The following is a 58,299-nucleotide window of genomic DNA, read 5'->3' on the forward strand; positions in this document are numbered from 1 at the left end:
ATGGAGCCCTGATTCAGAAGTTGGGGGATATTTTATTTTGCAAACTCAGTATATGAAAAAATGTTGACCAAAGAAAAAAATACATAAAATATTGATGTCTGAAGTAATATTTAAGTCCATATTTTTAGGGAAGATTGCAACATTTTCTTTGATTGGTATAAAGCAGAAATAATGGAAGGTTGATTATTCTTCAAAGTGGTTTGTGAAACAGATTTGCAGTGAATATCTTAAGTATTTGTCTTCACAAGCAGCAAGGAAGAGACATTGTAGAACAGAGAAGAAAAGGAAGAACACTGTCAGAAGTGGGATTTGAACCCACTCCTCCAGAGGAGACTGCGACCTGAACGCAGCGCCTTAGACCGCTCGGCCATCCTGACACAAAAAAAACTAAGTTTCATAAAAATTGGATAAAACTAATTAACCAAAATTACTTTTTCAAAGGTGCAATGTCCATGCTGCTGTTGAAACTATTGATTCAAATATTAGTAATAAATTGCTTTTTCAATTATTTTTCAAAGATGCTTAAAGTTGGATAAATCAAAAAGATATTGTAAAAATAACATTAACACGGAATTACCTATAGTTTAGGATATTCCAAATATTTGAGAAAATGCTTGACACAAATAACATCTTCACATGATCTACAATTAATGCCTGAATTTTGTATTGATTGATTGATAGCTGCATTGAAAGAAAATCATTACTCCAAATGTGGCAGTTTCCAAAATACATTAAAAAGGGGATGTGCAGTATCTATTTTTCTAATTTATAGAATGCCAAGGAAAAATGCGGTAATTATTTTTTTTGCTCTATTCAGGATTGGATTCCAAGTGTCTAGAATTTGTTGTCTTGTGTATTTTCACTCACCATAGAAAAGACATTTATGAACTTTCCAAGAACTGGCTAATGATTTTGGCTTATGGGCTTGATTGGATGCTATGAAGGAGTGTACAAGTAGGGTTTGTGTTCAAGACCACTGGCTTAAAAGAACAGTGTTCTTACTCCTGAGATATGGAGCCCTGATTCAGAAGTTGGGGGATTATTTTATTTTGCAAACTCAGTATATGAAAAAATGTTGACCAAAGAAACAAATACATATAATATTGATGTCTGAAGTAGTATTTAAGTCCTTATTTTTAGGGAAGAATGCAACATGTTCTTTGATTGGTATAAAGCAGAAATAATGGAAGGTTGATTATTCTTCAAAGTGGTTTGTGAAACAGATTTGCAGTGAATATCTTAAGTATTTCTCTTCACAAGCAACAAGGAAGAGACATTGTAGAACAAAGAAGAAAAAGAAGAACACTGTCAGAAGTGGGATTTGAACCCACACCTCCAGAGGAGACTGCGACCTGAACGCAGCGCTTTAGACCGCTCGGATATCCTGACACATAAAAAACTATGTTTCATAAAAATTGGATAAAACTAATTAACCAAAATTACTTTTTCAAAGGTGCAATGTCCATGCTGCTGTTGAAACTATTGATTCAAATATTAGTAATAAATTGCTTTTTCAATTATTTTTCAAAGATGCTTAAAGTTGGATAAATCAAAAAGATATTGTAAAAATAACATTAACACGGAATTACCTATAGTTTAGGATTTTCCAAATATTTAAGAAAATGCTAGACACAAATAACATCTTCACATGATCTACGATTAATGCCTGAATTTTGTATTGATTGATTGAGAGCTGCACTGAAAGAAAATCATGACTCCAAATGTGGCAGTTTCCAAAATACATTGAAAAGGGGATGTGCAGTATCTCTTTTTCTAATTCATAGAATGCCAAGGAAAAATGCGGTAATTATTTTTTTTGCTCTATTCAGGATTGGATTCCAAGTGTCTAGAATTTGTTGTCTTGTGGATTTTCACTCACCATAGAAAAGACATTTATGAACCTTCCAAAAACTGGCTAATGATTTTGGCTTATGGGCTTGATTGGATGCTATGAAGGAGTGTACAAGTAGGGTTTGAGTTCATGACCACTGGCTTAAAAGAGCAGTGTTCTTACTCCTGAGATATGGAGCCCTGATTCAGAAGTTGGGGGATATTTTATTTTGCAAACTCAGTATATGAAAAAATGTTGACCAAAGAAAAAAATACATATAATATTGATGTCTGAAGTAGTATTTAAGTCCATATTTTTAGGGAAGAATGCAACATTTTCTTTGATTGGTATAAAGCAGAAATAATGGAAGGTTGATTATTCTTCAAAGTGGTTTGTGAAACAGATTTGCAGTGAATATCTTAAGTATTTCTCTTCACAAGCAACAAGGAAGAGACATTGTAGAACAAAGAAGAAAAGTAAGAACACTGTCAGAAGTAGGATTTGACCCAACGCCTCCAGAGGAGACTGCAACCGTAACGCAGCGCCTTTGAACGCTCGGCCATCCTGACACATAAAAAACTAAGTTTCATAAAAATTGGATAAAACTAATTAACCAAAATTACTTTTTCAAAGGTGCAATGTCCATGCTGCTGTTGAAACTATTGATTCAAATATTAGTAATAAATTGCTTTTTCAATTATTTTTCAAAGATGCTTAAAGTTGGATAAATCAAAAAGATATTGTAAAAATAACATTAACACGGAATTACCTATAGTTTAGGATTTTCCAAATATTTGAGAAATTGCTTGACACAAATAACATCTTCACATGCTCTACAATTAATGCCTGAATTTTGTATTGATTGATTGAGAGCTGCATTAAAAGAAAATCATTACTCCAAATGTGGCAGTTTCCAAAATACATTGAAAAGGGGATGTGCAGTATCTATTTTTCTAATTCATAGAATGCCAAGGAAAAATGCGGTAATTCTTTTTTTTGCTCTATTCAGGATTGGATTCCAAGTGTCTAGAATTTGTTGTCTTGTGGATTTTCACTCACCATAGAAAAGACATTTATGAACTTTCCAAGAACTGGCTAATGATTTTGGCTTATGGGCTTGATTGGATGCTATGAAGGAGTGTACAAGTAGGGTTTGAGTTCATGACCACTGGCTTAAAAGAGCAGTGTTCTTACTCCTGAGATATGGAGCCCTGATTTAGAAGTTGGGGGATATTTTATTTTGCAAACTCAGTATATGAAAAAATGTTGACCAAAGAAAAAAATACATATAATATTGATGTCTGAAGTAGTATTTAAGTCCATATTTTTAGGGAAGAATGCAACATTTTCTTTGATTGGTATAAAGCAGAAATAATGGAAGGTTGATTATTCTTCAAAGTGGTTTGTGAAACAGATTTGCAGTGAATATCTTAAGTATTTCTCTTCACAAGCAACAAGGAAGAGACATTGTAGAACAAAGAAGAAAAGGAAGAACACTGTCAGAAGTGGGATTTGAACCCACGCCTCCAGAGGAGACTGCAACCTGAACGCAGCACCTTAGACCGCTCGGCCATCCTGACACAAAAAAAACTAAGTTTCATAAAAATTGGATAAAACTAATTAACCAAAACTACTTTTTCAAAGGTGCAATGTCCATGCTGCTGTTGAAACTATTGATTCAAATATTAGTAATAAATTGCTTTTTCAATTATTTTTCAAAGATGCTTAAAGTTGGATAAATCAAAAAGATATTGTAAAAATAACATTAACACGGAATTACCTATAGTTAAGGATTTTCCAAATATTTGAGAAAATGCTAGACACAAATAACATCTTCACATGATCTACGATTAATGCCTGAATTTTGTATTGATTGATTGAGAGCTGCACTGAAAGAAAATCATGACTCCAAATGTGGCAGTTTCCAAAATACATTGAAAAGGGGATGTGCAGTATCTATTTTTCTAATTCATAGAATGCCAAGGAAAAATGCGGTAATTATTTTTTTTGCTCTATTCAGGATTGGATTCCAAGTGTCTAGAATTTGTTGTCTTGTGGATTTTCACTCACCATAGAAAAGACATTTATGAACCTTCCAAAAACTGGCTAATGATTTTGGCTTATGGGCTTGATTGGATGCTATGAAGGAGTGTACAAGTAGGGTTTGAGTTCATGACCACTGGCTTAAAAGAGCAGTGTTCTTACTCCTGAGATATGGAGCCCTGATTCAGAAGTTGGGGGATATTTTATTTTGCAAACTCAGTATATGAAAAAATGTTGACCAAAGAAAAAAATACATATAATATTGATGTCTGAAGTAGTATTTAAGTCCATATTTTTAGGGAAGAATGCAACATTTTCTTTGATTGGTATAAAGCAGAAATAATGGAAGGTTGATTATTCTTCAAAGTGGTTTGTGAAACAGATTTGCAGTGAATATCTTAAGTATTTCTCTTCACAAGCAACAAGGAAGAGACATTGTAGAACAAAGAAGAAAAGTAAGAACACTGTCAGAAGTAGGATTTGACCCAACGCCTCCAGAGGAGACTGCGACCTGAACGCAGCGCTTTAGACCGCTCGGATATCCTGACACATAAAAAACTAAGTTTCATAAATATTGGATAAAACTAATTAACCAAAATTACTTTTTCAAAGGTGCAATGTCCATGCTGCTGTTGAAACTATTGATTCAAATATTAGTAATAAATTGCTTTTTCAATTATTTTTCAAAGATGCTTAAAGTTGGATAAATCAAAAAGATATTGTAAAAATAACATTAACACGGAATTACCTATAGTTTAGGATTTTCCAAATATTTGAGAAAATGCTAGACACAAATAACATCTTCACATGATCTACGATTAATGCCTGAATTTTGTATTGATTGATTGAGAGCTGCACTGAAAGAAAATCATGACTCCAAATGTGGCAGTTTCCAAAATACATTGAAAAGGGGATGTGCAGTATCTATTTTTCTAATTCATAGAATGCCAAGGAAAAATGCGGTAATTATTTTTTTTGCTCTATTCAGGATTGGATTCCAAGTGTCTAGAATTTGTTGTCTTGTGGATTTTCACTCACCATAGAAAAGACATTTATGAACCTTCCAAAAACTGGCTAATGATTTTGGCTTATGGGCTTGATTGGATGCTATGAAGGAGTGTACAAGTAGGGTTTGAGTTCATGACCACTGGCTTAAAAGAGCAGTGTTCTTACTCCTGAGATATGGAGCCCTGATTCAGAAGTTGGGGGATATTTTATTTTGCAAACTCAGTATATGAAAAAATGTTGACCAAAGAAAAAAATACATAAAATATTGATGTCTGAAGTAATATTTAAGTCCATATTTTTAGGGAAGAATGCAACATTTTCTTTGATTGGTATAAAGCAGAAATAATGGAAGGTTGATTATTCTTCAAAGTGGTTTGTGAAACAGATTTGCAGTGAATATCTTAAGTATTTCTCTTCACAAGCAACAAGGAAGAGACATTGTAGAACAAAGAAGAAAAGGAAGAACACTGTCAGAAGTGGGATTTGAACCCACGCCTCCAGAGGAGACTGCAACCTGAACGCAGCGCCTTAGACCGATCGGCCATCCTGACACAAAAAAAACTAAGTTTCATAAAAATTGGATAAAACTAATTAACCAAAATTACGTTTTCAAAGGTGCAATGTCCATGCTGCTGTTGAAACTATTGATTCAAATATTAGTAATAAATTGCTTTTTCAATTATTTTTCAAAGATGCTTAAAGTTGGATAAATCAAAAAGATATTGTAAAAATAACATTAACACGGAATTACGTATAGTTTAGGATTTTCCAAATATTTGAGAAAATATTTGACACAAATAACATCTTCACATGATCTACAATTAATGCCTGAATTTTGTATTGATTGATTGAGAGCTGCATTGAAAGAAAATCATTACTCCAAACGTTGCAGTTTCCAAAATACATTGAAAAGGGGATGTGCAGTATCTATTTTTCTAATTCATAGAATGCCAAGGAAAAATGCGGTAATTATTTTTTTTGCTCTATTCAGGATTGGATTCCAAGTGTCTAGAATTTGTTGTCTTGTGGATTTTCACTCACCATAGAAAAGACATTTATGAACCTTCCAAAAACTGGCTAATGATTTTGGCTTATGGGCTTGATTGGATGCTATGAAGGAGTGTACAAGTAGGGTTTGAGTTCATGACCACTGGCTTAAAAGAGCAGTGTTCTTACTCCTGAGATATGGAGCCCTGATTCAGAAGTTGGGGGATATTTTATTTTGCAAACTCAGTATATGAAAAAATGTTGACCAAAGAAAAAAATACATATAATATTGATGTCTGAAGTAGTATTTAAGTCCATATTTTTAGGGAAGAATGCAACATTTTCTTTGATTGGTATAAAGCAGAAATAATGGAAGGTTGATTATTCTTCAAAGTGGTTTGTGAAACAGATTTGCAGTGAATATCTTAAGTATTTCTCTTCACAAGCAACAAGGAAGAGACATTGTAGAACAAAGAAGAAAAGTAAGAACACTGTCAGAAGTAGGATTTGACCCAACGCCTCCAGAGGAGACTGCAACCGTAACGCAGCGCCTTTGAACGCTCGGCCATCCTGACACATAAAAAACTAAGTTTCATAAAAATTGGATAAAACTAATTAACCAAAATTACTTTTTCAAAGGTGCAATGTCCATGCTGCTGTTGAAACTATTGATTCAAATATTAGTAATAAATTGCTTTTTCAATTATTTTTCAAAGATGCTTAAAGTTGGATAAATCAAAAAGATATTGTAAAAATAACATTAACACGGAATTACCTATAGTTTAGGATTTTCCAAATATTTGAGAAATTGCTTGACACAAATAACATCTTCACATGCTCTACAATTAATGCCTGAATTTTGTATTGATTGATTGAGAGCTGCATTAAAAGAAAATCATTACTCCAAATGTGGCAGTTTCCAAAATACATTGAAAAGGGGATGTGCAGTATCTATTTTTCTAATTCATAGAATGCCAAGGAAAAATGCGGTAATTATTTTTTTTGCTCTATTCAGGATTGGATTCCAAGTGTCTAGAATTTGTTGTCTTGTGGATTTTCACTCACCATAGAAAAGACATTTATGAACTTTCCAAGAACTGGCTAATGATTTTGGCTTATGGGCTTGATTGGATGCTATGAAGGAGTGTACAAGTAGGGTTTGAGTTCATGACCACTGGCTTAAAAGAGCAGTGTTCTTTCTCCTGAGATATGGAGCCCTGATTTAGAAGTTGGGGGATATTTTATTTTGCAAACTCAGTATATGAAAAAATGTTGACCAAAGAAAAAAATACATATAATATTGATGTCTGAAGTAGTATTTAAGTCCATATTTTTAGGGAAGAATGCAACATTTTCTTTGATTGGTATAAAGCAGAAATAATGGAAGGTTGATTATTCTTCAAAGTGGTTTGTGAAACAGATTTGCAGTGAATATCTTAAGTATTTCTCTTCACAAGCAACAAGGAAGAGACATTGTAGAACAAAGAAGAAAAGGAAGAACACTGTCAGAAGTGGGATTTGAACCCACGCCTCCAGAGGAGACTGCAACCTGAACGCAGCGCCTTAGACCGCTCGGCCATCCTGACACAAAAAAAACTAAGTTTCATAAAAATTGGATAAAACTAATTAACCAAAATTACTTTTTCAAAGGTGCAATGTCCATGCTGCTGTTGAAACTATTGATTCAAATATTAGTAATAAATTGCTTTTTCAATTATTTTTCAAAGATGCTTAAAGTTGGATAAATCAAAAAGATATTGTAAAAATAACATTAACACGGAGTTACCTATAGTTTAGGATTTTCCAAATATTTGAGAAAATGCTAGACACAAATAACATCTTCACATGATCTAAAATTAATGCCTGAATTTTGTATTGATTGATTAAGAGCTGCACTGAACGAAAATCATTACTCCAAATGTGGCAGTTTCCAAAATACATTGAAAAGGGGATGTGCAGTATCTATTTTTCTAATTTATAGAATGCCAAGGAAAAATGCGGTAATTATTTTTTTTGCTCTATTCAGGATTGGATTCCAAGTGTCTAGAATTTGTTGTCTTGTGTATTTTCACTCACCATAGAAAAGACATTTATGAACTTTCCAAGAACTGGCTAATGATTTTGGCTTATGGGCTTGATTGGATGCTATGAAGGAGTGTACAAGTAGGGTTTGTGTTCAAGAACACTGGCTTAAAAGAACAGTGTTCTTACTCCTGAGATATGGAGCCCTGATTCAGAAGTTGGGGGATATTTTATTTTGCAAACTCAGTATATGAAAAAATGTTGACCAAAGAAACAAATACATATAATATTGATGTCTGAAGTAATATTTAAGTCCATATTTTTAGGGAAGAATGCAACATTTTCTTTGATTGGTATAAAGCAGAAATAATGGAAGGTTGATTATTCTTCAAAGTGGTTTGTGAAACAGAATTGCAGTGAATATCTTAAGTATTTCTCTTCACAAGCAACAAGGAAGAGACATTGTAGAACAAAGAAGAAAAAGAAGAACACTGTCAGAAGTGGGATTTCAACCCACACCTCCAGAGGAGACTGCGACCTGAACGCAGCGCTTTAGACCGCTCGGATATCCTGACACATAAAAAACTAAGTTTCATAAAAATTGGATAAAACTAATTAACCAAAATTACTTTTTCAAAGGTGCAATGTCCATGCTGCTGTTGAAACTATTGATTCAAATATTAGTAATAAATTGCTTTTTCAATTATTTATCAAAAATGCTTAAAGTTGCATAAATCAAAAAGATATTGTAAAAATAACATTAACATGGAATTACCTATAGTTAAGGATTTTCCAAATATTTGAGAAAATGCTAGACACAAATAACATCTTCACATGATCTACGATTAATGCCTGAATTTTGTATTGATTGATTGAGAGCTGCACTGAAAGAAAATCATGACTCCAAATGTGGCAGTTTCCAAAATACATTGAAAAGGGGATGTGCAGTATCTATTTTTCTAATTCATAGAATGCCAAGGAAAAATGCGGTAATTATTTTTTTTGCTCTATTCAGGATTGGATTCCAAGTGTCTAGAATTTGTTGTCTTGTGGATTTTCACTCACCATAGAAAAGACATTTATGAACCTTCCAAAAACTGGCTAATGATTTTGGCTTATGGGCTTGATTGGATGCTATGAAGGAGTGTACAAGTAGGGTTTGAGTTCATGACCACTGGCTTAAAAGAGCAGTGTTTTTACTCCTGAGATATGGAGCCCTGATTCAGAAGTTGGGGGATATTTTATTTTGCAAACTCAGTATATGAAAAAATGTTGACAAAAGAAAAAAATACATATAATATTGATGTCTGAAGTAGTATTTAAGTCCATATTTTTAGGGAAGAATGCAACATTTTCTTTGATTGGTATAAAGCAGAAATAATGGAAGGTTGATTATTCTTCAAAGTGGTTTGTGAAACAGATTTGCAGTGAATATCTTAAGTATTTCTCTTCACAAGCAACAAGGAAGAGACATTGTAGAACAAAGAAGAAAAGTAAGAACACTGTCAGAAGTAGGATTTGACCCAACGCCTCCAGAGGAGACTGCAACCGTAACGCAGCGCCTTTGAACGCTCGGCCATCCTGACACATAAAAAACTAAGTTTCATAAAAATTGGATAAAACTAATTAACCAAATTTACTTTTTCAAAGGTGCAATGTCCATGCTGCTGTTGAAACTATTGATTCAAATATTAGTAATAAATTGCTTTTTCAATTATTTTTCAAAGATGCTTAAAGTTGGATAAATCAAAAAGATATTGTAAAAATAACATTAACACGGAATTACCTATAGTTTAGGATTTTCCAAATATATGAGAAAATGCTTGACACAAATAACATCTTCACATGCTCTACAATTAATGCCTGAATTTTGTATTGATTGATTGAGAGCTGCATTAAAAGAAAATCATTACTCCAAATGTGGCAGTTTCCAAAATACATTGAAAAGGGGATGTGCAGTATCTATTTTTCTAATTCATAGAATGCCAAGGAAAAATGCGGTAATTATTTTTTTTGCTCTATTCAGGTTTGGATTCCAAGTGTCTAGAATTTGTTGTCTTGTGGATTTTCACTCACCATAGAAAAGACATTTATGAACTTTCCAAGAACTCGCTAATGATTTTGGCTTATGGGCTTGATTGGATGCTATGAAGGAGTGTACAAGTAGGGTTTGTGTTCATGACCACTGGCTTAAAAGAGCAGTGTTCTTACTCCTGAGATATGGAGCCCTGATTCAGAAGTTGGGGGATATTTTATTTTGCAAACTCAGTATATGAAAAAATGTTGACCAAAGAAAAAAATACATAAAATATTGATGTCTGAAGTAATATTTAAGTCCATATTTTTAGGGAAGAATGCAACATTTTCTTTGATTGGTATAAAGCAGAAATAATGGAAGGTTGATTATTCTTCAAAGTGGTTTGTGAAACAGATTTGCAGTGAATATCTTAAGTATTTCTCTTCACAAGCAACAAGGAAGAGACATTGTAGAACAAAGAAGAAAAGGAAGAACACTGTCAGAAGTGGGATTTGAACCCACGCCTCCAGAGGAGACTGCAACCTGAACGCAGCGCCTTAGACCGCTCGGCCATCCTGACACAAAAAAAACTAAGTTTCATAAAAATTGGATAAAACTAATTAACCAAAATTACTTTTTCAAAGGTGCAATGTCCATGCTGCTGTTGAAACTATTGATTCAAATATTAGTAATAAATTGCTTTTTCAATTATTTTTCAAAGATGCTTAAAGTTGGATAAATCAAAAAGATATTGTAAAAATAACATTAACACGGAGTTACCTATAGTTAAGGATTTTCCAAATATTTGAGAAAATGCTAGACACAAATAACATCTTCACATGATCTACGATTAATGCCTGAATTTTGTATTGATTGATTGAGAGCTGCACTGAAAGAAAATCATGACTCCAAATGTGGCAGTTTCCAAAATACATTGAAAAGGGGATGTGCAGTATCTATTTTTCTAATTCATAGAATGCCAAGGAAAAATGCGGTAATTATTTTTTTTGCTCTATTCAGGATTGGATTCCAAGTGTCTAGAATTTGTTGTCTTGTGGATTTTCACTCACCATAGAAAAGACATTTATGAACCTTCCAAAAACTGGCTAATGATTTTGGCTTATGGGCTTGATTGGATGCTATGAAGGAGTGTACAAGTAGGGTTTGAGTTCATGACCACTGGCTTAAAAGAGCAGTGTTTTTACTCCTGAGATATGGAGCCCTGATTCAGAAGTTGGGGGATATTTTATTTTGCAAACTCAGTATATGAAAAAATGTTGACCAAAGAAAAAAATACATATAATATTGATGTCTGAAGTAGTATTTAAGTCCATATTTTTAGGGAAGAATGCAACATTTTCTTTGATTGGTATAAAGCAGAAATAATGGAAGGTTGATTATTCTTCAAAGTGGTTTGTGAAACAGATTTGCAGTGAATATCTTAAGTATTTCTCTTCACAAGCAACAAGGAAGAGACATTGTAGAACAAAGAAGAAAAGTAAGAACACTGTCAGAAGTAGGATTTGACCCAACGCCTCCAGAGGAGACTGCGACCTGAACGCAGTGCTTTAGACCGCTCGGATATCCTGACACATAAAAAACTAAGTTTCATAAATATTGGATAAAACTAATTAACCAAAATTACTTTTTCAAAGGTGCAATGTCCATGCTGCTGTTGAAACTATTGATTCAAATATTAGTAATAAATTGCTTTTTCAATTATTTTTCAAAGATGCTTAAAGTTGGATAAATCAAAAAGATATTGTAAAAATAACATTAACACGGAATTACCTATAGTTTAGGATTTTTCAAATATTTGAGAAAATGCTAGACACAAATAACATCTTCACATGATCTACGATTAATGCCTGAATTTTGTATTGATTGATTGAGAGCTGCACTGAAAGAAAATCATGACTCCAAATGTGGCAGTTTCCAAAATACATTGAAAAGGGGATGTGCAGTATCTATTTTTCTAATTCATAGAATGCCAAGGAAAAATGCGGTAATTATTTTTTTTGCTCTATTCATTATTGGATTCCAAGTGTCTAGAATTTGTTGTCTTGTGGATTTTCACTCACCATAGAAAAGACATTTATGAACCTTCCAAAAACTGGCTAATGATTTTGGCTTATGGGCTTGATTGGATGCTATGAAGGAGTGTACAAGTAGGGTTTGAGTTCATGACCACTGGCTTAAAAGAGCAGTGTTCTTACTCCTGAGATATGGAGCCCTGATTCAGAAGTTGGGGGATATTTTATTTTGCAAACTCAGTATATGAAAAAATGTTGACCAAAGAAAAAAATACATATAATATTGATGTCTGAAGTAGTATTTAAGTCCATATTTTTAGGGAAGAATGCAACATTTTCTTTGATTGGTATAAAGCAGAAATAATGGAAGGTTGATTATTCTTCAAAGTGGTTTGTGAAACAGATTTGCAGTGAATATCTTAAGTATTTCTCTTCACAATCAACAAGGAAGAGACATTGTAGAACAAAGAAGAAAAGTAAGAACACTGTCAGAAGTAGGATTTGACCCAACGCCTCCAGAGGAGACTGCAACCGTAACGCAGCGCCTTTGAACGCTCGGCCATCCTGACACATAAAAAACTAAGTTTCATAAAAATTGGATAAAACTAATTAACCAAATTTACTTTTTCAAAGGTGCAATGTCCATGCTGCTGTTGAAACTATTGATTCAAATATTAGTAATAAATTGCTTTTTCAATTATTTTTCAAAGATGCTTAAAGTTGGATAAATCAAAAAGATATTGTAAAAATAACATTAACACGGAATTACCTATAGTTTAGGATTTTCCAAATATATGAGAAAATGCTTGACACAAATAACATCTTCACATGCTCTACAATTAATGCCTGAATTTTGTATTGATTGATTGAGAGCTGCATTAAAAGAAAATCATTACTCCAAATGTGGCAGTTTCCAAAATACATTGAAAAGGGGATGTGCAGTATCTATTTTTCTAATTCATAGAATGCCAAGGAAAAATGCGGTAATTATTTTTTTTGCTCTATTCAGGTTTGGATTCCAAGTGTCTAGAATTTGTTGTCTTGTGGATTTTCACTCACCATAGAAAAGACATTTATGAACTTTCCAAGAACTCGCTAATGATTTTGGCTTATGGGCTTGATTGGATGCTATGAAGGAGTGTACAAGTAGGGTTTGTGTTCATGACCACTGGCTTAAAAGAGCAGTGTTCTTACTCCTGAGATATGGAGCCCTGATTCAGAAGTTGGGGGATATTTTATTTTGCAAACTCAGTATATGAAAAAATGTTGACCAAAGAAAAAAATACATAAAATATTGATGTCTGAAGTAATATTTAAGTCCATATTTTTAGGGAAGAATGCAACATTTTCTTTGATTGGTATAAAGCAGAAATAATGGAAGGTTGATTATTCTTCAAAGTGGTTTGTGAAACAGATTTGCAGTGAATATCTTAAGTATTTCTCTTCACAAGCAACAAGGAAGAGACATTGTAGAACAAAGAAGAAAAGGAAGAACACTGTCAGAAGTGGGATTTGAACCCACGCCTCCAGAGGAGACTGCAACCTGAACGCAGCGCCTTAGACCGCTCGGCCATCCTGACACAAAAAAAACTAAGTTTCATAAAAATTGGATAAAACTAATTAACCAAAATTACTTTTTCAAAGGTGCAATGTCCATGCTGCTGTTGAAACTATTGATTCAAATATTAGTAATAAATTGCTTTTTCAATTATTTTTCAAAGATGCTTAAAGTTGGATAAATCAAAAAGATATTGTAAAAATAACATTAACACGGAGTTACCTATAGTTTAGGATTTTCCAAATATTTGAGAAAATGCTAGACACAAATAACATCTTCACATGATCTAAAATTAATGCCTGAATTTTGTATTGATTGATTAAGAGCTGCACTGAACGAAAATCATTACTCCAAATGTGGCAGTTTCCAAAATACATTGAAAAGGGGATGTGCAGTATCTATTTTTCTAATTTATAGAATGCCAAGGAAAAATGCGGTAATTATTTTTTTTGCTCTATTCAGGATTGGATTCCAAGTGTCTAGAATTTGTTGTCTTGTGTATTTTCACTCACCATAGAAAAGACATTTATGAACTTTCCAAGAACTGGCTAATGATTTTGGCTTATGGGCTTGATTGGATGCTATGAAGGAGTGTACAAGTAGGGTTTGAGTTCATGACCACTGGCTTAAAAGAGCAGTGTTTTTACTCCTGAGATATGGAGCTCTGATTCAGAAGTTGGGGGATATTTTATTTTGCAAACTCAGTATATGAAAAAATGTTGACCAAAGAAAAAAATACATATAATATTGATGTCTGAAGTAGTATTTAAGTCCATATTTTTAGGGAAGAATGCAACATTTTCTTTGATTGGTATAAAGCAAAAATAATGGAAGGTTGATTATTCTTCAAAGTGGTTTGTGAAACAGATTTGCAGTGAATATCTTAAGTATTTCTCTTCACAAGCAACAAGGAAGAGACATTGTAGAACAAAGAAGAAAAGTAAGAACACTGTCAGAAGTAGGATTTGACCCAACGCCTCCAGAGGAGACTGCGACCTGAACGCAGTGCTTTAGACCGCTCGGATATCCTGACACATAAAAAACTAAGTTTCATAAATATTGGATAAAACTAATTAACCAAAATTACTTTTTCAAAGGTGCAATGTCCATGCTGCTGTTGAAACTATTGATTCAAATATTAGTAATAAATTGCTTTTTCAATTATTTTTCAAAGATGCTTAAAGTTGGATAAATCAAAAAGATATTGTAAAAATAACATTAACACGGAATTACCTATAGTTTAGGATTTTTCAAATATTTGAGAAAATGCTAGACACAAATAACATCTTCACATGATCTACGATTAATGCCTGAATTTTGTATTGATTGATTGAGAGCTGCACTGAAAGAAAATCATGACTCCAAATGTGGCAGTTTCCAAAATACATTGAAAAGGGGATGTGCAGTATCTATTTTTCTAATTCATAGAATGCCAAGGAAAAATGCGGTAATTATTTTTTTTGCTCTATTCATTATTGGATTCCAAGTGTCTAGAATTTGTTGTCTTGTGGATTTTCACTCACCATAGAAAAGACATTTATGAACCTTCCAAAAACTGGCTAATGATTTTGGCTTATGGGCTTGATTGGATGCTATGAAGGAGTGTACAAGTAGGGTTTGAGTTCATGACCACTGGCTTAAAAGAGCAGTGTTCTTACTCCTGAGATATGGAGCCCTGATTCAGAAGTTGGGGGATATTTTATTTTGCAAACTCAGTATATGAAAAAATGTTGACCAAAGAAAAAAATACATATAATATTGATGTCTGAAGTAGTATTTAAGTCCATATTTTTAGGGAAGAATGCAACATTTTCTTTGATTGGTATAAAGCAGAAATAATGGAAGGTTGATTATTCTTCAAAGTGGTTTGTGAAACAGATTTGCAGTGAATATCTTAAGTATTTCTCTTCACAATCAACAAGGAAGAGACATTGTAGAACAAGGAAGAAAAGTAAGAACACTGTCAGAAGTAGGATTTGACCCAACGCCTCCAGAGGAGACTGCAACCGTAACGCAGCGCCTTTGAACGCTCGGCCATCCTGACACATAAAAAACTAAGTTTCATAAAAATTGGATAAAACTAATTAACCAAATTTACTTTTTCAAAGGTGCAATGTCCATGCTGCTGTTGAAACTATTGATTCAAATATTAGTAATAAATTGCTTTTTCAATTATTTTTCAAAGATGCTTAAAGTTGGATAAATCAAAAAGATATTGTAAAAATAACATTAACACGGAATTACCTATAGTTTAGGATTTTCCAAATATATGAGAAAATGCTTGACACAAATAACATCTTCACATGCTCTACAATTAATGCCTGAATTTTGTATTGATTGATTGAGAGCTGCATTAAAAGAAAATCATTACTCCAAATGTGGCAGTTTCCAAAATACATTGAAAAGGGGATGTGCAGTATCTATTTTTCTAATTTATAGAATGCCAAGGAAAAATGCGGTAATTATTTTTTTTGCTCTATTCAGGATTGGATTCCAAGTGTCTAGAATTTGTTGTCTTGTGTATTTTCACTCACCATAGAAAAGACATTTATGAACTTTCCAAGAACTGGCTAATGATTTTGGCTTATGGGCTTGATTGGATGCTATGAAGGAGTGTACAAGTAGGGTTTGAGTTCATGACCACTGGCTTAAAAGAGCAGTGTTTTTACTCCTGAGATATGGAGCTCTGATTCAGAAGTTGGGGGATATTTTATTTTGCAAACTCAGTATATGAAAAAATGTTGACCAAAGAAAAAAATACATATAATATTGATGTCTGAAGTAGTATTTAAGTCCATATTTTTAGGGAAGAATGCAACATTTTCTTTGATTGGTATAAAGCAAAAATAATGGAAGGTTGATTATTCTTCAAAGTGGTTTGTGAAACAGATTTGCAGTGAATATCTTAAGTATTTCTCTTCACAAGCAACAAGGAAGAGACATTGTAGAACAAAGAAGAAAAGTAAGAACACTGTCAGAAGTAGGATTTGACCCAACGCCTCCAGAGGAGACTGCGACCTGAACGCAGTGCTTTAGACCGCTCGGATATCCTGACACATAAAAAACTAAGTTTCATAAATATTGGATAAAACTAATTAACCAAAATTACTTTTTCAAAGGTGCAATGTCCATGCTGCTGTTGAAACTATTGATTCAAATATTAGTAATAAATTGCTTTTTCAATTATTTTTCAAAGATGCTTAAAGTTGGATAAATCAAAAAGATATTGTAAAAATAACATTAACACGGAATTACCTATAGTTTAGGATTTTTCAAATATTTGAGAAAATGCTAGACACAAATAACATCTTCACATGATCTACGATTAATGCCTGAATTTTGTATTGATTGATTGAGAGCTGCACTGAAAGAAAATCATGACTCCAAATGTGGCAGTTTCCAAAATACATTGAAAAGGGGATGTGCAGTATCTATTTTTCTAATTCATAGAATGCCAAGGAAAAATGCGGTAATTATTTTTTTTGCTCTATTCATTATTGGATTCCAAGTGTCTAGAATTTGTTTTCTTGTGGATTTTCACTCACCATAGAAAAGACATTTATGAACCTTCCAAAAACTGGCTAATGATTTTGGCTTATGGGCTTGATTGGATGCTATGAAGGAGTGTACAAGTAGGGTTTGAGTTCATGACCACTGGCTTAAAAGAGCAGTGTTCTTACTCCTGAGATATGGAGCCCTGATTCAGAAGTTGGGGGATATTTTATTTTGCAAACTCAGTATATGAAAAAATGTTGACCAAAGAAAAAAATACATATAATATTGATGTCTGAAGTAGTATTTAAGTCCATATTTTTAGGGAAGAATGCAACATTTTCTTTGATTGGTATAAAGCAGAAATAATGGAAGGTTGATTATTCTTCAAAGTGGTTTGTGAAACAGATTTGCAGTGAATATCTTAAGTATTTCTCTTCACAATCAACAAGGAAGAGACATTGTAGAACAAAGAAGAAAAGTAAGAACACTGTCAGAAGTAGGATTTGACCCAACGCCTCCAGAGGAGACTGCAACCGTAACGCAGCGCCTTTGAACGCTCGGCCATCCTGACACATAAAAAACTAAGTTTCATAAAAATTGGATAAAACTAATTAACCAAATTTACTTTTTCAAAGGTGCAATGTCCATGCTGCTGTTGAAACTATTGATTCAAATATTAGTAATAAATTGCTTTTTCAATTATTTTTCAAAGATGCTTAAAGTTGGATAAATCAAAAAGATATTGTAAAAATAACATTAACACGGAATTACCTATAGTTTAGGATTTTCCAAATATATGAGAAAATGCTTGACACAAATAACATCTTCACATGCTCTACAATTAATGCCTGAATTTTGTATTGATTGATTGAGAGCTGCATTAAAAGAAAATCATTACTCCAAATGTGGCAGTTTCCAAAATACATTGAAAAGGGGATGTGCAGTATCTATTTTTCTAATTCATAGAATGCCAAGGAAAAATGCGGTAATTATTTTTTTTGCTCTATTCAGGTTTGGATTCCAAGTGTCTAGAATTTGTTGTCTTGTGGATTTTCACTCACCATAGAAAAGACATTTATGAACTTTCCAAGAACTCGCTAATGATTTTGGCTTATGGGCTTGATTGGATGCTATGAAGGAGTGTACAAGTAGGGTTTGTGTTCATGACCACTGGCTTAAAAGAGCAGTGTTCTTACTCCTGAGATATGGAGCCCTGATTCAGAAGTTGGGGGATATTTTATTTTGCAAACTCAGTATATGAAAAAATGTTGACCAAAGAAAAAAATACATAAAATATTGATGTCTGAAGTAATATTTAAGTCCATATTTTTAGGGAAGAATGCAACATTTTCTTTGATTGGTATAAAGCAGAAATAATGGAAGGTTGATTATTCTTCAAAGTGGTTTGTGAAACAGATTTGCAGTGAATATCTTAAGTATTTCTCTTCACAAGCAACAAGGAAGAGACATTGTAGAACAAAGAAGAAAAGGAAGAACACTGTCAGAAGTGGGATTTGAACCCACGCCTCCAGAGGAGACTGCAACCTGAACGCAGCGCCTTAGACCGCTCGGCCATTCTGACACAAAAAAAACTAAGTTTCATAAAAATTGGATAAAACTAATTAACCAAAATTACTTTTTCAAAGGTGCAATGTCCATGCTGCTGTTGAAACTATTGATTCAAATATTAGTAATAAATTGCTTTTTCAATTATTTTTCAAAGATGCTTAAAGTTGGATAAATCAAAAAGATATTGTAAAAATAACATTAACACGGAGTTACCTATAGTTTAGGATTTTCCAAATATTTGAGAAAATGCTAGACACAAATAACATCTTCACATGATCTAAAATTAATGCCTGAATTTTGTATTGATTGATTAAAAGCTGCACTGAACGAAAATCATTACTCCAAATGTGGCAGTTTCCAAAATACATTGAAAAGGGGATGTGCAGTATCTATTTTTCTAATTTATAGAATGCCAAGGAAAAATGCGGTAATTATTTTTTTTGCTCTATTCAGGATTGGATTCCAAGTGTCTAGAATTTGTTGTCTTGTGTATTTTCACTCACCATAGAAAAGACATTTATGAACTTTAAAAGAACTGGCTAATGATTTTGGCTTATGGGCTTGATTGGATGCTATGAAGGAGTGTACAAGTAGGGTTTGTGTTCAAGAACACTGGCTTAAAAGAACAGTGTTCTTACTCCTGAGATATGGAGCCCTGATTCAGAAGTTGGGGGATATTTTATTTTGCAAACTCAGTATATGAAAAAATGTTGACCAAAGAAACAAATACATATAATATTGATGTCTGAAGTAATATTTAAGTCCATATTTTTAGGGAAGAATGCAACATTTTCTTTGATTGGTATAAAGCAGAAATAATGGAAGGTTGATTATTCTTCAAAGTGGTTTGTGAAACAGAATTGCAGTGAATATCTTAAGTATTTCTCTTCACAAGCAACAAGGAAGAGACATTGTAGAACAAAGAAGAAAAAGAAGAACACTGTCAGAAGTGGGATTTCAACCCACACCTCCAGAGGAGACTGCGACCTGAACGCAGCGCTTTAGACCGCTCGGATATCCTGACACATAAAAAACTGTGTTTCATAAAAATTGGATAAAACTAATTAACCAAAATTACTTTTTCAAAGGTGCAATGTCCATGCTGCTGTTGAAACTATTGATTCAAATATTAGTAATAAATTGCTTTTTCAATTATTTATCAAAAATGCTTAAAGTTGGATAAATCAAAAAGATATTGTAAAAATAACATTAACATGGAATTACCTATAGTTAAGGATTTTCCAAATATTTGAGAAAATGCTAGACACAAATAACATCTTCACATGATCTACGATTAATGCCTGAATTTTGTATTGATTGATTGAGAGCTGCACTGAAAGAAAATCATGACTCCAAATGTGGCAGTTTCCAAAATACATTGAAAAGGGGATGTGCAGTATCTATTTTTCTAATTCATAGAATCCAAGGAAAAATGCGGTAATTATTTTTTTTGCTCTATTCAGGATTGGATTCCAAGTGTCTAGAATTTGTTGTCTTGTGGATTTTCACTCACCATAGAAAAGACATTTATGAACCTTCCAAAAACTGGCTAATGATTTTGGCTTATGGGCTTGATTGGATGCTATGAAGGAGTGTACAAGTAGGGTTTGAGTTCATGACCACTGGCTTAAAAGAGCAGTGTTTTTACTCCTGAGATATGGAGCCCTGATTCAGAAGTTGGGGGATATTTTATTTTGCAAACTCAGTATATGAAAAAATGTTGACCAAAGAAAAAAATACATATAATATTGATGTCTGAAGTAGTATTTAAGTCCATATTTTTAGGGAAGAATGCAACATTTTCTTTGATTGGTATAAAGCAGAAATAATGGAAGGTTGATTATTCTTCAAAGTGGTTTGTGAAACAGATTTGCAGTGAATATCTTAAGTATTTCTCTTCACAAGCAACAAGGAAGAGACATTGTAGAACAAAAAAGAAAAGTAAGAACACTGTCAGAAGTAGGATTTGACCCAACGCCTCCAGAGGAGACTGCGACCTGAACGCAGTGCTTTAGACCGCTCGGATATCCTGACACATAAAAAACTAAGTTTCATAAATATTGGATAAAACTAATTAACCAAAATTACTTTTTCAAAGGTGCAATGTCCATGCTGCTGTTGAAACTATTGATTCAAATATTAGTAATAAATTGCTTTTTCAATTATTTTTCAAAGATGCTTAAAGTTGGATAAATCAAAAAGATATTGTAAAAATAACATTAACACGGAATTACCTATAGTTTAGGATTTTTCAAATATTTGAGAAAATGCTAGACACAAATAACATCTTCACATGATCTACGATTAATGCCTGAATTTTGTATTGATTGATTGAGAGCTGCACTGAAAGAAAATCATGACTCCAAATGTGGCAGTTTCCAAAATACATTGAAAAGGGGATGTGCAGTATCTATTTTTCTAATTCATAGAATGCCAAGGAAAAATGCGGTAATTATTTTTTTTGCTCTATTCATTATTGGATTCCAAGTGTCTAGAATTTGTTGTCTTGTGGATTTTCACTCACCATAGAAAAGACATTTATGAACCTTCCAAAAACTGGCTAATGATTTTGGCTTATGGGCTTGATTGGATGCTATGAAGGAGTGTACAAGTAGGGTTTGAGTTCATGACCACTGGCTTAAAAGAGCAGTGTTCTTACTCCTGAGATATGGAGCCCTGATTCAGAAGTTGGGGGATATTTTATTTTGCAAACTCAGTATATGAAAAAATGTTGACCAAAGAAAAAAATACATATAATATTGATGTCTGAAGTAGTATTTAAGTCCATATTTTTAGGGAAGAATGCAACATTTTCTTTGATTGGTATAAAGCAGAAATAATGGAAGGTTGATTATTCTTCAAAGTGGTTTGTGAAACAGATTTGCAGTGAATATCTTAAGTATTTCTCTTCACAATCAACAAGGAAGAGACATTGTAGAACAAAGAAGAAAAGTAAGAACACTGTCAGAAGTAGGATTTGACCCAACGCCTCCAGAGGAGACTGCAACCGTAACGCAGCGCCTTTGAACGCTCGGCCATCCTGACACATAAAAAACTAAGTTTCATAAAAATTGGATAAAACTAATTAACCAAATTTACTTTTTCAAAGGTGCAATGTCCATGCTGCTGTTGAAACTATTGATTCAAATATTAGTAATAAATTGCTTTTTCAATTATTTTTCAAAGATGCTTAAAGTTGGATAAATCAAAAAGATATTGTAAAAATAACATTAACACGGAATTACCTATAGTTTAGGATTTTCCAAATATATGAGAAAATGCTTGACACAAATAACATCTTCACATGCTCTACAATTAATGCCTGAATTTTGTATTGATTGATTGAGAGCTGCATTAAAAGAAAATCATTACTCCAAATGTGGCAGTTTCCAAAATACATTGAAAAGGGGATGTGCAGTATCTATTTTTCTAATTCATAGAATGCCAAGGAAAAATGCGGTAATTATTTTTTTTGCTCTATTCAGGTTTGGATTCCAAGTGTCTAGAATTTGTTGTCTTGTGGATTTTCACTCACCATAGAAAAGACATTTATGAACTTTCCAAGAACTCGCTAATGATTTTGGCTTATGGGCTTGATTGGATGCTATGAAGGAGTGTACAAGTAGGGTTTGTGTTCATGACCACTGGCTTAAAAGAGCAGTGTTCTTACTCCTGAGATATGGAGCCCTGATTCAGAAGTTGGGGGATATTTTATTTTGCAAACTCAGTATATGAAAAAATGTTGACCAAAGAAAAAAATACATAAAATATTGATGTCTGAAGTAATATTTAAGTCCATATTTTTAGGGAAGAATGCAACATTTTCTTTGATTGGTATAAAGCAGAAATAATGGAAGGTTGATTATTCTTCAAAGTGGTTTGTGAAACAGATTTGCAGTGAATATCTTAAGTATTTGTCTTCACAAGCAGCAAGGAAGAGACATTGTAGAACAGAGAAGAAAAGGAAGAACACTGTCAGAAGTGGGATTTGAACCCACGCCTCCAGAGGAGACTGCGACCTGAACGCAGCGCCTTAGACCGCTCGGCCATCCTGACACAAAAAAAACTAAGTTTCATAAAAACTGGATAAAACTAATTAACCAAAATTACTTTTTCAAAGGTGCAATGTCCATGCTGCTGTTGAAACTATTGATTCAAATATTAGTAATAAATTGCTTTTTCAATTATTTTTCAAAGATGCTTAAAGTTGGATAAATCAAAAAGATATTGTAAAAATAACATTAACACGGAATTACCTATAGTTTAGGATATTCCAAATATTTGAGAAAATGCTTGACACAAATAACATCTTCACATGATCTACAATTAATGCCTGAATTTTGTATTGATTGATTGATAGCTGCATTGAAAGAAAATCATTACTCCAAATGTGGCAGTTACCAAAATACATTAAAAAGGGGATGTGCAGTATCTATTTTTCTAATTTATAGAATGCCAAGGAAAAATGCGGTAATTATTTTTTTTGCTCTATTCAGGATTGGATTCCAAGTGTCTAGAATTTGTTGTCTTGTGTATTTTCACTCACCATAGAAAAGACATTTATGAACTTTCCAAGAACTGGCTAATGATTTTGGCTTATGGGCTTGATTGGATGCTATGAAGGAGTGTACAAGTAGGGTTTGTGTTCAAGACCACTGGCTTAAAAGAACAGTGTTCTTACTCCTGAGATATGGAGCCCTGATTCAGAAGTTGGGGGATTATTTTATTTTGCAAACTCAGTATATGAAAAAATGTTGACCAAAGAAACAAATACATATAATATTGATGTCTGAAGTAGTATTTAAGTCCTTATTTTTAGGGAAGAATGCAACATGTTCTTTGATTGGTATAAAGCAAAAATAATGGAAGGTTGATTATTCTTCAAAGTGGTTTGTGAAACAGATTTGCAGTGAATATCTTAAGTATTTCTCTTCACAAGCAACAAGGAAGAGACATTGTAGAACAAAGAAGAAAAAGAAGAACACTGTCAGAAGTGGGATTTGAACCCACACCTCCAGAGGAGATTGCGACCTGAACGCAGCGCTTTAGACCGCTCGGATATCCTGACACATAAAAAACTATGTTTCATAAAAATTGGATAAAACTAATTAACCAAAATTACTTTTTCAAAGGTGCAATGTCCATGCTGCTGTTGAAACTATTGATTCAAATATTAGTAATAAATTGCTTTTTCAATTATTTTTCAAAGATGCTTAAAGTTGGATAAATCAAAAAGATATTGTAAAAATAACATTAACACGGAATTACCTATAGTTTAGGATTTTCCAAATATTTAAGAAAATGCTAGACACAAATAACATCTTCACATGATCTACGATTAATGCCTGAATTTTGTATTGATTGATTGAGAGCTGCACTGAAAGAAAATCATGACTCCAAATGTGGCAGTTTCCAAAATACATTGAAAAGGGGATGTGCAGTATCTATTTTTCTAATTCATAGAATGCCAAGGAAAAATGCGGTAATTATTTTTTTTGCTCTATTCAGGATTGGATTCCAAGTGTCTAGAATTTGTTGTCTTGTGGATTTTCACTCACCATAGAAAAGACATTTATGAACCTTCCAAAAACTGGCTAATGATTTTGGCTTATGGGCTTGATTGGATGCTATGAAGGAGTGTACAAGTAGGGTTTGAGTTCATGACCACTGGCTTAAAAGAGCAGTGTTCTTACTCCTGAGATATGGAGCCCTGATTCAGAAGTTGGGGGATATTTTATTTTGCAAACTCAGTATATGAAAAAATGTTGACCAAAGAAAAAAATACATATAATATTGATGTCTGAAGTAGTATTTAAGTCCATATTTTTAGGGAAGAATGCAACATTTTCTTTGATTGGTATAAAGCAGAAATAATGGAAGGTTGATTATTCTTCAAAGTGGTTTGTGAAACAGATTTGCAGTGAATATCTTAAGTATTTCTCTTCACAAGCAACAAGGAAGAGACATTGTAGAACAAAGAAGAAAAGTAAGAACACTGTCAGAAGTAGGATTTGACCCAACGCCTCCAGAGGAGACTGCAACCGTAACGCAGCGCCTTTGAACGCTCGGCCATCCTGACACATAAAAAACTAAGTTTCATAAAAATTGGATAAAACTAATTAACCAAAATTACTTTTTCAAAGGTGTAATGTCCATGCTGCTGTTGAAACTATTGATTCAAATATTAGTAATAAATTGCTTTTTCAATTATTTTTCAAAGATGCTTAAAGTTGGATAAATCAAAAAGATATTGTAAAAATAACATTAACACGGAATTACCTATAGTTTAGGATTTTCCAAATATTTGAGAAATTGCTTGACACAAATAACATCTTCACATGCTCTACAATTAATGCCTGAATTTTGTATTGATTGATTGAGAGCTGCATTAAAAGAAAATCATTACTCCAAATGTGGCAGTTTCCAAAATACATTGAAAAGGGGATGTGCAGTATCTATTTTTCTAATTCATAGAATGCCAAGGAAAAATGCGGTAATTATTTTTTTTGCTCTATTCAGGATTGGATTCCAAGTGTCTAGAATTTGTTGTCTTGTGGATTTTCACTCACCATAGAAAAGACATTTATGAACTTTCCAAGAACTGGCTAATGATTTTGGCTAATGGGCTTGATTGGATGCTATGAAGGAGTGTACAAGTAGGGTTTGAGTTCATGACCACTGGCTTAAAAGAGCAGTGTTCTTACTCCTGAGATATGGAGCCCTGATTTAGAAGTTGGGGGATATTTTATTTTGCAAACTCAGTATATGAAAAAATGTTGACCAAAGAAAAAAATACATATAATATTGATGTCTGAAGTAGTATTTAAGTCCATATTTTTAGGGAAGAATGCAACATTTTCTTTGATTGGTATAAAGCAGAAATAATGGAAGGTTGATTATTCTTCAAAGTGGTTTGTGAAACAGATTTGCAGTGAATATCTTAAGTATTTCTCTTCACAAGCAACAAGGAAGAGACATTGTAGAACAAAGAAGAAAAGGAAGAACACTGTCAGAAGTGGGATTTGAACCCACGCCTCCAGAGGAGACTGCAACCTGAACGCAGCACCTTAGACCGCTCGGCCATCCTGACACAAAAAAAACTAAGTTTCATAAAAATTGGATAAAACTAATTAACCAAAATTACTTTTTCAAAGGTGCAATGTCCATGCTGCTGTTGAAACTATTGATTCAAATATTAGTAATAAATTGCTTTTTCAATTATTTTTCAAAGATGCTTAAAGTTGGATAAATCAAAAAGATATTGTAAAAATAACATTAACACGGAATTACCTATAGTTTAGGATATTCCAAATATTTGAGAAAATGCTTGACACAAATAACATCTTCACATGATCTACAATTAATGCCTGAATTTTGTATTGATTGATTGATAGCTGCATTGAAAGAAAATCATTACTCCAAATGTGGCAGTTTCCAAAATACATTAAAAAGGGGATGTGCAGTATCTATTTTTCTAATTTATAGAATGCCAAGGAAAAATGCGGTAATTATTTTTTTTGCTCTATTCAGGATTGGATTCCAAGTGTCTAGAATTTGTTGTCTTGTGTATTTTCACTCACCATAGAAAAGACATTTATGAACTTTCCAAGAACTGGCTAATGATTTTGGCTTATGGGCTTGATTGGATGCTATGAAGGAGTGTACAAGTAGGGTTTGTGTTCAAGACCACTGGCTTAAAAGAGCAGTGTTCTTACTCCTGAGATATGGAGCCCTGATTCAGAAGTTGGGGGATTATTTTATTTTGCAAACTCAGTATATGAAAAAATGTTGACCAAAGAAACAAATACATATAATATTGATGTCTGAAGTAGTATTTAAGTCCTTATTTTTAGGGAAGAATGCAACATGTTCTTTGATTGGTATAAAGCAGAAATAATGGAAGGTTGATTATTCTTCAAAGTGGTTTGTGAAACAGATTTGCAGTGAATATCTTAAGTATTTCTCTTCACAAGCAACAAGGAAGAGACATTGTAGAACAAAGAAGAAAAAGAAGAACACTGTCAGAAGTGGGATTTGAACCCACACCTCCAGAGGAGACTGCGACCTGAACGCAGCGCTTTAGACCGCTCGGATATCCTGACACATAAAAAACTATGTTTCATAAAAATTGGATAAAACTAATTAACCAAAATTACTTTTTCAAAGGTGCAATGTCCATGCTGCTGTTGAAACTATTGATTCAAATATTAGTAATAAATTGCTTTTTCAATTATTTTTCAAAAATGCTTAAAGTTGGATAAATCAAAAAGATATTGTAAAAATAACATTAACATGGAATTACCTATAGTTAAGGATTTTCCAAATATTTGAGAAAATGCTAGACACAAATAACATCTTCACATGATCTACGATTAATGCCTGAATTTTGTATTGATTGATTGAGAGCTGCACTGAAAGAAAATCATGACTCCAAATGTGGCAGTTTCCAAAATACATTGAAAAGGGGATGTGCAGTATCTATTTTTCTAATTCATAGAATCCAAGGAAAAATGCGGTAATTATTTTTTTTGCTCTATTCAGGATTGGATTCCAAGTGTCTAGAATTTGTTGTCTTGTGGATTTTCACTCACCATAGAAAAGACATTTATGAACCTTCCAAAAACTGGCTAATGATTTTGGCTTATGGGCTTGATTGGATGCTATGAAGGAGTGTACAAGTAGGGTTTGAGTTCATGACCACTGGCTTAAAAGAGCAGTGTTTTTACTCCTGAGATATGGAGCCCTGATTCAGAAGTTGGGGGATATTTTATTTTGCAAACTCAGTATATGAAAAAATGTTGACCAAAGAAAAAAATACATATAATATTGATGTCTGAAGTAGTATTTAAGTCCATATTTTTAGGGAAGAATGCAACATTTTCTTTGATTGGTATAAAGCAGAAATAATGGAAGGTTGATTATTCTTCAAAGTGGTTTGTGAAACAGATTTGCAGTGAATATCTTAAGTATTTCTCTTCACAAGCAACAAGGAAGAGACATTGTAGAACAAAGAAGAAAAGTAAGAACACTGTCAGAAGTAGGATTTGACCCAACGCCTCCAGAGGAGACTGCGACCTGAACGCAGTGCTTTAGACCGCTCGGATATCCTGACACATAAAAAACTAAGTTTCATAAATATTGGATAAAACTAATTAACCAAAATTACTTTTTCAAAGGTGCAATGTCCATGCTGCTGTTGAAACTATTGATTCAAATATTAGTAATAAATTGCTTTTTCAATTATTTTTCAAAGATGCTTAAAGTTGGATAAATCAAAAAGATATTGTAAAAATAACATTAACACGGAATTACCTATAGTTTAGGATTTTTCAAATATTTGAGAAAATGCTAGACACAAATAACATCTTCACATGATCTACGATTAATGCCTGAATTTTGTATTGATTGATTGAGAGCTGCACTGAAAGAAAATCATGACTCCAAATGTGGCAGTTTCCAAAATACATTGAAAAGGGGATGTGCAGTATCTATTTTTCTAATTCATAGAATGCCAAGGAAAAATGCGGTAATTATTTTTTTTGCTCTATTCATTATTGGATTCCAAGTGTCTAGAATTTGTTGTCTTGTGGATTTTCACTCACCATAGAAAAGACATTTATGAACCTTCCAAAAACTGGCTAATGATTTTGGCTTATGGGCTTGATTGGATGCTATGAAGGAGTGTACAAGTAGGGTTTGAGTTCATGACCACTGGCTTAAAAGAGCAGTGTTCTTACTCCTGAGATATGGAGCCCTGATTCAGAAGTTGGGGGATATTTTATTTTGCAAACTCAGTATATGAAAAAATGTTGACCAAAGAAAAAAATACATATAATATTGATGTCTGAAGTAGTATTTAAGTCCATATTTTTAGGGAAGAATGCAACATTTTCTTTGATTGGTATAAAGCAGAAATAATGGAAGGTTGATTATTCTTCAAAGTGGTTTGTGAAACAGATTTGCAGTGAATATCTTAAGTATTTCTCTTCACAATCAACAAGGAAGAGACATTGTAGAACAAAGAAGAAAAGTAAGAACACTGTCAGAAGTAGGATTTGACCCAACGCCTCCAGAGGAGACTGCAACCGTAACGCAGCGCCTTTGAACGCTCGGCCATCCTGACACATAAAAAACTAAGTTTCATAAAAATTGGATAAAACTAATTAACCAAATTTACTTTTTCAAAGGTGCAATGTCCATGCTGCTGTTGAAACTATTGATTCAAATATTAGTAATAAATTGCTTTTTCAATTATTTTTCAAAGATGCTTAAAGTTGGATAAATCAAAAAGATATTGTAAAAATAACATTAACACGGAATTACCTATAGTTTAGGATTTTCCAAATATATGAGAAAATGCTTGACACAAATAACATCTTCACATGCTCTACAATTAATGCCTGAATTTTGTATTGATTGATTGAGAGCTGCATTAAAAGAAAATCATTACTCCAAATGTGGCAGTTTCCAAAATACATTGAAAAGGGGATGTGCAGTATCTATTTTTCTAATTCATAGAATGCCAAGGAAAAATGCGGTAATTATTTTTTTTCTTTATTCAGGTTTGGATTCCAAGTGTCTAGAATTTGTTGTCTTGTGGATTTTCACTCACCATAGAAAAGACATTTATGAACTTTCCAAGAACTCGCTAATGATTTTGGCTTATGGGCTTGATTGGATGCTATGAAGGAGTGTACAAGTAGGGTTTGTGTTCATGACCACTGGCTTAAAAGAGCAGTGTTCTTACTCCTGAGATATGGAGCCCTGATTCAGAAGTTGGGGGATATTTTATTTTGCAAACTCAGTATATGAAAAAATGTTGACCAAAGAAAAAAATACATAAAATATTGATGTCTGAAGTAATATTTAAGTCCATATTTTTAGGGAAGAATGCAACATTTTCTTTGATTGGTATAAAGCAGAAATAATGGAAGGTTGATTATTCTTCAAAGTGGTTTGTGAAACAGATTTGCAGTGAATATCTTAAGTATTTGTCTTCACAAGCAGCAAGGAAGAGACATTGTAGAACAGAGAAGAAAAGGAAGAACACTGTCAGAAGTGGGATTTGAACCCACGCCTCCAGAGGAGACTGCGACCTGAACGCAGCGCCTTAGACCGCTCGGCCATCCTGACACAAAAAAAACTAAGTTTCATAAAAACTGGATAAAACTAATTAACCAAAATTACTTTTTCAAAGGTGCAATGTCCATGCTGCTGTTGAAACTATTGATTCAAATATTAGTAATAAATTGCTTTTTCAATTATTTTTCAAAGATGCTTAAAGTTGGATAAATCAAAAAGATATTGTAAAAATAACATTAACACGGAATTACCTATAGTTTAGGATATTCCAAATATTTGAGAAAATGCTTGACACAAATAACATCTTCACATGATCTACAATTAATGCCTGAATTTTGTATTGATTGATTGATAGCTGCATTGAAAGAAAATCATTACTCCAAATGTGGCAGTTACCAAAATACATTAAAAAGGGGATGTGCAGTATCTATTTTTCTAATTTATAGAATGCCAAGGAAAAATGCGGTAATTATTTTTTTTGCTCTATTCAGGATTGGATTCCAAGTGTCTAGAATTTGTTGTCTTGTGTATTTTCACTCACCATAGAAAAGACATTTATGAACTTTCCAAGAACTGGCTAATGATTTTGGCTTATGGGCTTGATTGGATGCTATGAAGGAGTGTACAAGTAGGGTTTGTGTTCAAGACCACTGGCTTAAAAGAACAGTGTTCTTACTCCTGAGATATGGAGCCCTGATTCAGAAGTTGGGGGATTATTTTATTTTGCAAACTCAGTATATGAAAAAATGTTGACCAAAGAAACAAATACATATAATATTGATGTCTGAAGTAGTATTTAAGTCCTTATTTTTAGGGAAGAATGCAACATGTTCTTTGATTGGTATAAAGCAAAAATAATGGAAGGTTGATTATTCTTCAAAGTGGTTTGTGAAACAGATTTGCAGTGAATATCTTAAGTATTTCTCTTCACAAGCAACAAGGAAGAGACATTGTAGAACAAAGAAGAAAAAGAAGAACACTGTCAGAAGTGGGATTTGAACCCACACCTCCAGAGGAGACTGCGACCTGAACGCAGCGCTTTAGACCGCTCGGATATCCTGACACATAAAAAACTATGTTTCATAAAAATTGGATAAAACTAATTAACCAAAATTACTTTTTCAAAGGTGCAATGTCCATGCTGCTGTTGAAACTATTGATTCAAATATTAGTAATAAATTGCTTTTTCAATTATTTTTCAAAGATGCTTAAAGTTGGATAAATCAAAAAGATATTGTAAAAATAACATTAACACGGAATTACCTATAGTTTAGGATTTTCCAAATATTTAAGAAAATGCTAGACACAAATAACATCTTCACATGATCTACGATTAATGCCTGAATTTTGTATTGATTGATTGAGAGCTGCACTGAAAGAAAATCATGACTCCAAATGTGGCAGTTTCCAAAATACATTGAAAAGGGGATGTGCAGTATCTATTTTTCTAATTCATAGAATGCCAAGGAAAAATGCGGTAATTATTTTTTTTGCTCTATTCAGGATTGGATTCCAAGTGTCTAGAATTTGTTGTCTTGTGGATTTTCACTCACCATAGAAAAGACATTTATGAACCTTCCAAAAACTGGCTAATGATTTTGGCTTATGGGCTTGATTGGATGCTATGAAGGAGTGTACAAGTAGGGTTTGAGTTCATGACCACTGGCTTAAAAGAGCAGTGTTCTTACTCCTGAGATATGGAGCCCTGATTCAGAAGTTGGGGGATATTTTATTTTGCAAACTCAGTATATGAAAAAATGTTGACCAAAGAAAAAAATACATATAATATTGATGTCTGAAGTAGTATTTAAGTCCATATTTTTAGGGAAGAATGCAACATTTTCTTTGATTGGTATAAAGCAGAAATAATGGAAGGTTGATTATTCTTCAAAGTGGTTTGTGAAACAGATTTGCAGTGAATATCTTAAGTATTTCTCTTCACAAGCAACAAGGAAGAGACATTGTAGAACAAAGAAGAAAAGTAAGAACACTGTCAGAAGTAGGATTTGACCCAACGCCTCCAGAGGAGACTGCAACCGTAACGCAGCGCCTTTGAACGCTCGGCCATCCTGACACATAAAAAACTAAGTTTCATAAAAATTGGATAAAACTAATTAACCAAAATTACTTTTTCAAAGGTGCAATGTCCATGCTGCTGTTGAAACTATTGATTCAAATATTAGTAATAAATTGCTTTTTCAATTATTTTTCAAAGATGCTTAAAGTTGGATAAATCAAAAAGATATTGTAAAAATAACATTAACACGGAATTACCTATAGTTTAGGATTTTCCAAATATTTGAGAAATTGCTTGACACAAATAACATCTTCACATGCTCTACAATTAATGCCTGAATTTTGTATTGATTGATTGAGAGCTGCTTTAAAAGAAAATCATTACTCCAAATGTGGCAGTTTCCAAAATACATTGAAAAGGGGATGTGCAGTATCTATTTTTCTAATTCATAGAATGCCAAGGAAAAATGCGGTAATTATTTTTTTTGCTCTATTCAGGATTGGATTCCAAGTGTCTAGAATTTGTTGTCTTGTGGATTTTCACTCACCATAGAAAAGACATTTATGAACTTTCCAAGAACTGGCTAATGATTTTGGCTTATGGGCTTGATTGGATGCTATGAAGGAGTGTACAAGTAGGGTTTGAGTTCATGACCACTGGCTTAAAAGAGCAGTGTTCTTACTCCTGAGATATGGAGCCCTGATTTAGAAGTTGGGGGATATTTTATTTTGCAAACTCAGTATATGAAAAAATGTTGACCAAAGAAAAAAATACATATAATATTGATGTCTGAAGTAGTATTTAAGTCCATATTTTTAGGGAAGAATGCAACATTTTCTTTGATTGGTATAAAGCAGAAATAATGGAAGGTTGATTATTCTTCAAAGTGGTTTGTGAAACAGATTTGCAGTGAATATCTTAAGTATTTCTCTTCACAAGCAACAAGGAAGAGACATTGTAGAACAAAGAAGAAAAGGAAGAACACTGTCAGAAGTGGGATTTGAACCCACGCCTCCAGAGGAGACTGCAACCTGAACGCAGCACCTTAGACCGCTCGGCCATCCTGACACAAAAAAAACTAAGTTTCATAAAAATTGGATAAAACTAATTAACCAAAATTACTTTTTCAAAGGTGCAATGTCCATGCTGCTGTTGAAACTATTGATTCAAATATTAGTAATAAATTGCTTTTTCAATTATTTTTCAAAGATGCTTAAAGTTGGATAAATCAAAAAGATATTGTAAAAATAACATTAACACGGAATTACCTATTGTTTAGGATTTTCCAAATATTTGAGAAAATGCTAGACACAAATAACATCTTCACATGATCTACAATTAATGCCTGAATTTTGTATTGATTGATTAAGAGCTGCACTGAACGAAAATCATTACTCCAAATGTGGCAGTTTCCAAAATACATTGAAAAGGGGATGTGCAGTATCTATTTTTCTAATTTATAGAATGCCAAGGAAAAATGCGGTAATTATTTTTTTTGCTCTATTCAGGATTGGATTCCAAGTGTCTAGAATTTGTTGTCTTGTGTATTTTCACTCACCATAGAAAAGACATTTATGAACTTTCCAAGAACTGGCTAATGATTTTGGCTTATGGGCTTGATTGGATGCTATGAAGGAGTGTACAAGTAGGGTTTGTGTTCAAGACCACTGGCTTAAAAGAACAGTGTTCTTACTGCTGAGATATGGAGCCCTGATTCAGAAGTTGGGGGATATTTTATTTTGCAAACTCAGTATATGAAAAAATGTTGACCAAAGAAACAAATACATATAATATTGATGTCTGAAGTAATATTTAAGTCCATATTTTTAGGGAAGAATGCAACATTTTCTTTGATTGGTATAAAGCAGAAATAATGGAAGGTTGATTATTCTTCAAAGTGGTTTGTGAAACAGAATTGCAGTGAATATCTTAAGTATTTCTCTTCACAAGCAACAAGGAAGAGACATTGTAGAACAAAGAAGAAAAAGAAGAACACTGTCAGAAGTTGGATTTGAACCCACACCTCCAGAGGAGACTGCGACCTGAACGCAGCGCTTTAGACCGCTCGGATATCCTGACACATAAAAAACTGTGTTTCATAAAAATTGGATAAAACTAATTAACCAAAATTACTTTTTCAAAGGTGCAATGTCCATGCTGCTGTTGAAACTATTGATTCAAATATTAGTAATAAATTGCTTTTTCAATTATTTTTCAAAGATGCTTAAAGTTGGATAAATCAAAAAGATATTGTAAAAATAACATTAACACGGAATTACCTATAGTTAAGGATTTTCCAAATATTTGAGAAAATGCTAGACACAAATAACATCTTCACATGATCTACGATTAATGCCTGAATTTTGTATTGATTGATTGAGAGCTGCACTGAAAGAAAATCATGACTCCAAATGTGGCAGTTTCCAAAATACATTGAAAAGGGGATGTGCAGTATCTATTTTTCTAATTCATAGAATGCCAAGGAAAAATGCGGTAATTATTTTTTTTGCTCTATTCAGGATTGGATTCCAAGTGTCTAGAATTTGTTGTCTTGTGGATTTTCACTCACCATAGAAAAGACATTTATGAACCTTCCAAAAACTGGCTAATGATTTTGGCTTATGGGCTTGATTGGATGCTATGAAGGAGTGTACAAGTAGGGTTTGAGTTCATGACCACTGGCTTAAAAGAGCAGTGTTCTTACTCCTGAGATATGGAGCCCTGATTCAGAAGTTGGGGGATATTTTATTTTGCAAACTCAGTATATGAAAAAATGTTGACCAAAGAAAAAAATACATATAATATTGATGTCTGAAGTAGTATTTAAGTCCATATTTTTAGGGAAGAATGCAACATTTTCTTTGATTGGTATAAAGCAGAAATAATGGAAGGTTGATTATTCTTCAAAGTGGTTTGTGAAACAGATTTGCAGTGAATATCTTAAGTATTTCTCTTCACAAGCAACAAGGAAGAGACATTGTAGAACAAAGAAGAAAAGTAAGAACACTGTCAGAAGTAGGATTTGACCCAACGCCTCCAGAGGAGACTGCGACCTGAACGCCGCGCTTTAGACCGCTCGGATATCCTGACACATAAAAAACTAAGTTTCATAAATATTGGATAAAACTAATTAACCAAAATTACTTTTTCAAAGGTGCAATGTCCATGCTGCTGTTGAAACTATTGATTCAAATATTAGTAATAAATTGCTTTTTCAATTATTTTTCAAAGATGCTTAAAGTTGGATAAATCAAAAAGATATTGTAAAAATAACATTAACACGGAATTACCTATAGTTTAGGATTTTCCAAATATTTGAGAAAATGCTAGACACAAATAACATCTTCACATGATCTACGATTAATGCCTGAATTTTGTATTGATTGATTGAGAGCTGCACTGAAAGAAAATCATGACTCCAAATGTGGCAGTTTCCAAAATACATTGAAAAGGGGATGTGCAGTATCTATTTTTCTAATTCATAGAATGCCAAGGAAAAATGCGGTAATTATTTTTTTTGCTCTATTCAGGATTGGATTCCAAGTGTCTAGAATTTGTTGTCTTGTGGATTTTCACTCACCATAGAAAAGACATTTATGAACCTTCCAAAAACTGGCTAATGATTTTGGCTTATGGGCTTGATTGGATGCTATGAAGGAGTGTACAAGTAGGGTTTGAGTTCATGACCACTGGCTTAAAAGAGCAGTGTTCTTACTCCTGAGATATGGAGCCCTGATTCAGAAGTTGGGGGATATTTTATTTTGCAAACTCAGTATATGAAAAAATGTTGACCAAAGAAAAAAAAACATAAAATATTGATGTCTGAAGTAATATTTAAGTCCATATTTTTAGGGAAGAATGCAACATTTTCTTTGATTGGTATAAAGCAGAAATAATGGAAGGTTGATTATTCTTCAAAGTGGTTTGTGAAACAGATTTGCAGTGAATATCTTAAGTATTTCTCTTCACAAGCAACAAGGAAGAGACATTGTAGAACAAAGAAGAAAAGGAAGAACACTGTCAGAAGTGGGATTTGAACCCACGCCTCCAGAGGAGACTGCAACCTGAACGCAGCGCCTTAGACCGCTCGGCCATCCTGACACAAAAAAAACTAAGTTTCATAAAAATTGGATAAAACTAATTAACCAAAATTACTTTTTCAAAGCTGCAATGTCCATGCTGCTGTTGAAACTATTGATTCAAATATTAGTAATAAATTGCTTTTTCAATTATTTTTCAAAGATGCTTAAAGTTGGATAAATCAAAAAGATATTGTAAAAATAACATTAACACGGAATTACGTATAGTTTAGGATTTTCCAAATATTTGAGAAAATGTTTGACACAAATAACATCTTCACATGATCTACAATTAATGCCTGAATTTTGTATTGATTGATTGAGAGCTGCATTGAAAGAAAATCATTACTCCAAACGTGGCAGTTTCCAAAATACATTGAAAAGGGGATGTGCAGTATCTATTTTTCTAATTCATAGAATGCCAAGGAAAAATGCGGTAATTTTTTTTTTTTGCTCTATTCAGGATTGGATTCCAAGTGTCTAGAATTTCTTGTCTTGTGGATTTTCACTCACCATGGAAAAGACATTTATGAACTTTCCAAGAACTGGCTAATGATATTGGCATATGGGCTTGATTGGATGCTATGAAGGAGTGTAAAAGTAGAGTTTGAGTTCATGACCACTGGCTTAAAAGAGCAGTGTTCTTACTCCTGAGATATGGAGCCCTGATTCAGAAGTTGGGGGATATTTTATTTTGCAAACTCAGTATATGAAAAAATGTTGACCAAAGAAAAAAATACATATAATATTGATGTCTGAAGTAGTATTTAAGTCCATATTTTTAGGAAAGAATGCAACATTTTCTTTGATTGGTATAAAGCAGAAATAATGGAAGGTTGATTATTCTTCAAAGTGGTTTGTGAAACAGATTTGCAGTGAATATCTTAAGTATTTCTCTTCACAAGCAACAAGGAAGAGACATTGTAGAACAAAGAAGAAAAGTAAGAACACTGTCAGAAGTAGGATTTGACCCAACGCCTCCAGAGGAGACTGCAACCGTAACGCAGCGCCTTTGAACGCTCGGCCATCCTGACACATAAAAAACTAAGTTTCATAAAAATTGGATAAAACTAATTAACCAAAATTACTTTTTCAAAGGTGCAATGTCCATGCTGCTGTTGAAACTATTGATTCAAATATTAGTAATAAATTGCTTTTTCAATTATTTTTCAAAGATGCTTAAAGTTGGATAAATCAAAAAGATATTGTAAAAATAACATTAACACGGAATTACCTATAGTTTAGGATTTTCCAAATATTTGAGAAATTGCTTGACACAAATAACATCTTCACATGCTCTACAATTAATGCCTGAATTTTGTATTGATTGATTGAGAGCTGCATTAAAAGAAAATCATTACTCCAAATGTGGCAGTTTCCAAAATACATTGAAAAGGGGATGTGCAGTATCTATTTTTCGAATTCATAGAATGCCAAGGAAAAATGCGGTAATTATTTTTTTTGCTCTATTCAGGATTGGATTCCAAGTGTCTAGAATTTGTTGTCTTGTGGATTTTCACTCACCATAGAAAAGACATTTATGAACTTTCCAAGAACTGGCTAATGATTTTGGCTTATGGGCTTGATTGGATGCTATGAAGGAGTGTACAAGTAGGGTTTGAGTTCATGACCACTGGCTTAAAAGAGCAGTGTTCTTACTCCTGAGATATGGAGCCCTGATTTAGAAGTTGGGGTATATTTTATTTTGCAAACTCAGTATATGAAAAAATGTTGACCAAAGAAAAAAATACATATAATATTGATGTCTGAAGTAGTATTTAAGTCCATATTTTTAGGGTAGAATGCAACATTTTCTTTGGTATAAAGCAGAAATAATGGAAGGTTGATTATTCTTCAAAATGGTTTGTGAAACAGATTTGCAGTGAATATCTTAAGTATTTCTCTTCACAAGCAACAAGGAAGAGACATTGTAGAACAAAGAAGAAAAGGAAGAACACTGTCAGAAGTGGGATTTGAACCCACGCCTCCAGAGGAGACTGCAACCTGAACGCAGCGCCTTAGACCGCTCGGCCATCCTGACACAAAAAAAACTAAGTTTCATAAAAATTGGATAAAACTAATTAACCAAAATTACTTTTTCAAAGGTGCAATGTCCATGCTGCTGTTGAAACTATTGATTCAAATATTAGTAATAAATTGCTTTTTCAATTATTTTTCAAAGATGCTTAAAGTTGGATAAATCAAAAAGATATTGTAAAAATAACATTAACACGGAATTACCTATAGTTTAGGATTTTCCAAATATTTGAGAAAATGCTAGACACAAATAATATCTTCACATGATCTACAATTAATGCCTGAATTTTGTATTGATTGATTAAGAGCTGCACTGAACGAAAATCATTACTCCAAATGTGGCAGTTTCCAAAATACATTGAAAAGGGGATGTGCAGTATCTATTTTTCTAATTTATAGAATGCCAAGGAAAAATGCGGTAATTATTTTTTTTGCTCTATTCAGGATTGGATTCCAAGTGTCTAGAATTTGTTGTCTTGTGTATTTTCACTCACCATAGAAAAGACATTTATGAACTTTCCAAGAACTGGCTAATGATTTTGGCTTATGGGCTTGATTGGATGCTATGAAGGAGTGTACAAGTAGGGTTTGTGTTCAAGACCACTGGCTTAAAAGAACAGTGTTCTTACTCCTGAGATATGGAGCCCTGATTCAGAAGTTGGGGGATATTTTATTTTGCAAACTCAGTATATGAAAAAATGTTGACCAAAGAAACAAATACATATAATATTGATGTCTGAAGTAATATTTAAGTCCATATTTTTAGGGAAGAATGCAACATTTTCTTTGATTGGTATAAAGCAGAAATAATGGAAGGTTGATTATTCTTCAAAGTGGTTTGTGAAACAGAATTGCAGTGAATATCTTAAGTATTTCTCTTCACAAGCAACAAGGAAGAGACATTGTAGAACAAAGAAGAAAAAGAAGGACACTGTCAGAAGTGGGATTTGAACCCACACCTCCAGAGGAGACTGCGACCTGAACGCAGCGCTTTAGACCGCTTGGATATCCTGACACATAAAAAACTGTGTTTCATAAAAATTGGATAAAACTAATTAACCAAAATTACTTTTTCAAAGGTGCAATGTCCATGCTGCTGTTGAAACTATTGATTCAAATATTAGTAATAAATTGCTTTTTCAATTATTTTTCAAAGATGCTTAAAGTTGGATAAATCAAAAAGATATTGTAAAAATAACATTAACACGGAATTACCTATAGTTAAGGATTTTCCAAATATTTGAGAAAATGCTAGACACAAATAACATCTTCACATGATCTACGATTAATGCCTGAATTTTGTATTGATTGATTGAGAGCTGCACTGAAAGAAAATCATGACTCCAAATGTGGCAGTTTCCAAAATACATTGAAAAGGGGATGTGCAGTATCTATTTTTCTAATTCATAGAATGCCAAGGAAAAATGCGGTAATTATTTTTTTTGCTCTATTCAGGATTGGATTCCAAGTGTCTAGAATTTGTTGTCTTGTGGATTTTCACTCACCATAGAAAAGACATTTATGAACCTTCCAAAAACTGGCTAATGATTTTGGCTTATGGGCTTGATTGGATGCTATGAAGGAGTGTACAAGTAGGGTTTGAGTTCATGACCACTGGCTTAAAAGAGCAGTGTTCTTACTCCTGAGATATGGAGCCCTGATTCAGAAGTTGGGGGATATTTTATTTTGCAAACTCAGTATATGAAAAAATGTTGACCAAAGAAAAAAATACATATAATATTGATGTCTGAAGTAGTATTTAAGTCCATATTTTTAGGGAAGAATGCAACATTTTCTTTGATTGGTATAAAGCAGAAATAATGGAAGGTTGATTATTCTTCAAAGTGGTTTGTGAAACAGATTTGCAGTGAATATCTTAAGTATTTGTCTTCACAAGCAGCAAGGAAGAGACATTGTAGAACAGAGAAGAAAAGGAAGAACACTGTCAGAAGTGGGATTTGAACCCACGCCTCCAGAGGAGACTGCGACCTGAACGCAGCGCCTTAGACCGCTCGGCCATCCTGACACAAAAAAAACTAAGTTTCATAAAAACTGGATAAAACTAATTAACCAAAATTACTTTTTCAAAGGTGCAATGTCCATGCTGCTGTTGAAACTATTGATTCAAATATTAGTAATAAATTGCTTTTTCAATTATTTTTCAAAGATGCTTAAAGTTGGATAAATCAAAAAGATATTGTAAAAATAACATTAACACGGAATTACCTATAGTTTAGGATATTCCAAATATTTGAGAAAATGCTTGACACAAATAACATCTTCACATGATCTACAATTAATGCCTGAACTTTGTATTGATTGATTGATAGCTGCATTGAAAGAAAATCATTACTCCAAATGTGGCAGTTACCAAAATACATTAAAAAGGGGATGTGCAGTATCTATTTTTCTAATTTATAGAATGCCAAGGAAAAATGCGGTAATTATTTTTTTTGCTCTATTCAGGATTGGATTCCAAGTGTCTAGAATTTGTTGTCTTGTGTATTTTCACTCACCATAGAAAAGACATTTATGAACTTTCCAAGAACTGGCTAATGATTTTGGCTTATGGGCTTGATTGGATGCTATGAAGGAGTGTACAAGTAGGGTTTGTGTTCAAGACCACTGGCTTAAAAGAACAGTGTTCTTACTCCTGAGATATGGAGCCCTGATTCAGAAGTTGGGGGATTATTTTATTTTGCAAACTCAGTATATGAAAAAATGTTGACCAAAGAAACAAATACATATAATATTGATGTCTGAAGTAGTATTTAAGTCCTTATTTTTAGGGAAGAATGCAACATGTTCTTTGATTGGTATAAAGCAGAAATAATGGAAGGTTGATTATTCTTCAAAGTGGTTTGTGAAACAGATTTGCAGTGAATATCTTAAGTATTTCTCTTCACAAGCAACAAGGAAGAGACATTGTAGAACAAAGAAGAAAAAGAAGAACACTGTCAGAAGTGGGACTTGAACCCACACCTCCAGAGGAGACTGCGACCTGAACGCAGCGCTTTAGACCGCTCGGATATCCTGACACATAAAAAACTATGTTTCATAAAAATTGGATAAAACTAATTAACCAAAATTACTTTTTCAAAGGTGCAATGTCCATGCTGCTGTTGAAACTATTGATTCAAATATTAGTAATAAATTACTTTTTCAATTATTTTTCAAAGATGCTTAAAGTTGGATAAATCAAAAAGATATTGTAAAAATAACATTAACACGGAATTACCTATAGTTTAGGATTTTCCAAATATTTAAGAAAATGCTAGACACAAATAACATCTTCACATGATCTACGATTAATGCCTGAATTTTGTATTGATTGATTGAGAGCTGCACTGAAAGAAAATCATGACTCCAAATGTGGCAGTTTCCAAAATACATTGAAAAGGGGATGTGCAGTATCTATTTTTCTAATTCATAGAATGCCAAGGAAAAATGCGGTAATTATTTTTTTTGCTCTATTCAGGATTGGATTCCAAGTGTCTAGAATTTGTTGTCTTGTGGATTTTCACTCACCATAGAAAAGACATTTATGAACCTTCCAAAAACTGGCTAATGATTTTGGCTTATGGGCTTGATTGGATGCTATGAAGGAGTGTACAAGTAGGGTTTGAGTTCATGACCACTGGCTTAAAAGAGCAGTGTTCTTACTCCTGAGATATGGAGCCCTGATTCAGAAGTTGGGGGATATTTTATTTTGCAAACTCAGTATATGAAAAAATGTTGACCAAAGAAAAAAATACATATAATATTGATGTCTGAAGTAGTATTTAAGTCCATATTTTTAGGGAAGAATGCAACATTTTCTTTGATTGGTATAAAGCAGAAATAATGGAAGGTTGATTATTCTTCAAAGTGGTTTGTGAAACAGATTTGCAGTGAATATCTTAAGTATTTCTCTTCACAAGCAACAAGGAAGAGACATTGTAGAACAAAGAAGAAAAAGAAGAACACTGTCAGAAGTGGGACTTGAACCCACACCTCCAGAGGAGACTGCGACCTGAACGCAGCGCTTTAGACCGCTCGGATATCCTGACACATAAAAAACTATGTTTCATAAAAATTGGATAAAACTAATTAACCAAAATTACTTTTTCAAAGGTGCAATGTCCATGCTGCTGTTGAAACTATTGATTCAAATATTAGTAATAAATTGCTTTTTCAATTATTTTTCAAAGATGCTTAAAGTTGGATAAATCAAAAAGATATTGTAAAAATAACATTAACACGGAATTACCTATAGTTTAGGATTTTCCAAATATTTAAGAAAATGCTAGACACAAATAACATCTTCACATGATCTACGATTAATGCCTGAATTTTGTATTGATTGATTGAGAGCTGCACTGAAAGAAAATCATGACTCCAAATGTGGCAGTTTCCAAAATACATTGAAAAGGGGATGTGCAGTATCTATTTTTCTAATTCATAGAATGCCAAGGAAAAATGCGGTAATTATTTTTTTTGCTCTATTCAGGATTGGATTCCAAGTGTCTAGAATTTGTGATTTTCACTCACCATAGAAAAGACATTTATGAACCTTCCAAAAACTGGCTAATGATTTTGGCTTATGGGCTTGATTGGATGCTATGAAGGAGTGTACAAGTAGGGTTTGAGTTCATGACCACTGGCTTAAAAGAGCAGTGTTCTTACTCCTGAGATATGGAGCCCTGATTCAGAAGTTGGGGGATATTTTATTTTGCAAACTCAGTATATGAAAAAATGTTGACCAAAGAAAAAAAATACATATAATATTGATGTCTGAAGTAGTATTTAAGTCCATATTTTTAGGGAAGAATGCAACATTTTCTTTGATTGGTATAAAGCAGAAATAATGGAAGGTTGATTATTCTTCAAAGTGGTTTGTGAAACAGATTTGCAGTGAATATCTTAAGTATTTCTCTTCACAAGCAACAAGGAAGAGACATTGTAGAACAAAGAAGAAAAGTAAGAACACTGTCAGAAGTAGGATTTGACCCAACGCCTCCAGAGGAGACTGCAACCGTAACGCAGCGCCTTTGAACGCTCGGCCATCCTGACACATAAAAAACTAAGTTTCATAAAAATTGGATAAAACTAATTAACCAAAATTACTTTTTCAAAGGTGCAATGTCCATGCTGCTGTTGAAACTATTGATTCAAATATTAGTAATAAATTGCTTTTCCAATTATTTTTCAAAGATGCTTAAAGTTGGATAAATCAAAAAGATATTGTAAAAATAACATTAACACGGAATTACCTATAGTTTAGGATTTTCCAAATATTTGAGAAATTGCTTGACACAAATAACATCTTCACATGCTCTACAATTAATGCCTGAATTTTGTATTGATTGATTGAGAGCTGCATTAAAAGAAAATCATTACTCCAAATGTGGCAGTTTCCAAAATACATTGAAAAGGGGATGTGCAGTATCTATTTTTCTAATTCATAGAATGCCAAGGAAAAATGCGGTAATTATTTTTTTTGCTCTATTCAGGATTGGATTCCAAGTGTCTAGAATTTGTTGTCTTGTGGATTTTCACTCACCATAGAAAAGACATTTATGAACTTTCCAAGAACTGGCTAATGATTTTGGCTTATGGGCTTGATTGGATGCTATGAAGGAGTGTACAAGTAGGGTTTGAGTTCATGACCACTGGCTTAAAAGAGCAGTGTTCTTACTCCTGAGATATGGAGCCCTGATTTAGAAGTTGGGGGATATTTTATTTTGCAAACTCAGTATATGAAAAAATGTTGACCAAAGAAAAAAATACATATAATATTGATGTCTGAAGTAGTATTTAAGTCCATATTTTTAGGGAAGAATGCAACATTTTCTTTGATTGGTATAAAGCAGAAATAATGGAAGGTTGATTATTCTTCAAAGTGGTTTGTGAAACAGATTTGCAGTGAATATCTTAAGTATTTCTCTTCACAAGCAACAAGGAAGAGACATTGTAGAACAAAGAAGAAAAGGAAGAACACTGTCAGAAGTGGGATTTGAACCCACGCCTCCAGAGGAGACTGCAACCTGAACGCAGCACCTTAGACCGCTCGGCCATCCTGACACAAAAAAAACTAAGTTTCATAAAAATTGGATAAAACTAATTAACCAAAATTACTTTTTCAAAGGTGCAATGTCCATGCTGCTGTTGAAACTATTGATTCAAATATTAGTAATAAATTGCTTTTTTCAATTATTTTTCAAAGATGCTTAAAGTTGGATAAATCAAAAAGATATTGTAAAAATAACATTAACACGGAATTACCTATAGTTTAGGATATTCCAAATATTTGAGAAAATGCTTGACACAAATAACATCTTCACATGATCTACAATTAATGCCTGAATTTTGTATTGATTGATTGATAGCTGCATTGAAAGAAAATCATTACTCCAAATGTGGCAGTTTCCAAAATACATTAAAAAGGGGATGTGCAGTATCTATTTTTCTAATTTATAGAATGCCAAGGAAAAATGCGGTAATTATTTTTTTTGCTCTATTCAGGATTGGATTCCAAGTGTCTAGAATTTGTTGTCTTGTGTATTTTCACTCACCATAGAAAAGACATTTATGAACTTTCCAAGAACTGGCTAATGATTTTGGCTTATGGGCTTGATTGGATGCTATGAAGGAGTGTACAAGTAGGGTTTGTGTTCAAGACCACTGGCTTAAAAGAACAGTGTTCTTACTCCTGAGATATGGAGCCCTGATTCAGAAGTTGGGGGATTATTTTATTTTGCAAACTCAGTATATGAAAAAATGTTGACCAAAGAAACAAATACATATAATATTGATGTCTGAAGTAGTATTTAAGTCCTTATTTTTAGGGAAGAATGCAAACATGTTCTTTGATTGGTATAAAGCAGAAATAATGGAAGGTTGATTATTCTTCAAAGTGGTTTGTGAAACAGATTTGCAGTGAATATCTTAAGTATTTCTCTTCACAAGCAACAAGGAAGAGACATTGTAGAACAAAGAAGAAAAAGAAGAACACTGTCAGAAGTGGGATTTGAACCCACACCTCCAGAGGAGACTGCGACCTGAACGCAGCGCTTTAGACCGCTCGGATATCCTGACACATAAAAAACTATGTTTCATAAAAATTGGATAAAACTAATTAACCAAAATTACTTTTTCAAAGGTGCAATGTCCATGCTGCTGTTGAAACTATTGATTCAAATATTAGTAATAAATTGCTTTTTCAATTATTTTTCAAAGATGCTTAAAGTTGGATAAATCAAAAAGATATTGTAAAAATAACATTAACACGGAATTACCTATAGTTTAGGATTTTCCAAATATTTGAGAAATTGCTTGACACAAATAACATCTTCACATGCTCTACAATTAATGCCTGAATTTTGTATTGATTGATTGAGAGCTGCATTAAAAGAAAATCATTACTCCAAATGTGGCAGTTTCCAAAATACATTGAAAAGGGGATGTGCAGTATCTATTTTTCTAATTCATAGAATGCCAAGGAAAAATGCGGTAATTATTTTTTTTGCTCTATTCAGGATTGGATTCCAAGTGTCTAGAATTTGTTGTCTTGTGGATTTTCACTCACCATAGAAAAGACATTTATGAACTTTCCAAGAACTGGCTAATGATTTTGGCTTATGGGCTTGATTGGATGCTATGAAGGAGTGTACAAGTAGGGTTTGAGTTCATGACCACTGGCTTAAAAGAGCAGTGTTCTTACTCCTGAGATATGGAGCCCTGATTTAGAAGTTGGGGGATATTTTATTTTGCAAACTCAGTATATGAAAAAATGTTGACCAAAGAAAAAAATACATATAATATTGATGTCTGAAGTAGTATTTAAGTCCATATTTTTAGGGAAGAATGCAACATTTTCTTTGATTGGTATAAAGCAGAAATAATGGAAGGTTGATTATTCTTCAAAGTGGTTTGTGAAACAGATTTGGTGAATATCTTAAGTATTTCTCTTCACAAGCAACAAGGAAGAGACATTGTAGAACAAAGAAGAAAAGGAAGAACACTGTCAGAAGTGGGATTTGAACCCACGCCTCCAGAGGAGACTGCAACCTGAACGCAGCACCTTAGACCGCTCGGCCCATCCTGACACAAAAAAAACTAAGTTTCATAAAAATTGGATAAAACTAATTAACCAAAATTACTTTTTCAAAGGTGCAATGTCCATGCTGCTGTTGAAACTATTGATTCAAATATTAGTAATAAATTGCTTTTTCAATTATTTTTCAAAGATGCTTAAAGTTGGATAAATCAAAAAGATATTGTAAAAATAACATTAACACGGAATTACCTATAGTTAAGGATTTTCCAAATATTTGAGAAAATGCTAGACACAAATAACATCTTCACATGATCTACGATTAATGCCTGAATTTTGTATTGATTGATTGAGAGCTGCACTGAAAGAAAAATCATGACTCCAAATGTGGCAGTTTCCAAAATACATTGAAAAGGGGATGTGCAGTATCTATTTTTCTAATTCATAGAATGCCAAGGAAAAATGCGGTAATTATTTTTTTTGCTCTATTCAGGATTGGATTCCAAGTGTCTAGAATTTGTTGTCTTGTGGATTTTCACTCACCATAGAAAAGACATTTATGAACCTTCCAAAAACTGGCTAATGATTTTGGCTTATGGGCTGATTGGATGCTATGAAGGAGTGTACAAGTAGGGTTTGAGTTCATGACCACTGGCTTAAAAGAGCAGTGTTCTTACTCCTGAGATATGGAGCCCTGATTCAGAAGTTGGGGGATATTTTATTTTGCAAACTCAGTATATGAAAAAATGTTGACCAAAGAAAAAAAATACATATAATATTGATGTCTGAAGTAGTATTTAAGTCCATATTTTTAGGGAAGAATGCAAACATTTTCTTTGATTGGTATAAAGCAGAAATAATGGAAGGTTGATTATTCTTCAAAGTGGTTTGTGAAACAGATTTGCAGTGAATATCTTAAGTATTTCTCTTCACAAGCAACAAGGAAGAGGACATTGTAGAACAAAGAAGAAAAGTAAGAACACTGTCAGAAGTAGGATTTGACCCAACGCCTCCAGAGGAGACTGCGACCTGAACGCCGCGCTTTAGACCGCTCGGATATCCTGACACATAAAAAACTAAGTTTCATAAATATTGGATAAAAACTAATTAACCAAAATTACTTTTTCAAAGGTGCAATGTCCATGCTGCTGTTGAAACTATTGATTCAAATATTAGTAATAAATTGCTTTTTCAATTATTTTTCAAAGATGCTTAAAGTTGGATAAATCAAAAAGATATTGTAAAAATAACATTAACACGGAATTACCTATAGTTTAGGATTTTCCAAATATTTGAGAAAATGCTAGGACACAAATAACATCTTCACATGATCTACGATTAATGCCTGAATTTTGTATTGATTGATTGAGAGCTGCACTGAAAGAAAATCATGACTCCAAATGTGGCAGTTTCCAAAATACATTGAAAAGGGGATGTGCAGTATCTATTTTTCTAATTCATAGAATGCCAAGGAAAAATGCGGTAATTATTTTTTTTGCTCTATTCAGGATTGGATTCCAAGTGTCTAGAATTTGTTGTCTTGTGGATTTTCACTCACCATAGAAAAGACATTTATGAACCTTCCAAAAACTGGCTAATGATTTTGGCTTATGGGCTTGATTGGATGCTATGAAGGAGTGTACAAGTAGGGTTTGAGTTCATGACCACTGGCTTAAAAGAGCAGTGTTCTTACTCCTGAGATATGGAGCCCTGATTCAGAAGTTGGGGGATATTTTATTTTGCAAACTCAGTATATGAAAAAATGTTGACCAAAGAAAAAAATACATAAAATATTGATGTCTGAAGTAATATTTAAGTCCATATTTTTAGGGAAGAATGCAACATTTTCTTTGATTGGTATAAAGCAGAAATAATGGAAGGTTGATTATTCTTCAAAGTGGTTTGTGAAACAGATTTGCAGTGAATATCTTAAGTATTTCTCTTCACAAGCAACAAGGAAGAGACATTGTAGAACAAAGAAGAAAAGGAAGAACACTGTCAGAAGTGGGATTTGAACCCACGCCTCCAGAGGAGACTGCAACCTGAACGCAGCGCCTTAGACCGCTCGGCCATCCTGACACAAAAAAAAACTAAGTTTCATAAAAATTGGATAAAACTAATTAACCAAAATTACTTTTTCAAAGGTGCAATGTCCATGCTGCTGTTGAAACTATTGATTCAAATATTAGTAATAAATTGCTTTTTCAATTATTTTTCAAAGATGCTTAAAGTTGGATAAATCAAAAAGATATTGTAAAAATAACATTAACACGGAATTACGTATAGTTTAGGATTTTCCAAATATTTGAGAAAATGTTTGACACAAATAACATCTTCACATGATCTACAATTAATGCCTGAATTTTGTATTGATTGATTGAGAGCTGCATTGAAAGAAAATCATTACTCCAAACGTGGCAGTTTCCAAAATACATTGAAAAGGGGATGTGCAGTATCTATTTTTCTAATTCATAGAATGCCAAGGAAAAATGCGGTAATTTTTTTTTTTTGCTCTATTCAGGATTGGATTCCAAGTGTCTAGAATTTCTTGTCTTGTGGATTTTCACTCACCATGGAAAAGACATTTATGAACTTTCCAAGAACTGGCTAATGATATTGGCATATGGGCTTGATTGGATGCTATGAAGGAGTGTAAAAGTAGAGTTTGAGTTCATGACCACTGGCTTAAAAGAGCAGTGTTCTTACTCCTGAGATATGGAGCCCTGATTCAGAAGTTGGGGGATATTTTATTTTGCAAACTCAGTATATGAAAAAATGTTGACCAAAGAAAAAAATACATATAATATTGATGTCTGAAGTAGTATTTAAGTCCATATTTTTAGGAAAGAATGCAACATTTTCTTTGATTGGTATAAAGCAGAAATAATGGAAGGTTGATTATTCTTCAAAGTGGTTTGTGAAACAGATTTGCAGTGAATATCTTAAGTATTTCTCTTCACAAGCAACAAGGAAGAGACATTGTAGAACAAAGAAGAAAAAGAAGAACACTGTCAGAAGTGGGATTTGAACCCACACCTCCAGAGGAGACTGCGACCTGAACGCAGCGCTGACCGCTCGGATATCCTGACACATAAAAAACTATGTTTCATAAAAATTGGATAAAACTAATTAACCAAAATTACTTTTTCAAAGGTGCAATGTCCATGCTGCTGTTGAAACTATTGATTCAAATATTAGTAATAAATTGCTTTTTCAATTATTTTTCAAAGATGCTTAAAGTTGGATAAATCAAAAAGATATTGTAAAAATAACATTAACACGGAATTACCTATAGTTTAGGATTTTCCAAATATTTAAGAAAATGCTAGACACAAATAACATCTTCACATGATCTACGATTAATGCCTGAATTTTGTATTGATTGATTGAGAGCTGCACTGAAAGAAAATCATGACTCCAAATGTGGCAGTTTCCAAAATACATTGAAAAGGGGATGTGCAGTATCTATTTTTCTAATTCATAGAATGCCAAGGAAAAATGCGGTAATTATTTTCTTTGCTCTATTCAGGATTGGATTCCAAGTGTCTAGAATTTGTTGTCTTGTGGATTTTCACTCACCATAGAAAAGACATTTATGAACCTTCCAAAAACTGGCTAATGATTTTGGCTTATGGGCTTGATTGGATGCTATGAAGGAGTGTACAAGTAGGGTTTGAGTTCATGACCACTGGCTTAAAAGAGCAGTGTTCTTACTCCTGAGATATGGAGCCCTGATTCAGAAGTTGGGGGATATTTTATTTTGCAAACTCAGTATATGAAAAAATGTTGACCAAAGAAAAAAATACATATAATATTGATGTCTGAAGTAGTATTTAAGTCCATATTTTTAGGGAAGAATGCAACATTTTCTTTGATTGGTATAAAGCAGAAATAATGGAAGGTTGATTATTCTTCAAAGTGGTTTGTGAAACAGATTTGCAGTGAATATCTTAAGTATTTCTCTTCACAAGCAACAAGGAAGAGACATTGTAGAACAAAGAAGAAAAGTAAGAACACTGTCAGAAGTAGGATTTGACCCAACGCCTCCAGAGGAGACTGCAACCGTAACGCAGCGCCTTTGAACGCTCGGCCATCCTGACACATAAAAAACTAAGTTTCATAAAAATTGGATAAAACTAATTAACCAAAATTACTTTTTCAAAGGTGCAATGTCCATGCTGCTGTTGAAACTATTGATTCAAATATTAGTAATAAATTGCTTTTTCAATTATTTTTCAAAGATGCTTAAAGTTGGATAAATCAAAAAGATATTGTAAAAATAACATTAACACGGAATTACCTATAGTTTAGGATTTTCCAAATATTTGAGAAATTGCTTGACACAAATAACATCTTCACATGCTCTACAATTAATGCCTGAATTTTGTATTGATTGATTGAGAGCTGCATTAAAAGAAAATCATTACTCCAAATGTGGCAGTTTCCAAAGTACATTGAAAAGGGGATGTGCAGTATCTATTTTTCTAATTCATAGAATGCCAAGGAAAAATGCGGTAATTATTTTTTTTGCTCTATTCAGGATTGGATTCCAAGTGTCTAGAATTTGTTGTCTTGTGGATTTTCACTCACCATAGAAAAGACATTTATGAACTTTCCAAGAACTGGCTAATGATTTTGGCTTATGGGCTTGATTGGATGCTATGAAGGAGTGTACAAGTAGGGTTTGAGTTCATGACCACTGGCTTAAAAGAGCAGTGTTCTTACTCCTGAGATATGGAGCCCTGATTTAGAAGTTGGGGTATATTTTATTTTGCAAACTCAGTATATGAAAAAATGTTGACCAAAGAAAAAAATACATATAATATTGATGTCTGAAGTAGTATTTAAGTCCATATTTTTAGGGTAGAATGCAACATTTTCTTTGGTATAAAGCAGAAATAATGGAAGGTTGATTATTCTTCAAAATGGTTTGTGAAACAGATTTGCAGTGAATATCTTAAGCATTTCTCTTCACAAGCAACAAGGAAGAGACATTGTAGAACAAAGAAGAAAAGGAAGAACACTGTCAGAAGTGGGATTTGAACCCACGCCTCCAGAGGAGACTGCAACCTGAACGCAGCGCCTTAGACCGCTCGGCCATCCTGACACAAAAAAAACTAAGTTTCATAAAAATTGGATAAAACTAATTAACCAAAATTACTTTTTCAAAGGTGCAATGTCCATGCTGCTGTTGAAACTATTGATTCAAATATTAGTAATAAATTGCTTTTTCAATTATTTTTCAAAGATGCTTAAAGTTGGATAAATCAAAAAGATATTGTAAAAATAACATTAACACGGAATTACCTATAGTTTAGGATTTTCCAAATATTTGAGAAAATGTTTGACACAAATAACATCTTCACATGATCTACAATTAATGCCTGAATTTTGTATTGATTGATTGAGAGCTGCATTGAAAGAAAATCATTACTCCAAACGTGGCAGTTTCCAAAATACATTGAAAAGGGGATGTGCAGTATCTATTTTTCTAATTCATAGAATGCCAAGGAAAAATGCGGTAATTTTTTTTTTTTGCTCTATTCAGGATTGGATTCCAAGTGTCTAGAATTTCTTGTCTTGTGGATTTTCACTCACCATGGAAAAGACATTTATGAACTTTCCAAGAACTGGCTAATGATATTGGCATATGGGCTTGATTGGATGCTATGAAGGAGTGTAAAAGTAGAGTTTGAGTTCATGACCACTGGCTTAAAAGAGCAGTGTTCTTACTCCTGAGATATGGAGCCCTGATTCAGAAGTTGGGGGATATTTTATTTTGCAAACTCAGTATATGAAAAAATGTTGACCAAAGAAAAAAATACATATAATATTGATGTCTGAAGTAGTATTTAAGTCCATATTTTTAGGAAAGAATGCAACATTTTCTTTGATTGGTATAAAGCAGAAATAATGGAAGGTTGATTATTCTTCAAAGTGGTTTGTGAAACAGATTTGCAGTGAATATCTTAAGTATTTCTCTTCACAAGCAACAAGGAAGAGACATTGTAGAACAAAGAAGAAAAAGAAGAACACTGTCAGAAGTGGGATTTGAACCCACACCTCCAGAGGAGACTGCGACCTGAACGCAGCGCTGACCGCTCGGATATCCTGACACATAAAAAACTATGTTTCATAAAAATTGGATAAAACTAATTAACCAAAATTACTTTTTCAAAGGTGCAATGTCCATGCTGCTGTTGAAACTATTGATTCAAATATTAGTAATAAATTGCTTTTTCAATTATTTTTCAAAGATGCTTAAAGTTGGATAAATCAAAAAGATATTGTAAAAATAACATTAACACGGAATTACCTATAGTTTAGGATTTTCCAAATATTTAAGAAAATGCTAGACACAAATAACATCTTCACATGATCTACGATTAATGCCTGAATTTTGTATTGATTGATTGAGAGCTGCACTGAAAGAAAATCATGACTCCAAATGTGGCAGTTTCCAAAATACATTGAAAAGGGGATGTGCAGTATCTATTTTTCTAATTCATAGAATGCCAAGGAAAAATGCGGTAATTATTTTCTTTGCTCTATTCAGGATTGGATTCCAAGTGTCTAGAATTTGTTGTCTTGTGGATTTTCACTCACCATAGAAAAGACATTTATGAACCTTCCAAAAACTGGCTAATGATTTTGGCTTATGGGCTTGATTGGATGCTATGAAGGAGTGTACAAGTAGGGTTTGAGTTCATGACCACTGGCTTAAAAGAGCAGTGTTCTTACTCCTGAGATATGGAGCCCTGATTCAGAAGTTGGGGGATATTTTATTTTGCAAACTCAGTATATGAAAAAATGTTGACCAAAGAAAAAAATACATATAATATTGATGTCTGAAGTAGTATTTAAGTCCATATTTTTAGGGTAGAATGCAACATTTTCTTTGGTATAAAGCAGAAATAATGGAAGGTTGATTATTCTTCAAAATGGTTTGTGAAACAGATTTGCAGTGAATATCTTAAGTATTTCTCTTCACAAGCAACAAGGAAGAGACATTGTAGAACAAAGAAGAAAAGTAAGAACACTGTCAGAAGTGGGATTTGAACCCACGCCTCCAGAGGAGACTGCAACCTGAACGCAGCGCCTTAGACCGCTCGGCCATCCTGACACAAAAAAAACTAAGTTTCATAAAAATTGGATAAAACTAATTAACCAAAATTACTTTTTCAAAGGTGCAATGTCCATGCTGCTGTTGAAACTATTGATTCAAATATTAGTAATAAATTGCTTTTTCAATTATTTTTCAAAGATGCTTAAAGTTGGATAAATCAAAAAGATATTGTAAAAATAACATTAACACGGAATTACCTATAGTTTAGGATTTTCCAAATATTTGAGAAAATGCTAGACACAAATAACATCTTCACATGATCTACAATTAATGCCTGAATTTTGTATTGATTGATTAAGAGCTGCACTGAACGAAAATCATTACTCCAAATGTGGCAGTTTCCAAAATACATTGAAAAGGGGATGTGCAGTATCTATTTTTCTAATTTATAGAATGCCAAGGAAAAATGCGGTAATTATTTTTTTTGCTCTATTCAGGATTGGATTCCAAGTGTCTAGAATTTGTTGTCTTGTGTATTTTCACTCACCATAGAAAAGACATTTATGAACTTTCCAAGAACTGGCTAATGATTTTGGCTTATGGGCTTGATTGGATGCTATGAAGGAGTGTACAAGTAGGGTTTGTGTTCAAGACCACTGGCTTAAAAGAACAGTGTTCTTACTCCTGAGATATGGAGCCCTGATTCAGAAGTTGGGGGATATTTTATTTTGCAAACTCAGTATATGAAAAAATGTTGACCAAAGAAACAAATACATATAATATTGATGTCTGAAGTAATATTTAAGTCCATATTTTTAGGGAAGAATGCAACATTTTCTTTGATTGGTATAAAGCAGAAATAATGGAAGGTTGATTATTCTTCAAAGTGGTTTGTGAAACAGAATTGCAGTGAATATCTTAAGTATTTCTCTTCACAAGCAACAAGGAAGAGACATTGTAGAACAAAGAAGAAAAAGAAGAACACTGTCAGAAGTGGGACTTGAACCCACACCTCCAGAGGAGACTGCGACCTGAACGCAGCGCTTTAGACCGCTCGGATATCCTGACACATAAAAAACTATGTTTCATAAAAATTGGATAAAACTAATTAACCAAAATTACTTTTTCAAAGGTGCAATGTCCATGCTGCTGTTGAAACTATTGATTCAAATATTAGTAATAAATTGCTTTTTCAATTATTTTTCAAAGATGCTTAAAGTTGGATAAATCAAAAAGATATTGTAAAAATAACATTAACACGGAATTACCTATAGTTTAGGATTTTCCAAATATTTAAGAAAATGCTAGACACAAATAACATCTTCACATGATCTACGATTAATGCCTGAATTTTGTATTGATTGATTGAGAGCTGCACTGAAAGAAAATCATGACTCCAAATGTGGCAGTTTCCAAAATACATTGAAAAGGGGATGTGCAGTATCTATTTTTCTAATTCATAGAATGCCAAGGAAAAATGCGGTAATTATTTTTTTTGCTCTATTCAGGATTGGATTCCAAGTGTCTAGAATTTGTTGTCTTGTGGATTTTCACTCACCATAGAAAAGACATTTATGAACCTTCCAAAAACTGGCTAATGATTTTGGCTTATGGGCTTGATTGGATGCTATGAAGGAGTGTACAAGTAGGGTTTGAGTTCATGACCACTGGCTTAAAAGAGCAGTGTTCTTACTCCTGAGATATGGAGCCCTGATTCAGAAGTTGGGGGATATTTTATTTTGCAAACTCAGTATATGAAAAAATGTTGACCAAAGAAAAAAATACATATAATATTGATGTCTGAAGTAGTATTTAAGTCCATATTTTTAGGGAAGAATGCAACATTTTCTTTGATTGGTATAAAGCAGAAATAATGGAAGGTTGATTATTCTTCAAAGTGGTTTGTGAAACAGATTTGCAGTGAATATCTTAAGTATTTCTCTTCACAAGCAACAAGGAAGAGACATTGTAGAACAAAGAAGAAAAGTAAGAACACTGTCAGAAGTAGGATTTGACCCAACGCCTCCAGAGGAGACTGCAACCGTAACGCAGCGCCTTTGAACGCTCGGCCATCCTGACACATAAAAAACTAAGTTTCATAAAAATTGGATAAAACTAATTAACCAAAATTACTTTTTCAAAGGTGCAATGTCCATGCTGCTGTTGAAACTATTGATTCAAATATTAGTAATAAATTGCTTTTTCAATTATTTTTCAAAGATGCTTAAAGTTGGATAAATCAAAAAGATATTGTAAAAATAACATTAACACGGAATTACCTATAGTTTAGGATTTTCCAAATATTTGAGAAATTGCTTGACACAAATAACATCTTCACATGCTCTACAATTAATGCCTGAATTTTGTATTGATTGATTGAGAGCTGCATTAAAAGAAAATCATTACTCCAAATGTGGCAGTTTCCAAAATACATTGAAAAGGGGATGTGCAGTATCTATTTTTCTAATTCATAGAATGCCAAGGAAAAATGCGGTAATTATTTTTTTTGCTCTATTCAGGATTGGATTCCAAGTGTCTAGAATTTGTTGTCTTGTGGATTTTCACTCACCATAGAAAAGACATTTATGAACTTTCCAAGAACTGGCTAATGATTTTGGCTTATGGGCTTGATTGGATGCTATGAAGGAGTGTACAAGTAGGGTTTGAGTTCATGACCACTGGCTTAAAAGAGCAGTGTTCTTACTCCTGAGATATGGAGCCCTGATTTAGAAGTTGGGGGATATTTTATTTTGCAAACTCAGTATATGAAAAAATGTTGACCAAAGAAAAAAATACATATAATATTGATGTCTGAAGTAGTATTTAAGTCCATATTTTTAGGGAAGAATGCAACATTTTCTTTGATTGGTATAAAGCAGAAATAATGGAAGGTTGATTATTCTTCAAAGTGGTTTGTGAAACAGATTTGCAGTGAATATCTTAAGTATTTCTCTTCACAAGCAACAAGGAAGAGACATTGTAGAACAAAGAAGAAAAGGAAGAACACTGTCAGAAGTGGGATTTGAACCCACGCCTCCAGAGGAGACTGCAACCTGAACGCAGCACCTTAGACCGCTCGGCCATCCTGACACAAAAAAAACTAAGTTTCATAAAAATTGGATAAAACTAATTAACCAAAATTACTTTTTCAAAGGTGCAATGTCCATGCTGCTGTTGAAACTATTGATTCAAATATTAGTAATAAATTGCTTTTTCAATTATTTTTCAAAGATGCTTAAAGTTGGATAAATCAAAAAGATATTGTAAAAATAACATTAACACGGAATTACCTATAGTTTAGGATATTCCAAATATTTGAGAAAATGCTTGACACAAATAACATCTTCACATGATCTACAATTAATGCCTGAATTTTGTATTGATTGATTGATAGCTGCATTGAAAGAAAATCATTACTCCAAATGTGGCAGTTTCCAAAATACATTAAAAAGGGGATGTGCAGTATCTATTTTTCTAATTTATAGAATGCCAAGGAAAAATGCGGTAATTATTTTTTTTGCTCTATTCAGGATTGGATTCCAAGTGTCTAGAATTTGTTGTCTTGTGTATTTTCACTCACCATAGAAAAGACATTTATGAACTTTCCAAGAACTGGCTAATGATTTTGGCTTATGGGCTTGATTGGATGCTATGAAGGAGTGTACAAGTAGGGTTTGTGTTCAAGACCACTGGCTTAAAAGAACAGTGTTCTTACTCCTGAGATATGGAGCCCTGATTCAGAAGTTGGGGGATTATTTTATTTTGCAAACTCAGTATATGAAAAAATGTTGACCAAAGAAACAAATACATATAATATTGATGTCTGAAGTAGTATTTAAGTCCTTATTTTTAGGGAAGAATGCAACATGTTCTTTGATTGGTATAAAGCAGAAATAATGGAAGGTTGATTATTCTTCAAAGTGGTTTGTGAAACAGATTTGCAGTGAATATCTTAAGTATTTCTCTTCACAAGCAACAAGGAAGAGACATTGTAGAACAAAGAAGAAAAAGAAGAACACTGTCAGAAGTGGGATTTGAACCCACACCTCCAGAGGAGACTGCGACCTGAACGCAGCGCTTTAGACCGCTCGGATATCCTGACACATAAAAAACTATGTTTCATAAAAATTGGATAAAACTAATTAACCAAAATTACTTTTTCAAAGGTGCAATGTCCATGCTGCTGTTGAAACTATTGATTCAAATATTAGTAATAAATTGCTTTTTCAATTATTTTTCAAAGATGCTTAAAGTTGGATAAATCAAAAAGATATTGTAAAAATAACATTAACACGGAATTACCTATAGTTTAGGATTTTCCAAATATTTGAGAAATTGCTTGACACAAATAACATCTTCACATGCTCTACAATTAATGCCTGAATTTTGTATTGATTGATTGAGAGCTGCATTAAAAGAAAATCATTACTCCAAATGTGGCAGTTTCCAAAATACATTGAAAAGGGGATGTGCAGTATCTATTTTTCTAATTCATAGAATGCCAAGGAAAAATGCGGTAATTATTTTTTTTGCTCTATTCAGGATTGGATTCCAAGTGTCTAGAATTTGTTGTCTTGTGGATTTTCACTCACCATAGAAAAGACATTTATGAACTTTCCAAGAACTGGCTAATGATTTTGGCTTATGGGCTTGATTGGATGCTATGAAGGAGTGTACAAGTAGGGTTTGAGTTCATGACCACTGGCTTAAAAGAGCAGTGTTCTTACTCCTGAGATATGGAGCCCTGATTTAGAAGTTGGGGGATATTTTATTTTGCAAACTCAGTATATGAAAAAATGTTGACCAAAGAAAAAAATACATATAATATTGATGTCTGAAGTAGTATTTAAGTCCATATTTTTAGGGAAGAATGCAACATTTTCTTTGATTGGTATAAAGCAGAAATAATGGAAGGTTGATTATTCTTCAAAGTGGTTTGTGAAACAGATTTGCAGTGAATATCTTAAGTATTTCTCTTCACAAGCAACAAGGAAGAGACATTGTAGAACAAAGAAGAAAAGGAAGAACACTGTCAGAAGTGGGATTTGAACCCACGCCTCCAGAGGAGACTGCAACCTGAACGCAGCACCTTAGACCGCTCGGCCATCCTGACACAAAAAAAACTAAGTTTCATAAAAATTGGATAAAACTAATTAACCAAAATTACTTTTTCAAAGGTGCAATGTCCATGCTGCTGTTGAAACTATTGATTCAAATATTAGTAATAAATTGCTTTTTCAATTATTTTTCAAAGATGCTTAAAGTTGGATAAATCAAAAAGATATTGTAAAAATAACATTAACACGGAATTACCTATAGTTTAGGATTTTCCAAATATTTGAGAAAATGCTAGACACAAATAACATCTTCACATGATCTACAATTAATGCCTGAATTTTGTATTGATTGATTAAGAGCTG

The 58,299-nt window shown here is 33.1% G+C and overlaps 19 non-coding genes across 19 annotated transcripts; all 19 read right to left on the minus strand.

Moving 5' to 3' along the window:
- Nucleotides 1-294: 294 nt before the first annotated feature.
- Nucleotides 295-377, minus strand: TRNAL-CAG (transfer RNA leucine (anticodon CAG)). The gene has a single exon. It is a non-coding gene; the product is annotated as a tRNA-Leu (tRNA).
- A 2,951-nt stretch (nucleotides 378-3,328) lies between these two features.
- Nucleotides 3,329-3,411, minus strand: TRNAL-CAG (transfer RNA leucine (anticodon CAG)). The gene has a single exon. It is a non-coding gene; the product is annotated as a tRNA-Leu (tRNA).
- Nucleotides 3,412-7,372: 3,961 nt separating this feature from the next.
- Nucleotides 7,373-7,455, minus strand: TRNAL-CAG (transfer RNA leucine (anticodon CAG)). Its single transcript has one exon. It is a non-coding gene; the product is annotated as a tRNA-Leu (tRNA).
- A 2,950-nt stretch (nucleotides 7,456-10,405) lies between these two features.
- TRNAL-CAG (transfer RNA leucine (anticodon CAG)) lies at nucleotides 10,406-10,488 on the minus strand. The gene has a single exon. It is a non-coding gene; the product is annotated as a tRNA-Leu (tRNA).
- A 2,950-nt stretch (nucleotides 10,489-13,438) lies between these two features.
- Nucleotides 13,439-13,521, minus strand: TRNAL-CAG (transfer RNA leucine (anticodon CAG)). Its single transcript has one exon. It is a non-coding gene; the product is annotated as a tRNA-Leu (tRNA).
- Nucleotides 13,522-18,493: 4,972 nt separating this feature from the next.
- On the minus strand, nucleotides 18,494-18,576 carry TRNAL-CAG (transfer RNA leucine (anticodon CAG)). The gene has a single exon. It is a non-coding gene; the product is annotated as a tRNA-Leu (tRNA).
- Nucleotides 18,577-22,536: 3,960 nt separating this feature from the next.
- On the minus strand, nucleotides 22,537-22,619 carry TRNAL-CAG (transfer RNA leucine (anticodon CAG)). The gene has a single exon. It is a non-coding gene; the product is annotated as a tRNA-Leu (tRNA).
- A 2,951-nt stretch (nucleotides 22,620-25,570) lies between these two features.
- Nucleotides 25,571-25,653, minus strand: TRNAL-CAG (transfer RNA leucine (anticodon CAG)). The gene has a single exon. It is a non-coding gene; the product is annotated as a tRNA-Leu (tRNA).
- Nucleotides 25,654-29,613: 3,960 nt separating this feature from the next.
- On the minus strand, nucleotides 29,614-29,696 carry TRNAL-CAG (transfer RNA leucine (anticodon CAG)). Its single transcript has one exon. It is a non-coding gene; the product is annotated as a tRNA-Leu (tRNA).
- A 2,951-nt stretch (nucleotides 29,697-32,647) lies between these two features.
- On the minus strand, nucleotides 32,648-32,730 carry TRNAL-CAG (transfer RNA leucine (anticodon CAG)). The gene has a single exon. It is a non-coding gene; the product is annotated as a tRNA-Leu (tRNA).
- Nucleotides 32,731-35,680: 2,950 nt separating this feature from the next.
- On the minus strand, nucleotides 35,681-35,763 carry TRNAL-CAG (transfer RNA leucine (anticodon CAG)). Its single transcript has one exon. It is a non-coding gene; the product is annotated as a tRNA-Leu (tRNA).
- Nucleotides 35,764-37,699: 1,936 nt separating this feature from the next.
- TRNAL-CAG (transfer RNA leucine (anticodon CAG)) lies at nucleotides 37,700-37,782 on the minus strand. The gene has a single exon. It is a non-coding gene; the product is annotated as a tRNA-Leu (tRNA).
- A 1,939-nt stretch (nucleotides 37,783-39,721) lies between these two features.
- Nucleotides 39,722-39,804, minus strand: TRNAL-CAG (transfer RNA leucine (anticodon CAG)). Its single transcript has one exon. It is a non-coding gene; the product is annotated as a tRNA-Leu (tRNA).
- A 3,954-nt stretch (nucleotides 39,805-43,758) lies between these two features.
- Nucleotides 43,759-43,841, minus strand: TRNAL-CAG (transfer RNA leucine (anticodon CAG)). The gene has a single exon. It is a non-coding gene; the product is annotated as a tRNA-Leu (tRNA).
- A 3,968-nt stretch (nucleotides 43,842-47,809) lies between these two features.
- TRNAL-CAG (transfer RNA leucine (anticodon CAG)) lies at nucleotides 47,810-47,892 on the minus strand. The gene has a single exon. It is a non-coding gene; the product is annotated as a tRNA-Leu (tRNA).
- Nucleotides 47,893-50,837: 2,945 nt separating this feature from the next.
- Nucleotides 50,838-50,920, minus strand: TRNAL-CAG (transfer RNA leucine (anticodon CAG)). Its single transcript has one exon. It is a non-coding gene; the product is annotated as a tRNA-Leu (tRNA).
- A 1,933-nt stretch (nucleotides 50,921-52,853) lies between these two features.
- On the minus strand, nucleotides 52,854-52,936 carry TRNAL-CAG (transfer RNA leucine (anticodon CAG)). Its single transcript has one exon. It is a non-coding gene; the product is annotated as a tRNA-Leu (tRNA).
- Nucleotides 52,937-55,886: 2,950 nt separating this feature from the next.
- Nucleotides 55,887-55,969, minus strand: TRNAL-CAG (transfer RNA leucine (anticodon CAG)). Its single transcript has one exon. It is a non-coding gene; the product is annotated as a tRNA-Leu (tRNA).
- Nucleotides 55,970-57,909: 1,940 nt separating this feature from the next.
- Nucleotides 57,910-57,992, minus strand: TRNAL-CAG (transfer RNA leucine (anticodon CAG)). Its single transcript has one exon. It is a non-coding gene; the product is annotated as a tRNA-Leu (tRNA).
- Nucleotides 57,993-58,299: the final 307 nt, after the last annotated feature.

This window comes from Taudactylus pleione, unplaced genomic scaffold (genome assembly GCF_031769625.1).
Source record: "Taudactylus pleione unplaced genomic scaffold, aTauple2 ptg000177l, whole genome shotgun sequence".
In the NCBI taxonomy this organism is placed as follows: domain Eukaryota; kingdom Metazoa; phylum Chordata; class Amphibia; order Anura; family Myobatrachidae; genus Taudactylus; species Taudactylus pleione.